General features: G+C 39.2%; 1 protein-coding gene and 1 pseudogene across 1 annotated transcript; both read left to right on the forward strand.

Moving 5' to 3' along the window:
• Window positions 1-277: 277 nt before the first annotated feature.
• Window positions 278-42,197, forward strand: MYB (MYB proto-oncogene, transcription factor). Its single transcript, XM_007954045.2, has 16 exons — window positions 278-401; window positions 4,323-4,471; window positions 6,664-6,735; window positions 9,865-9,957; window positions 10,208-10,428; window positions 12,095-12,329; window positions 13,758-13,838; window positions 14,278-14,382; window positions 15,731-15,985; window positions 16,887-17,249; window positions 19,268-19,410; window positions 20,715-20,829; window positions 20,921-21,046; window positions 22,044-22,154; window positions 23,518-23,625; window positions 42,081-42,197. The coding sequence occupies exons 1-16, from the start codon at window positions 278-280 to the stop codon at window positions 42,195-42,197; spliced, it is 2,418 nt and encodes an 805-aa protein (XP_007952236.2).
• Window positions 42,198-62,679: 20,482 nt separating this feature from the next.
• Window positions 62,680-63,072, forward strand: LOC103208361 (annotated as a pseudogene).
• Window positions 63,073-72,089: the final 9,017 nt, after the last annotated feature.

Below are 72,089 nucleotides of genomic sequence, written 5' to 3' on the forward strand. Positions count from 1 at the left end.
CCGAGAGCAGGTGGGAATTCGTTCTCGGCGTTACTCCGGGGCTGTCAGATACCGCGAGGACCTGGAGCCCCAGCCTGGGCAACAGCAGCAGCCGCTCCAAAGACCAGAGCGATGACTGTCTATTAAGGAAATGTGGCAGGACGTTGGGAAGGACGCCCTGCGGCTCTTTTTGCAAGTTGTACGGGGATGCACTGCTCTTAGGGGAATATAAGCACGTTCCAACTGAAGGCAGAGTGGTGCCCACCAGCCCCAGGGAGTCCACCAGGTGCCTGGCTGGATGCCGCGGGTGTCGGTGAGGGAGTCGCCGTGTAATTGCTGGATGCGCAGAGATATGTTTGGGCTTGGAAGTGCAGAGCATATGGCAGATGTAGGGAAAATGTCGGATTGTTTAGTAGCTGCAGGTAGTTCATTTAAATTTCATTCATTCTTTGTGGAAACGAAGAAGAGTGTCAGCTGACAGGCGGCAGGGAAGAAGATTTTAGGGGAAGAAAAGGGTCGCTACTTTCGCAAATTGATTACAGCCCTGGTTTGGAGGTTCTAATTATTCGCAGAGAGATTTTTATTTCTAACCCAAACATTGCGTATGCGCACACACAGACACACACACGCCCGCGTCGCACATGTCACTGCACTTGGGGAGGCTCGCCTGGACGATGGGTGAAATTCCCTACATTTGAGCCGGGCGGATGGGAAGAGGGAACAAAGATTGAAGGAGACGCTCGTCCGAGCTGTCAGTTGCTGGCGTTCCAGCTCCCACAGGCTTCTCAACTTCTGGGTTTGGGCGCGCCGGAGCTTGCTGCAAGCGGTCGTGGGCAGGGAGTAGCCAGGTGGCCGTCACAGGCGCCACTCTGTAGAAAAGGACCAGGATTGCAGCACTCAGGCGGCTGCCGCGCAACCGGGACGCAATCCCCGCTGGCCCTTCCCCTGGGCTAGAGGTCCCGGCGCCGCGCGCACACGTGGACGCAGCTGAGGTCACCGCTCCTCCTGCGCCCCGCGCCCGCCACCTTAATCCGTTCGAGCTGTGACCCGGTGAGGGGACTGACCCTCGCGAAGGGACTCTGGGGTAAAGTAGTGGGGCAAAGCACACCCACCTGCTTTTCTTCGAGGTTGTTGAAATTTTCTTGTACTTGTGCTTGAACCAGCGGTCGCTGTTCTCGCATGGCTCTGGGAAGTTGCAAAGAGCGTGAGTGTGGGCCCTGCAGCTGCACCCCAGGGCCTGCCCGGCCGGGGAGCAACTCCAAGGCATGGCTGGACGCGGGAGAGGAAGGGTGGCGACTTGGGGGGATCCCCGAATCCGTGCGCCTTGCCGGGGACCAGGCCACCCTGGACCGGGAGCTGGCCCTTGAGGGGTTTCATCTTCACAGAGTAGCCGGGGGCACCTTTTTTTTTTTTTTTTTTGAGAGAGAGTAGAAACTGGGAGGAGGAGTAAATTGGGAGGAGGCGCGCGGGTGGAGGCCCTGCGCCCCGAGGTCTCGGCTGCCCTCGCGGGGCGGTGCCTTGCGGATTGCCTGCGGCTCTCAGGTAGCAGAGAGGGGTGGCGGCCAGGAGGTGTGGGAGCCTTGAACTTGCCTCAGGGAGGGGGAAGAGAAACGCGGCTGCGGGCCCAAAGCCATTTCTTGTAGGCAGAACCTCAACTCCGCAGACATTATTAAACAGGTCAGCGAAATGAGTCTAAACCCCTTTTCTAGAATCACAGTAGCAGCCACAAGACACTTCCTCCCGCTCCCCTCCCGCTTCCCAACCCCTAGCCCCCCTTGTCTTTTTCGTTTCTTTGCACGGTTTGTTTCCTTGACAGAATGTAATATTCATAGTTGTACTCCTGTAACCACACCGGGTCTGGCAGGTGTATCAAGCCTGAAATCAGCCTTTGAAAGTCCTCTGACTGTTAGGTCTGAGATCTTGTCAGAGCAAAAAAAGGAAAAGTTATTTCAGGTTCTTAGTAGAAATTGATCAGGTTACGGAGGCGACCTGGACAGTGAGCAACGAGGAAATCGCACGAAACGCGGGCCTCCCTGCCAAGCCTGCTGATTTTCAGGGACCTGACTGGGAGACCCCTGCACTCGCCCTGCTCCCCTCGTGGCCCCCTTGGGGCCTGCAAAAGTCACACACCACATTTTCCCCCAAGACCTGGTTTTGCACATGTCTTTCTGTACTTAATTTTTCGGTGGTACCAAGAAGTGGAATCACCCATTATTAGCGCTGAAAAGTACCCTAGGAAGGGAATCTAAGTCCTTCTTCAGAGGCAAGGAAATTGAGGTCCTAGGGAGAGGAAGTGATTTGTTCAAGTCAGGCAGCTGGATGAAGGCAGAACTAGGACTGACACCTTTGCCTCCAGAATCCCGGTTCTGGTTGATTCCTTCTCTCTCACCTGCTGTTGGCTGCCCCCTGTGGGCAGTTGAGTATGTTACTTGCACCTGTGTGGTAAGCTGTTTCCAAGAGAGATGTACCCAATCACTAGTTTGGAAAATGTACTCTTCAGTTCTGAAATTGGGATCTCCAGTGCAGTGAAATCTAGAAAGTTAAAACGAATTGAATCTGTGACTCCCTGTTCATATTACTTTGCTTTTCTTGGTATCCCTGATGTTTCACAAGAGGCCACTTCATTTGGGGGCTTTCCTAGGAATTCCCTATGAACCTTTCAAAAGATGCTGACCTACAGCTCTAAATATACATATATATATATATATATATATATATATATATATATATATACACACACACACACACACACACACACACACACATATATATATATTGCTCTACAATGCTTGTATTTTATATGAAAAGCAAACTATTGTAAGTATTGTTAACCAGAAATTGTTTAGTGACTCCTGTTTACAGTGTGAAATAGAACTAGGTTCTTGTTTAAAAGGATAGATGCTAAAAGAAATGATTACAGATTATAAAAACACTTTAGTGGGCTTCCTTGTGGTAACATTTAAAATGTGGATCTATCCTGTCCCCATCCATCCTGCGTCTTCAGATTGTTGCCCAAAAAAATGGGTTTAAATTATAAGGACCCCACATTCAGGATTGTTGGCAGACACTCTAACCTGTAGGGGTTCAGTAATATACATACGTGAATTAGTTTGGGAAGATAAAAGCTGATGTGGATATAAATATGTTTATTTTGTTTTAAATAATGATTTACATTATAACATTGCTTTATATCATTATTATTATTGTTCCAATTTGATGGATTTCTCTATATTACGATGCTAGTGATGTTTCCGAGTTAGTATAATTTTCCTCAAAATTTAAGTTTTGTAAGTAAAATTTTAACTAAAAGTAAATGTATCTGTGAAATAACTCTCACCTATTCAGTATATGATTAATAAACACTAAATGTAGAGTTACTTAAAAAGTCATCCAAATTCTTTTAAAAACAGTTGTGGGTTCCTTTTAAACCTCTGGATTTCTTCTGGGTTTTGAATGAGATGCAATTTGGGATATTTCAAACACCATTCAGTGAGAGGCAGTAAAAACAGTTTAAAAACAGTTGTGGGTTCCTTTTAAACCTCTGGATTTCTTCTGGGTTTTGAATGAGATGCAATTTGGGATATTTCAAACACCATTCAGTGAGAGGCAGTAAAAACAGAGGAGTAAGTAACATTCTGATATCAAGTGGCTTAATGATTCACTTGGTTTCTTTGGAAACTGAGTACTATAAGCATAGCCACAGGTTGGATCTACCTGAGCCTGAGTTTTGAACAGTTTGATATTAATGTTATTTACGAAACAATTTGTCATATAAGGGTCTTATTCCTCCTCAGGTTTTTAAATCCATCCTTTTAGATTCTTCTAATCCTCTAATCTTTAAGGGATGATTTATAATGATCTTACTGAGTGTATTACAACTTGAATTTTTTTCTCTTTGGATAAATCACCAGTTCCTTGAAATAACATAACTGAGTTGTTTATTGTGTTTGGGAAGTATCATTTAAACGATGTGATGTATGCCAGAGATTTGGAGTGTGTTCTTATATGAAGGACATGGGCTCTTGTTCCTTTTATTGTCTTTAACATTAAGTTTTAAAGTTAAACTTTCATTGGTGGGAAGATTGCCAAATGTGTAACTTGTCACTGGTCTAACAGTAACAACAGGTTTAAACATGCAGAGTAATAAGAAAGTGCCAGGTCCTTTGCTGTATCTGTGGATACGAATAACAGCAGAACCAGTTTACAATGCTACAGGAACAGAATGCTGAATAAAATCTTGTTGTGCAAGTTTTCAGAGTTTTATCTTCATAACCTTTGAAAAGGTTGTTGAGGAGTTTTTATGTAAGTTTTGTAATCCAATAGGCTAAATCCTCTTGTTTCAGCTTACATCTGCCCATTTTCTCTCTCTGACAGCATATACAGTAGTGATGAGGATGATGAAGACATTGAGATGTGTGATCATGACTATGATGGGCTGCTTCCCAAGTCTGGAAAGCGTCACTTGGGAAAAACTAGATGGACCAGGGAAGAGGTAAACTCATCACTTTATCAAAACATGAATAAAGTCTTCAGTGTGCCAGTTTATGAGAAACAAAATTCAGCTAAGCCACAGGTGTCAGACTCATTCGCAGGCTCTTTGTGATCCTGTGTTTGCCTGCCTTTGCAGCTTCACCTCTCACTACTCCCTGGATTGTTGCTCCACCATCTATTTCCAAACTATTTGCAGCTCAATGAATGAATGTCCTCTCTTCCTCACTTTAGGCTGCATCTGTGTTTCCCTCTGCCTACTGTGTTGGCCCACAACCTCTTACTACCTACTTACTACCTTACCTCCTCACACATCACCTCTCCTGTGAACCCATCCCTCCCCTTCCCAAACAGAGTGGATGCCTGCTCCTCTGGGTCCATGCAGCTGAGTTCATGTCTTGCCATAGGTTTCATCATTGCTGTAACATATATACCTCCCCCAATAGTCTGCAAGCCTGTTGAGGGCAGGGCTAACCATCAACTCTACTTTGTGTTCCCTGAACACAGAATTACTTGACACAAGCTGGAATATGAATAAATGTTCTCAAAATGAATGAATTGCTGTTTACAAAAAAACAAAGAAAAAAAATCCTCATAGAACTCATCTTGTTGTAACATATTCACTTAATAGTCTTGGTCTATAATATTTTACAGAGCTGTATACATGTGTGTATAGGAGCCCTGGTGGTGCATTGGTTAAAGCACTCAGCTGCTAACTGCATGGTTGACTGTTTGAACTTACCAGTTGCTCTGCACAGGAGAAAGATGTGGCAGTTTGCTTTCACTAAGATTTCAACCTTGGAAACCCTATGGGGCAGTTCTACTCTGTCATGTAGGGTGGCTGTGAGTCAAAATAGACTCAATGACAAATGGTGTATTTTAACAGCATTCAATAGTAGATGGAGATGTGTCTGATTCCCACATTTCTTTTTCTGCTAGTTTATTAAAACATGATATTTTTAGGAATGGGAAAATACTTAGGTAGCAAAATTACTAATGTGTGGGGAAAAGTTTCTTTTTCCTTAATGTTCTCAAAATCTTTTGCAACTAATTTTAAAGGATTCATATTAAAATAAATGATATTAACTCTTCTTCGATTCCATTCACCCCTGCTTCATTTAAACCAGAGCGCCTATCAGCAGGAAGGTGTTGAGGCCAATAATGAATGCCCATAGGAAGCATTGTTCTTGGATGATCCTTAAAGATGTAGAAGTTCTTTCATTAACACTACTAGTTCCTAATCCCTGTGTCTGTATTGCACTAGTGGCCCACATTGTATGCAGATGTTGCCTTTGCAGAAATATAAGGTTATTCTCTTGAAGGAACACATATAGAAAGGCACTAGAGAACGTGTGGAACAACTAAACAGTCTTTAAACTGAAAGAACAGATCACCCACTGATGTTAGTATCCTCTGTGCTCTAGTGAGCTGACCTCATTTAATTTATGAATATATTGATACAAGAACTGAACAGTTTTCTTACATCATACATGCTTTTCAAGCTTAATTAAAAAGTGATCTTCCATTTTTTGTATGAAAGAGGTTGAGCTGACTGAAAATACTGTTTTTTACTTGAGATCCTATATGTTATGATAGTTAAATGTCTGCTAAATCTAATATTGAAGTCCATTATTTTTTCTCGACAAAGTAAAACTTTGAATAGTTACCCTATACTCAGAACTCAATATGTGCTAGGCATTATTGCTTAATATTTGACATGATTACCTCATGTAATTCCCAAATAACCCTATGGATATCAGCTTTCCCGCTTTCTAGATGATAGTAATGTAGCTGTCTGTTCCTGTAAAGATTTATAGCCTTGGAAACCCTATTGGGCAGTTCTATTCTATCCTATAGGGTCGCTATGAGTCAGAATTGATTTGATGACAATGAGTTTCATTTTTTTTGTTTTGTTTTTTAACACAAAGGCCCAGAAAGGTAAAGTTATTTATCCAAATTTATACAACTAATCAGCAGCTGAGCCCAAATTCAAAATCTTGTCTGTGTGACTCTAAATAAGTCTATCTTTTAAACCAGTACATCACATTAATAGCTGTTTTATTTGGATATTTTTGAGAGATTTTTTTTTTTTTTCTTCTGGATTGGTTTATTGGATTGCTTGCCTCTTTTATTCTAAGTTGAATAGAGTTATATAGTAAATAACCGATGTCCTAGGAGTACCTTTAAATGTTTTAGGATGAAAAACTAAAGAAGCTGGTAGAACAGAATGGAACAGACGACTGGAAGGTTATTGCCAATTATCTCCCGGTAAGTTAGTAGTTTTTCTTTTATTTTTGCAAAAGGGAATATTTGAATATTCAAATATTTGAATAAGGAATTCTGGGAGCTCTGGTAGCGTAGTGCCTAAGGCACTTGACTGCTAACCAGAAGGCTGGCGGTTCAAACCCACCAGTCACTTCTCGGAAGGAAGATGGGGCAATCTACTTGCGTAGTGATACTGCCTCGGAAACCCAAGGAGGTGTAGCTATGAGTTGGGTCCAAATCGACGGCACATAACAACAACAACAACAACAAGGAGAAGATACTAAGATATTACATATTTGCTTCCATATAAGAAGTAGGGAGGAGAAATACCCCATCTGTAACTAATATTTTATATTGTTGTGCATCATGTAATTGGGATTTCTAGATAAATTACTGAAGGATTTCTGGAACTTTTTTGAAAAGTTTGCTTTTTGTTTTATATTTTCATTTGGTTAGATACTATAATTAGCATTTTGATGATTTATTATATGATAAATGACTAAACTTATGATATTTCTCCCAAGTCAGCTTCTTCTAAATTCCCTATTGTTAATAGCCATACCTTTGGCACCCAGGTTTAGAATGTTGGAATTGTTTTAGATATACCATACCCCTTCGTCCTCTACACACAAGCATTTGCTAAGTATTTAAATTGTGAGACTGGAATTCCTTTGTCATCGGTCCTTTCCTTTTTATTCTCATCACCGCTTCTAGAGGTAAGGCTCTCTCCCTCTCACTTGACTATTACAGTGCCTCCTCTAGCAAGTGGTGTCACTAGAGGGTATGAGGGTACAGACCGTACCAGGTGACACCATCCAAAGAGGAGAGACCAAAATGACTGTCTGTAAAATTTTGTGCATTGTTTCAGCATAAATTTATGATTATTTTTTAAATAAAAATATCCCTGTAGTTAGTTATAACAACAAAAATATTTTCATAAGCCCAGCTTACATTTATCAGTATACCTACAATGCTAGAAGTCTATGCTGATTTACTTTCTGAGCTTTCTGACATGCTTCAGTCGGAGCTGTCATTGCCCAATTACAAAGATGCTTTGAATCATGTGGTGTCATCTGTACATGCTACAGGCACGTGCTGCTGTTTTCCTTGCTGCTGGTGTTTTCGTAGTTGCCGATTTTGTCAAATGTTTTTGCTACCATATTGTGGTAAATAAGATTTGTGAACCTGTATCAATAATTTTTTTTTAAATGAAGTAGTAATTAAAGGAAAAGGAGAAAAATAAAACAAGGCTTCCACTCAGTTACTAATAATGTTGTAACTAATGTTGTAATTCAGTGTAGAAAGATTTTACAAAAGAATTTTGTTGTATTCCTATGATCTAAGAAATATTACATTTAAGCAATTTACAACTATATTTATCACATGTTTTCAGTGATTAAAATTGATAATATTATTCTGGTATGGGGTATGTCCTGGAATGGGTATGGGGGGGATGACACCATGACATGTCACCATGACAGGTGACACCAACCCCAGGGACACCACTGCTAACTGGCCTCCGTATTTGCAGCTTTCCGTGTTCTAAGTCATCCCACCCACTACTAGCAGATCAAACGTCCTAAAATGCTGCTGTACTTTATCTTTTCAAAACCTACAACAGGAACTTTTAGTCTCCCAAATTAAATTAAACTGTCTCAACCTGGCTGGCACACCAGAGCCCTTCTTTCCAGCCCCAACTCAGCTCCAGTTCTGTTTCCTACTTCCTCTCTGTAGACAGGTTTGGTTAAATTCATTTCTGCTTTTTCTCCTATGGGCTTTTGTCCCTGATGACTCTACTGCCTAGAATATTCTCCCTTTAGTTCTCCACCAGTTAAATTTCTGCCCATCCTTCAGAGTCTATATCAAGAGCTTTTCCTGATTTTTTTCTAAGGAGACATGATTTCTCTGTCCTCAGAACTCTCCTCTCTACACCCAAATCTCATTTCATGTTGGTCTTGGGAGTGAATCAAAGTTTGCCTTCTCTTATAAGGAACTCTGGTGGCTCAGTGCCTAAGGCATTTGACTGCTAACCAGAAGGTTGGTAGTTCAAACCCACCAGCCCCTCTGCAGAAGGAAGACTGGGCAATCTACTTCCATAACGATTTACTGCCTCAGAAACCCAATGGGGGTTGCTATGAGTTGGAATCAACTCGATGGCATTGGGTTTGGTTTTTGGTTTCGGTATAGTTAATTTTAATTTTTGTTCTTTCTTATAACATCATAAGCTCCTATACGGTAGGGCCTAGGAGCTCTGGTAGTGTAGCACCTAAGGCATTTGACTGCTAACCAGAGGGCTGGAGGTTCAAACCCACCAGCCACTCCTCAGAAGGAGGGTTGGATGATCTACTGCAGTAGTGATACTGCCTCAGAAACCCAAGGAGGGGTCACTATAAGTCAGATCCACTCGGTGGGAATGAGTTTGGTTTGTTTTTTTTTTTTTTTTAAGGTAGGACCTATCTTTAATTCATCTATGTTCCTTTTACCATATAAAGTCTGGCCCTGAATTAAAGCACATTTGTCACTTTGAATGGGAAGCAAGCTTTAGTCACTTAGGATGAGTTGCCATAAAACTCTTACATTAACTATGAATCTCTAACAAGCCTAAGGTCATGTAGGTACTTCCACATGAAACAGACTGAGATTAAGTTTAAGTTAAATTGGCAGGCACATGTGCAATCTACACTGTTCCTTTAGTTCAAAGGGGGGACTGTTTCCCTCAAGGGGCAGAGCTTCTAATTTTAGATGCAACTTTGATACCTTCTTTGTCTATTTTTTAGTTGTAAGTGGGAGCTCTGGTAGCATAGTGGCTAAGGCATTTGACTGCTAACCAGAAGGCTGGTGGTTCAAACCCACCAGCCACTCCTTGGAAGGCAGATGGGGCAATCTACTTCTGTAGTGATACTGCCTTGGAAACCCAAGGAGGGGTCGCTATGAGTCGGGTCTGACTCAATGGCACATAACAACAACAACAACAACAAGTATTGAGTGATATATGGGCTCTCCCAACATGCTTTCATATGTTCTTGAATGTTTTCACTGTATATTGTCTGTATAATTCATATTGGAACAAAGTCTTCATGCACACATCAAATCAATAGATGTGACAGTGCATATTTTATTTTATTGGACTAGAATCGAACAGATGTGCAGTGCCAGCACCGATGGCAGAAAGTTTTAAACCCTGAGCTCATCAAGGGTCCTTGGACCAAAGAAGAAGACCAGAGAGTAAGTTCTTTCTTCACTGGTATGTTATTCACAATTTAAAATATTCCCCAGATATCTTTGTTGTATGTCTTCAGCTTAAGAAAACAGGTAAAGTGTGCAAACAAGAAATAGAGGACCCTATGCCCATCTTTCCAATGAATGAAAGCAGATTTTTAGAATTTTTCTAAAGATCTTATAACACTGAAGAATGATGACATTGACTCATTACATAACATTAAAACACAGGTTATTTTTGTGTGTTTATCTGAAGGTTATAGAGCTTGTACAGAAATACGGTCCGAAACGTTGGTCTGTTATTGCCAAGCACTTAAAGGGGAGAATTGGAAAACAATGTAGGGAGAGGTGGCATAACCACTTGAATCCAGAAGTTAAGAAAACCTCCTGGACAGAAGAGGAAGACAGAATTATTTACCAGGCACACAAGAGACTGGGGAACAGATGGGCAGAAATCGCAAAGCTACTGCCTGGACGGTAATAATATGTCAAAAAATATATTGATTGGGAAGAATGAGGGCGTGGGTATTGAAAGTTCTGTTTCAAATATATGGTGAGTAGATTACATTCTGTCAGTTGTAATTCATTGAACCATAGCTTTTAGAACTGGAAGAGATCTTCAGCTTTCTGGTTGAAGACTTGAATTAGAGTCAGTGATCCATCCAGCTGTGAACCCTGGGCCAAATCTTTTAAACTTCTTCAGCCTCAATTTCTCCATTTGCAAAATGAGTAATAATCTACTTCATAGGGCTAATGTTAGGATCAAGTGAAATGAATGTCAGAACACTTGGTCAGCTACCAAACTCCAAACACATGGTTGGAAACTCAGGACATTTTGTCTCTGATCTGAATTCACACAGCTGATTAAGAGGCCAGAAAGAACTTGGCCTCCATTTTCTATGATAATGGTGTTCATGTTAGCATGCCACTTTTCTTAATTATTTTTTTCTTTGGAGTGAACAATTACTGAATTTCTAGAATTTTCATATAGCTTCCAGGTTTTAAAATAATGCTGGTGTTATGCTTTCTTTGTAATGAACAAGACAAGAAAATGACCTCATTATGAAGGATAATTATGGGTGATCATTTTTGTCCACATTCCCCACTTAAACAGATTTTGTTGAATTTGGAAAATACTGTATTCCAATCCAAAAATAACATAAAATAGTAAAGATCTTTTTCTTCTCGAGCTTCATATCCAAAAGTGGACAGAGGGTCATTTCCAGGAAGCTGTGGCTATAGGGTGTGTGTACTGATGTCTTGTGGCGCTCCATAGTGTTTCCTTCTTACTAGTTCAGTATAAGCTTAAGAGAATTTAATAGAAGAAGGCCTCTTATCACATATGGTCTGAGGGGATATGCTGTTGATTCTTCTAAAAATTAAAGGGGCAATTGAACTTCCCCTTTCTTTTGCTTACATCCCCCACCCCCATCGAAATAGTAAAAGGGAGGCTTAAAACGGTTTTTTGAATTGAGAAACTGTTTTCCTGAGAATTGAAAGACTTTAGTAAAAATGCTATGCAGTTTGAAAATATTTTGAGGGTTAGAATCTTTCCTTTCTGGGCCCCATTTTCCACTGTCACCCATCTGGTTACAGAACTGTTCAGTTGGTTTTCAAAAAGTGGGATTTTTCTTGACTCAAAATGTCTCACTGGTGCTATGAGAGATGAATAGTGGACAGTGAGGTGGCGGTGGCAGCATCATCATGTAGCAACTTCACCGAGTACCTATTGTGTAGGCCCTGCTAACGCACTCCCCTGAGAGTAATTTTCTAGGCGAGCCGAAACTTGTAAATTGTAAATTGCACTAGAGTCTTGTACCACAAGCAGAATGAACACAAAGAGTTACTGTGTTGAGAATACACCTTTGTCAAGGAAATGAAGTGGTCTAAAGATACCAAAATGTATAGAAAGGTGCATCTATTCCAGTTATATAATTAAGAAAAATCATTGGATTTTAAATTAGGCCATAGGGCAAGCATGATCTTAGGGAATTAGAGAAGACCAAAATGATTAAACAAAAAACAAATACTGGTAGCAGTTCCAAAGAAAAGATCTCTGCCAGGAACAGGTTTCTGTCATTTAACTTTAATCTGAATTTAAATATTTGCTTGTAAAATTTTTATGTCGTGCATTTCTGTGCAGAACTGATAATGCTATCAAGAATCACTGGAATTCTACAATGCGTCGGAAGGTCGAGCAGGAAGGTTATCTGCAGGAGTCGTCTAAAGCCAGTCCGCCAACAGTGGCCACAAGCTTTCAGAAGAACGGTCATTTGATAGGTTTTCCTCACGCTCCACCTGCGGCTCAGCTCCCCCCAACTGGCCAGACCTCACTTAACAATGACTATTCCTATTACCACATTTCTGAAGCACAAAATGTAAGCCATTCCTAAGAATTTACTTTAATGAGGGACATGGTTATTTTAGAGCTAGGTAATAATAACGAACTGTGTGCTTTTCAGAGAACTTTCATAAACATGATCATGACTGATCCCACCCCAAGTCCTTTGAAGGTGGTAAGGGCAGGTATTGTTACCCCTGGTTTACCTATCAGAGATGAGGATGCTAAGTGATTGGTCCAGGGTTACTACTCAGCTCATAGAGATAGTGATGACTAGAATCCCAGCTGTTTGATTCTGAAACCTTTACTTTATAACTTGCTGCTTCAAATCTGATTTGAAATCAGCTTTTGAATGGAAATTTATTTTTAACAGGGTGTTGCTGGAGAATGGAGCAGTGGAGTGCATTGTTGTCTGATATTTTTCTTTTCCAAAATGAAAAGTAAACGTAATGCAGCTAAAGAGGACATGGCTTGAATACTGAAATTCTCCTGATCATTCTAGAATTGATTCTGGTAGTGATCTAGCAGAAATGTCTGAATGTATTTATTCAATAAGTGCTTATGTTCTTACTCTGGATCAGGAAAAGAACTTCGTGGCATTGATTATCTGATGTCTTTTTTTGGCAATCTTTGGATCATTATGATTCTTTTCTCATTTCTAGATATTATGTTTAAGGAAAGAAATAGTTCATAATAGAAAAGAATACAAAACAAAAAATCAAGAAACTTTCATCTTAAGATTAACAATAGTCAATGATGAAAGTTACCCTATATGCAAAATCTATGCAAAACATGTTCATAAACAGTGTTTACTCGTCTGTATCTGTTTCATGCACCTGAGAAAAGTCTTAGGTGAATGAACTGTCATGAGAGGTTCTGTGTTCTTTATTAAAACCCATAATTATTTTAAGAAAAATGTTTTTATTTACAAACAGATAGTACCATCAATTTTTCCTACCAAAACTTCTTTCGTATACATTAGTGAATACATTTTAGATTCTATTTTCTATTGTTATTCCCTAATTAATAAGTACTTCCTGCCAGGATTGATGCACATTTCAAATTTCTCTCACTGTTTTAGCTAAGGAACTGTCATGGTACAGTGCCTAAAGCATTTGACTGCTAACCAGAAGGTTAGTGGTTCAAGCCCACCAGCTGCTCCATGGAAAGAAGGTGGGGAAATCTACTTCTGTAAAGATTTCCTGCCTTAGAAACCCAATGGGGATTTCTATGAGTTGGAATCTACTCCATGGCAGTGTATTTGATTTTTTTTTTTTTGGTTTGGTGTTGTAGTCACTTTAAAATGACTGATTAAATTTCCAATTAGAGTGTTTTCTATTGCTTAGTGAATTTTATCAGTAAAGCATTATTTTCTCAATCCTAGAGTTAAACCTCAGGAAGTCAAGTCCCCTGGAGCATATGTAGCCGTGAATGACTTGGCCTTTGTTTTGCCGTTTTGATCCAGGTCCCCGGTCATGTTCCATATCCTGTAGCGTTACATGTAAATATAGTCAATGTCCCTCAGCCAGCTGCTGCAGCCATTCAGGTAAGATCATTGCCTAAAGAAACTTGTTGGCTGTTCAAGGCACAATTTTAAGAAATGCTTTCTTGCTTTCATCTAAATACCTATTTTTGCCTGGTCAACTGAAGTAAAAAGAGAAAGGAATAGTGGGAGGAAGGGTGGAGTTCTGGTCAACCAGCTCAGTCTTTGCTTCTGGAGTGAATTTGCTCTGCCATTCTCCGATTCTCTGACCCATTGGAGCAGCTCAGCGGTAGCATCCGCTGCAGCCTCGGATTTCACCTTAGTCCCTTCAGTCTTGACTAACGTTCATGAAGATTTCTGTAGGGGCCAAATTTGGTTGATGTTGGTGTCCTCAAGGAAGCCCGGTCTGTGTGCAGCACTTCATGACTGTAGATTGTATTCACCATTGTTTTCAACTTCCAATCAGACCCTTTTCTCTTTCTCCCTCACCTTTTAATTTCAGAGACACTATAATGATGAAGACCCTGAGAAAGAAAAGCGAATAAAGGAATTAGAATTGCTCCTAATGTCAACAGAGAATGAGCTAAAAGGCCAGCAGGCACTCCCAGTAAGAATGTCACTCTGTGCTGGAACGGGTTGGGGCTGGGGCAGATGCCAGCTTCACCCAGGCACTGGGTGTTCTTTATCCTTCTTCTTCTCTTCTAAATAGTATCCTAATCAAGGCCCTGTGTTCCCACGAACAATATTTAAACACAAAAAGTTGCTCGTAATTAAAACGTAGTTGGTACAAGAAGGTGTGTTGACTAAATTGGATATAATTTTGTAATGCAACAGCATCAAAGTGTCCACTTGGCATTGTCATCATTGATTTTTTTTTCCCCCTTTCAGGAGAACTATAATCAATTCAAAGACTAGCAAAAAAGAAAAAAGAATGAATGTCGACATTTTTTAAAAGGCTATGCATCCTATAATGAAGATATGGTGCCTATAATTCATTTGATTTTTTTCTTTTTCTATTATTTTTCTTAACCTAGTTTTTCGTACTTTACAATTTCAACCTTGATTTGGTGCATGTTCAGTATATAGACGTAAAACAAGATGTACCTCCTCCCTAAATAACCTGAGCCACTCTCTTTTGTGCATGCGTGGAAGCTCTGTGGGCCACGACTGAATTCTGGCATTTTTTTTTTAGTGACTGGGCAGCACACTGGGAATGCAGCTTGTACTTTGTAACATATGTAGCTAACCAACAAAGAGAATTAAAGAGAAGTGATACCCAGTAGGTATTCTTAGGAGTGAATTTCTTTTCGTTAAATAATAAAATGATTATGTGCATGATATGTTAGCTCGACCACTTTTTAACTTTAGCTGATGTTTTGCAATTTCTCCTGTTGCATGATCATGCTGAAAGGAGACTTCTGTTAACTTGGCCTTCTGCTTTCCAAACCACGTTGAGTTGGTGGCCCTTCACTGCCTCCGTGCAAATCTGTACCATTAGAAGGTGATAAAAGCAATGCATTAATGCAGATGAAAGCCACTCTAGTTCTTGAATCCTGTGGCCTTTTTGTAGGTTAGAAAGCAAATAGGACAATTCTTAATTCACAGCAAAAGTTTATGGACCTTCTGGAAATTATGTTAAAGTGAATTTTTAAGACACTTCCTATGACATCTGTACTTTGTAACATAGTCCCATTAATTGAAATTTTAACAAAATGATAGCAATTAAGGTTATCATGTAGATGACAAACTATACCACTATTAAAAAGCAGGGTCTTGCATTGATAAAAGGAAACATCTTGACAACTGTTTCATAGGCATAAGTTCTGGATGATGCAACTGCTTTTATCTTCCCTCCAACAGCATCTGATACCTTGTGCAACTTCATTGCTAAGTTCCTTCTCCCTTTCTTCTCCCCGCTCTTTCTTTATTTCTCGCCACCCCCCTCCTTTCCTTAGACCCAGAACCATACATGCAGCTACCCTGGGTGGCACAGCAGCACCGTCGCCGACCACAGCAGACCTCATGGAGACAGTGCACCTGTTTCCTGTTTGGGAGAGCACCACTCAACTCCATCTCTGCCGGTGGATCCTGGCTCCTTACCGGAAGAAAGTGCATCTCCAGCAAGGTGCATGATCGTCCACCAAGGCACTATTCTGGACAATGTTAAGAACCTCTTAGAATTTGCAGAAACACTCCAATTTATAGATTCTGTAAGTAGACTGGTTAAGAAAAGTGAATGTTTTTGGAAGGCGGAATAGGAAGCCCGTTTCTGAAGTCATTGCCATTTTCTGTAGCAAATATCATATTATTAGCATACATTAATGTAAAGGTAAAAGTATGATTTTAGTCTTAGTATATATAGTTGTTTTCTCAAAAGTATGATTTCATAGGCTACCGTGATAAAAGGTAATTTTTCACATTTTTCCTCCAAAGTGCATATTTTTTTTAATAGTAAAGATATTAACTTATAAGCAGAGTTTGGCTAATGGGAATGATGTTTGGGTTATATATTTTTTTTTTACTTTGTTTATTATTTTGTGCTTCTCTAGAACTTTGCTTTGCAATATTCTATGATAAACATAGAAGTATGTTTACTCAGAGCTTAAATTGATGTATTTGAAGTGGTTATCAGTACATTGGTGGTACTATATGGCTTTCTCTCCAAACGCTGATGATTGATTACCCAATTGGTCCACCAAGTCAAGTCATCTTTAATGAGACAAATTAGGTTCAGGACCTCATGAGCAGGCACTCAGTTAACTCCCTTGGCTTCCCAGTTGGTTAAAGAGCATTCATTGCGTACCCATTAGATAGGGGTTGACTATTGCCAGTAAGATGCTGTTGAGAAAAGGTTTTCCTTTTGCTTTAGATTGCATGCAAATGACAGAGTGCCAGGAGGTCCCTGCAACCCACATCTAGGACCAACCATGAAGCAACACAGTAGACCCTCTAAAGCAGTGCAACAGAACAGTTGTAACCAGGAAGCTGGTTCTCAAGAAGTCAGCCAGGCCAGGGGTTCTCTTTGCAGTTAGCCTCTCGGTGCTGTTGCAGGTGATGGCACATACCACACACACACTGTCTCAAAGTTCTGTGCCTCCCACATTGTTTCAGGATTCTTCATCATGGTGTGATCTCAGCAGTTTTGAATTCTTTGAAGAAGCAGCTCTTTCACCTAGCCAACACCATGCAGGCAAAGCCCTACAGCTTCAGCAAAGAGAGGGCACTGTGAATAGACCTGCAGGAGAGCCTAGCACGAGGTTGAACAAACGCACGTTGAGTGAGGGCTCACTTGACCCACCCAAGCCCTTCCCTTCTACAAGGCACAGCACAATTCCACTGGTCATCCTTCGAAAAAGGCGAGGGCGAGCCAGCCCCTCAGCCACTGGAGACTCTAGCTCCTTCATATTTGCTGATGTCAGCAGTTCAACTCCCAAGCGTTCCCCTGTCAAAAGCCTACCCTTCTCTCCCTCACAGGTAGATCACAATTTATGCACAGATGTTACTAATTTTCAACAGACACCTGAGCCTGAATAATCTAGAAACTAATCCTTTGGAACAAATGACTAATTACTGTTGCCCTACTGATTTCACTCCATTGTTGAATCTAGCTGTTGCTAAATCAGACTACCTCCCAAAGTGTAGGCTGCCTGCAGGTTCATTGCTGATTTTTTTGTTGTTGTTGCTAATGACTTCTCTTACTCTTTGGTGGTTTGTAAGATGGATAGTTGCATGGCATGTGCTTTCATTTCTTCACCACTAGAGTTTAATATTTCTGTCTCTTCTTCTCTCATCCCTCCCCTCCCCTTTAAAATTTTAACATTTTTTTCTGCATCTTTGTTCACTTCTTATGTGATTGATTCACTGACCCAGGGGAGGAGGGAACCGAACGATGTTTTGATAACATTTGGATTTTAACTAAAAGCTCGTTGATTTCAAGGTTCTGATCCATCTATGAGTGGAAATGTTTCAGAAGAGAATGAGGAACAAATGCTTAAGGAATACTTAAAATGTCTTCATTTAAATTTCTCAACATTGGCTTGTTTGACTGTTGTTGTTATGTGCCGTCGAGTTGGACCCGACTCATAGCGAACCCTCCTTGGGTTTCCGAGGCAGTATCACTATGGAAGTAGATTGCCCCATCTTCCTTCTGAGGAGTGGCTGGTGGGTTTGAACCGCCAGCCTGCTGGTTAGCAGTCAAGTGCTTAGGCACTATGCTACCACAGCTCCTATGCTAGGGCTATAATATTTTATTAGCACAATTTTTGCCAAAGAATAATCTTTTGTCATGTAATTTTTTTTAAGGCATGGAAATTATAATTCTTCTTAGAGACTTCTGTTCCCAAATTATTAATATAATTTATACTGATTGTATTAATAATTTATATTAATTATATAAAAATATTAATGTAATTTATATTAATAAATTATAATAATAATTTGCCACTTCAAAACATTTTCCAAAATATGACTGTTGAGTTTGGTTTAACCATGGCTTTAAGCATAAATGTGTGATGCCCCACCAAAAATTATCTTGTTTTTTGCCAATATTTTCCAAACTGTGTTATGCAGAATATTATTTCTGCAAGACTTTAATAGATGTTCCAAGAAAACATATAAATATGTACATATATGAGTTTGGGAAACAAAGAATCAAACTAATTTAAAAATTGATTTCTTTACTTGAGACCTCTCTGAGTTTTTAATACACTGATGAGCATTATGAATTTGTAGGAGGAGACTATAATATTCTGTCTTTCCCAAACTTACTTGTCCTTGGAATCATTAGTTTCAGAAGCAACTCTTATTTTCCCAGAACACAGCTTATTATCCAAGAATCTTCCACATAATGTAAACATACTCTAATAATGGAGCTCTGGTAGCACAGTGCCCAAGATATCTGACTGCTAACCAGAAGGCCAGTGGTTCAAATCCACCAGCCACTCCGTGGAAGCAAGTCTGGGGCAATATACTTCTGTAAAGATTTACCGCCTCAGAAACTCAATGGGGATTGCTATGAGTTGGAATCGACTCAATGGCAACGGATTTGGTTTTGGTTTTGATTTACTCTAGTAATAGTTTTAATTCAAAGAGCATTAAAGAGAAAAAACAGAGTGTAAAAGAAAATTCCAACAATTTTCTTAAAAACTCCTTTAACCTTTTCAACATTAATAAAGTGTGCACCTCATTCTCTTTAATGGCAACTGTCATTTATTGGGAATATTAGGATTTTGCAAGGTTTTCAGCATCGATGCTAGATTTTATTTCTTGGAAATCACACTCCAAATGTTATGTGTGCTCAACTGAAATAAATTATCACTCTATCCAACACTATGTTGTTGGATAGTTTTATTTAGTATTCTACTATGTCTTTACTATCTTATCTTGTGGGTCAGTAAAACATGTTTGTTATCAAGGTGTAGTTTTCTAAAATTGGGTCAAATAAAGAATTGCTGTTTAGTTGAAGTAAATCTTTTATTTCTCTCCATGTTTAGTTCCTAAACACTTCCAGTAACCATGAAAACTTAGACATGGAAATGCCTTCTTTAACTTCCACCCCTCTCAGTGGTCACAAATTGACTGTTACAACACCATTGCATAGAGATCAGACTGTGAAGACTCAAAAGGAAAATACCATGTGAGTGCTTGGTTCAAGAATACAATTCTTTATCTTACTTAATGAAGAGAATATAGCCCCTGAATATCTTAGTCTACATTATTAATGCACATATGTGTAAAAAAGGGAGCTCTGGTAGCATAGTGCCTAAGGCACTTGACTGCTAACCAGAAGGCTGGCAGTTCAAACCCACCAGCCACTCCTCAGAAGGAAGATGGGGCAATCTACTTCTGTAGTGATACTGCCTCAGAAACCCAAGGAAGAGTCGCTATGAGTCGGGTCCGACTCGACGGCACATAACAACAACAACAATGTGTAAAAAATAGTGTCTATTCCTATGTGGAATGTTTCTGTCCTGGGCATGTTAACACCACCAAGAGGTAGAAGGTGGAAAGATAGACTAAATTATCCCTTGTCCTCCGTTCCAAAATTTCCTATGTTATGCAGAGGTTGTTTTTGTATCATTTCCTTTTCATTCGATAAGATCTTTACTTCTTCACTGAAAATGAGATTTTAAATCTTCAATTTTAACTAGATAATAAGCTTCAGAATAAAAATGAGTATGGTTCACTTTTTTAAAATCATAGTTTTCCTCCTTGAAGTTTATATATGGAGCTCTGGTGGCATAGTGCCTAAAGCATTTGACTACTAACCAGAAGGCTGGCGGTTCAAACCCACCAGCCACTCCTCAGAAGAAAGGTTGGGCAATCTACTTCCGTAGAGATACTGCTTAGGAAACCCAAGGAGGGGTCACTATGTAGACAAGACCTCTTGTAACATCTCCAGGAATATTATATGATTAGAAGCCATGGGCTGATGAAGCAGTCATCAGTAGTCACTAAACCACCAATTCAGACAAAGGGTAGAGAAAGTCAGTATGAGTTATAAAATACCTCTCAAGTAAGTTCATTCTTATTATTTCCAAGTACCAGAAGTAAATTTTAAAAGTTAACATGGTGGTTTCTTTATTTTAAATATGGGCTCTGTGTTAAGGAACAGATAAAATTGATTTGTAAATAGCATTAGATCTTCATAATGGGCATGGTTATTATAAAGACCTAGGAGTATGATGTGTTCTCAGAACTATTAAAAAAAGATTTAAAATAGTTTTATGTACTTTGTCTTAGGGGTACAGTATTTTGAAATATTTGAAAGTATGCCATGTGCCTATTATCTTATTCTTAATCAATGTATGTGGTCAATCAGCATACCCAACTCCCTAACAAGGAGAGTTTATTCAGTAGAAGAATACTAAATTTAATAGGTAGAACAATGTAAGAGACATAGGTTTTCTTATACTGAACAGCTTTTTTTCCTTTTTAAAGTTTTAGAACTCCAGCTATCAAAAGGTCAATCCTCGAAAGCTCTCCAAGAACTCCTACACCATTCAAACATGCGCTTGCCGCTCAAGAAATTAAATACGGTCCCCTGAAGATGCTAGTAAGTTTCAGAAGAGTTCTTGGGCTTAGTTGGCTAATTCTCATAGACAGAAATATTCCTCTGATGCAAAAATATGCCCTCTTCCCTTCAGCCTCAGACCCCGTCCCATCTAGTAGAAGACATACAGGATGTGATCAAACAAGAATCTGATGAATCTGGAATTGTTGCTGAATTTCAGGAAAATGGACCCCCTTTACTGAAGAAAATCAAACAAGAGGTAAACGTGAGATCCTTTGGAAGGACCGGGTGGTGAATCCTGCTCACCTTGCTCTTCATGCTGTTCACTTAATGGTGCCTGGCATCTGTGCCATGCACCATTTACAGAATTTTCATGTAAGATTATGTGGTTAAAAGGTTCTGCCTGACTGTAGGCATCTGATGACCTTTCCTTTGGGAAGCCAAGCCACCTCTATCCATTTCATGTTTGGACACAGACCATGCTAGAGAGGGAAAGAAAGGAAGAAGCCAGGTAGCTTTTTACTAGACTTTGTATCCCCGCTTTGTTGTTGTTAGGTGTTGTCAAGTCGACTCCGATTCATAGTGACCCTGTGTACAACAGAACGAAACAGTGCCAGTCGTGCACCAGCCTCACAATCCTGGCTGTATCTGAGCCCATTGATGCAGCCACTGTGTCAGTCCATCTCGTTGGGCACCTTCCCCTTTTTTGTTGACCCTCTCCTTTATCCAGCATGATATCCTTCTCCAGGGAATGGTCCTTTCTGACAACATGACCAAAGTAGTTGAGAGAAAGTCTGCTCATTTAGGTAGAGTTAAAAAAAAAAAAAAAAAATTGTTGCCATCGATTCTGTTTCGACTCATGGCAAGCTCATGTGTTGAAGAGTAGATTGTACTCCATAGGGCTTTCATGACTAGGGTATTTTGAAAGCAGATCACCAGACCTTCCTTCTGAGGCACCGGTGGGTGGGTTCAGACTGCCAAGCTTTTTATTAGCAGTCAAGCTCTTAACTGTCTACCACGCAGGGACTCCTTAGGGTATGTGGGTCTATGTGTGTAAAAGTGGGTGAATCTAGCTTGCAAAGATCAAAATTTTAGCTTGGTGGCACGTGGCATTTCTAACAGGTTATGTATAAAACCTCTTGAATTCATTTTCATTTTAGAGTAAATGTTTGAGAGACTGGCCAGATATTTACCCTAGAGTATAAATATTTCATAAGAAGTTTTAGGACAACTAAATACTTCCTGTTTGCTGTTAGGTGGAATCTCCAACTGATAAAGTGGGAAACTTCTTCTGCTCAAACCACTGGGAAGGGGAGAGTCTGAACACTCAGCTGTTCACGCAGTTGTCGCCTGTGGCAGATGTGCCAGTAAGTGTATAGCACGAGCCCCTTTCTGTTAGTGTCCGTGAGATTCAGTGTGTGGCATGAAGGGCCACTATGACTTCAGCACTCCTTAGTGCATCGACTACATCCTATTTCTGAATAGTCTTTATCACATGATTATCTTCTTATGTGATTATTAAAGTGTTGAATAGAAAGTTGAGGTTTTATTGATATAATATCAACAGGTTCTGTCCCACTACAGACTTTTTCTTTCTTTGTTTTCTTATGATTTGAGATTTCTTCTCACTTGAAAACTCTACTACATGAATATACATATTTCCATAAAAATGAAATTTTTTAACTTTCTTTAATTGATTGATCTGTCTCCTAAATTTGGTGTTGCTTTCTTGTTAGTCTCTTCCTTGGTGTTAGGTAGCTTCTCACATAGTGCCAACCACAGTGCTTGGTTCACAGTCAATGCCCAGTATTGTACACAATATTAAGTTGCTCTGGTTACCACCATTTAAAAAGCTTGGGAATTCAGGAAGTCTGACTTTAAGTTTGTAATTTATGAACGGTTGTCCTTATCTCATAGAGAATCAGAGCTAATAACTGTTTCAAATATTTATTAGGCAAATACTAAGTGCCAAGTACTGTGCTAAGGACTGTAGATGTATTAACACAGCTCATCCTCACAACCACCTTATGACATTGGGACTGTTATCATGCCCATTATGCCAACTTGGAAGCTGAGGCACAGGGAGGCGTAGATATTTGCTCAAAGTTACATAGCTTATAAGTGGTAATGCTTGTTTAGAACTCAGAAAACCTGAGTTCTTCTAACCATTATACTGTACTGTCATTAATTTATAGCTCTAAAATATTTCTGTACCAATATATGAAATAATAGTTTTCCCAATGTTGTTGTTGTTGTTGTTATGTGCCATCAAGTCAGACCTGACTCATAGTGACCCCTCCTTGGATTTCTGAGGCAGTATCATTATGGAAGTAGATTGCCCAACCTTCCTTCCAAGGAGTGGCTGGTGGGTTTGAACTGCCAGCCTTCTGGTTAGCAGTCAAGTGCCTTAGGTACTGTGCTACCAGAGCTAAATCTTTCATTTAAAAAAAAACAAAAACGAACCTGTATTCATTAGTTTAACAGATGTTTGTTCTATGGCTGTTACATGCCCAGAGTTATGGCTATGTTTGCCACAATGGTAATTAGAGTGAGCACGTAACTGAGTTTTCCTTTTAGCTCATAGAGAAGAGAATTTCTGACAGATACTTACATTTTTTCACACTAATGTGTATCACCTCATTGTAATCTACTCCCTAAATTGTTAAAATTGTGTTGGCACTCATATTTTCCAACCTCATTTAAATTTCAGATTTTTCTCTTTCCCTGTAGAATATTCTCACAAGTTCCGTTTTAATGACGCCAGTATCAGAAGACGAAGACCATGTCCTCAAAGCATTTACGGCTCCTAAAAACAGGTCCTTGGCGAGTCCTTTGCAGGTAATTACTATTCTGACATTGGTATCTTCAAATTGATTCATTGAAAAATTGATCATCTTGCATTTTTTTTTTTTAATGCATAGGGGAGTGATGCTTTTAAACAATTTCTTGATATGTAAAACTCTAGAACTTTATTGTCACTGTCATATGGGACATCCTAGAGATTTTTACTGTAGCATGTTCACAAAGCATGATGAAGTGAAATATTGATGGTGACTGATCATGTATAACCTGTGTCAACACCTCCTTCTTCTGTGTTTAAATCATCTTATATCTATGTAGCTTATACTTTGTTCCAAAACTTTTGTTTTTTACTTCCTATGACTAAGTAATCAAAGCTTGAATATTGTTCAGATTTTAAAAGAAGTTTGAAATTAGCTACATAGAAAATAATGGCAATTTATTTGACTGTCAGTGTCCCAGGTCTGTGTAGTTAATAGCTGTGGCTGCTAACCAAGGTTAACACCCTTGGTAGCTAAGGTTAGAGGTACAAGTCCACCCAGAGACACTCAAAAGAAAGGTGATCTACTTTCTATTATTATTATTATTATTATTATTGAATATGTCAAAGAGTTTATCTTATTCGTCTGAAAAGTATTTCTGGCAATCTACTTTCTGAAAATTAGCCATTGAAAACTTTGTGGAGTATAGTCAGTTCTCGGACACACAGGGGTCACCATGGACTGGATTTGACTATCAAGATAAGAAAGTCAACGTTGTGTGGATAATCTGTAGTTGGCCATCTGCTGTCAGGTTTTAATATCAAAAGAGATTTTCCTTGTAACTCTGGAGTGGGTATATGCTGATGAAATACAACAAATTTTGTATTAATCCTGAGCCATATGTAAATAAGAATGCAAATTTGCTCTCCCAAATTATTTAAAGCAGCTCCCAACAGTAAATAGCCCAATAGTCAGCCACCTGCAGAGCTCTCCCTCTGTGCCCTGGTGCTGCACTGAGGGACACGCCATAAACCCTGCTCAGAAGTGGCAAGTTATATTTGATTCTGTAAGGGAAAGACACTCAATTAGGATGGTATACATTGAGAAGCTTGCTTAAAGGGCTTTGTTTTCATTGCAGTAGGCCTTCTTCCTCTAAATTGTGAGAATCTTAAAAGTTCTTCTTTTAATAGTACCTTGATAGCCCACCAATTAGAAGTCTATTTGTGATGCTTAGTATAAACCAAAAACCAAACTTGCTGTTGAGGAGTCAGTTCCAGCTCATAGCAACCCTATAGGACACAGTAGAACTGCCCCCATAGATTTTCCAAGGTTATAATCTTTATGGAACCAGACTGCCAAATCTTCCTCCCACGGAATAGCTGGTGGGTTCGAACTGCCGGCCTTTCTGTTAGCAGTCAAGCATTTAACTAGTACACTACCAGGGCTCCTTATACTTGGTGTACTTAATAATAATACAAACAGAGCAGAAAGGACTGTAGGCATATTTTGTTCATGAATTCAATCAGAACACTTTCCTAGTGGCCTCTCTCTGATTCAACTGTTTTGAAAAGAAACGACTGTTGCCTATAGCGTGCAAAAGGGAAAATTAGTACTTTGTGGAGAATCTGGAGAGTTGTTGAACCAATCAGGCTTGAGTAGGGCCCTTGTGGCGAAGACTCCAAGTATCGCAAAGATTGGGATATAAGGAAAAGACAGCATTCTACTGAGACATAAGAAAAATAAAATAAAACAGAAACGCCAACTCATTGCCATCAAGTCCATTTTGACTCATAGCAACCTCCATTGGGTTTCTGAGGTGGTAAATCTTTACAGAAGTAGATTGCCGCATCTTGTTTCAGCTGGAGGGTTTGAACTGCCTGGTTAGCAGCCAAATGCCTTAGGCACTCACTATGCCACCAGAGCTCATAAGAGGGACACAGAGGGATAAGAAAGATGTCAAGGAAGAGGTCACCCATTTCAAAATCTTATGTATAGGTGGTCCTGACTTTTCATTTTCCTTCCTGAATTACCTGACCCTTGGTTTCCAGGAGGATCTCAGATGGTGCAGTGGTTAAAGCATTTGGCTACTAACCAAAAGGTCAGTGATTCAAACCCACTAGTTGCTCCACAGAAGAAAGATGAGGCATTCTGCTTCCGTAAAGATTTACAGCCTTGGAAACCCAGTGGGGGTTGCCATGAGTCTGAATTCACTCAGTGGCAATGAGTTTGGTTTCTGGTTTCCAGAACATAGAATTTGACTAATACTACCAGTACACCTAAGGAATTTGACTACTTTATTGTCACTATCATATGAGACATGCTGGAGATTTTTACTGTAGCAGGTTCACAAAGCATGATGAAGTGAAATATTGATGATGACTGACCACATATGACCAGTGTCAACACCTAAGTAAGGCATTTGGTGGTTCAAACCCACTAGACACTTAGCAGAAGGAAGACTGGGCAATCTGCTTCCATAAAGATGTACCACCTCAGAAACCCAGAGGGGGTTGCTATGAGTCAGAATCAACTGGATGGTAGTGAGTTTGGTTTGGTTTACCATTGCTTTAGAAATGTCCCTGGGTGACGCAGATGATTTGCACTCAACTACTAACCAAAAGGTTGGCAGTTCAAACTCACCCAGCAGGACCGTGGAAAAGAGACCTGGAAATCTACTTTCATAAAGATTACAACCAAAACACACACACACACACACACACACACATAACCCTCTGGAGCAGCTGTACTCTGTAACTCATGGAGTCATCGTGAGTCAGAAGTGATTCAAGAAATAGAAGGTTGGTGTTTCTAATCCACCGAGAGGCTCCCAGGAAAAAAGGCCTGACAATCTCTTTCTGAAAATTCAGCCACAGAACACTCCGTGGAGTACAGCTCCGCTCTGACACACATGGGGTGGTCGTGAGTCAGACTTGATTTGATAGAAACTGGTTTGATGTTTTGTTATCAGTAATTAAGCTAGATTAAGTTATGTATATTTTGTATTGGGACCTAACCTGTATTTATAACATTATAGAAAAACTGCATTCTAAGTTGCTAAGGAAAAGCATGTAAATATATTTTGGGACAGTTATCATTGCATAAGTTGAAAGTTTTCTATAATTAAATCCTAATAGCTTTGGGCCTAATCAAATAATGTTTAGCTATAACTATTTAGAGCTGAACATCCTGCTAATATAAAATGTATATTATATAAAATTTGGCAAGAATGTCAGTATTTATGAAAAACAGGTTAGCTAATTTTTTATATTAAAGTTTATAATGCTATTGCATTTCTTAACAAATTATCAGTATGGAACTTTATTATTAATATATTGATACTTAATTTAATAAATATTGATTACCTCTGAAACTCAAATTAATAGTAAATCTGCTTTATCAGTCTATATTTTCTAGCCTATTTGGTACTTTATAGATTCTGACAGTTATATACTGAAGTTAAGCCACCTATGCATAGCACATGGTGAAGGTATTTCTCAATTCTACCAAAGTGAATATCTGAACTTAAAAATTAATTTTAGAATGAATGCTTTTATCTATACTACATGTAGATATATATAGTTTACTGATTGATACAGATTGAGCATATTTTAATAATATGCTGTAATAGATAACTAATTCCTTTTAAGAAATACTCAGTAAATGAATGAATGACACACTGAGTATCTTCTTCCCCTGCTGCCACTGGGATCTAGCTTCTGATTGCTTAGAAATGTCTGATTTCTAAAATGTTTCAATTGTTTATGATAAATATTGCAAAATACATCAAATGATTCTAAGTATTGAATCATATATTGCATATAATCATGGTCTGACAGAATACATGTTTTTATGCAATGTGATAAATTTAAGACTTATTTCAGATATTTCCTTTGATAATCCAATCTGATCTAACTTAGGCAGATTTATCACATATAGTGTTATTGAACACATTGTTCGTTTGTTAAATGATCTGGCTATTCAACTTACAAGTACTTTATATAATCTATAACTTTTTGATTTATGCTTATATCAGATTTTAAATGGGATTTTAGGCAAATCATCTAGACATTTTTGTCATAGTACTTTTAATTAAGACTGAAATATAATTACCCAAAATTTTTTAAAATTTGGATACTTCTCAAACTTAAAATATCTGCCAATTTTAAGGTACAATTGACTGTCTGTCATTCCACTTATCTAAATAAATTTAGGTAGTACAAGAACAATTTCAGCAGTAAAATAGTGAAGTCATTATATTTTATATTGAAAACTGTAGTGACTGCACAATTCTGTGTTGCTTTGCCATTTCGTTTTTAATCATCCCTGACTAGATTGTGGTCATAGCATTTTAGGCAGAGCAATATTACTGCTTTTGAGACCTATAGACCGTTTTGACTTGCCATCTAATGTACATACAAATGCACATGCATACACATGTGTATGTTACATTTGCTGTTTTTATATTAGAAGTGAAAGAAACTATAAGTTAACATTTTATTATGATAAATTTCAAATATATGTAGAATAAAGAAAATATGCCATTATCTAGGTTTAAGTTATTAACATTTTACTATATCTGTTTCATCTACTTTATGAAGTATTTTAAAGCAAATTCCAAATAATATAATATTTTATTCTTACATACTTCCAGCTGTAACTCCAAAACAAGAACATTTCCATATATAACACGATACCTTACCATACACTATTGTTAGCAATTAATTCCTTAATATTCTAATTCCCAGACTATATTAAAATTTTCCCTTTAATTCAAAAAAAGTATTAATTTTTTTTTGTTATTTGATGTTATTTATTTGTTTGAGATTGAAACAAATCCACACATGGCATTTGATTATTAAGTCTCTTAAATCCCGTTTAATCACCAGACCAGTGCTGTGCAGTAGAACATTCTGCAGTGATAGAAATGTCCAATATGTTCAGTATGTTGTTGTTGTTGTTGTTATATGCCGTCGAGTCGGCCCTGACTCATAGCGACCCCTCCTTGGGTTTCCGAGGCAGTATCACTACGGAAGTAGGATTGCCCAACCTTCCTTCCGAGGAGTGGCTGGTGGGTTTGAACCACCAGCCTTCTGGTTAGCAGTCAAGTGCCTTAGGCACTATGCTACCAGAGCTCCCAAGTTCAGTATAGTGGCTACTATTTGTTTGCAGCTACTGAGCACTTGAAATGTGGCTAATGCCACTGAGGAAGAGAATTTTTCATTTTGTTTGATCCACATTATTTAAATGAATACATATCCTACTTTTCTTGCTGGAATCAGCTATTTCTTCAAGGAGTTTTGAGTGCTGTTAGTGGGAAATGGTATGTAGAAACCAAAATCAGGGTGCTAAGTATGCCCATTTCTACATGGGTTGTCATTGAGAAGCTATTTGTCCTATCCTCTGATTTATAAATTGTCATGCTTCAATAGAATCTTTTGTTAGCCACCATGTATGATAATTTTATATTTGCTTTTTAAATCATTTATGCTTAATCGCTTCCCAAAAGTAATTTGAGGCAGCTGTGCAATCTTATAATTGCTAGGTTTCCTTAAAAACAAATAATTGCTTTAATTTTAAGTTGTAAAAGCAGACTTGTGGTGGTGGTGGTGCTGATGCTGGTGGTGGTGGTGGTGGTGGTGGTGGTGTGCCGTCAAGGCGGACCCGACTCATAGCGACCCCTCCTTGGGTTTCCAAGGTAGTATCTCTATGGAAGTAGATTGCCCAACCTGCCTTCCGAGGAGTGGCTGATGGGTTTGAACCTCCAGCCTTCTGGTTAGCAGTCAAGTGCCTTAGGCACTATGCTACCAGAAAAATATGCCAAGATATTCTTGATTTTCTGTCTTTCATGTGACTCAGGATATGTGACATATTCAGGTTACACCATTGTCAGCACTCAGCCTTTTATACCCACTTTGTATATGGCTGGAGGTGGAGTCTAGGAGCTTATAAAATGATGATAAATAAGGAAATAGAGAACAGTTCCGTGCAGAAAGCTTGCAATTCGGGACAGGAAAGGCAGATTCACTGTAGGACCCTACTGGAGTCTGCCATTCAATCGTTGCCCTGGAAGAGAGCCACCTGGATGGCTTTGTGTCTTTCTCTGCCCCTTTCTTCTGTCTTCAAAGTATTGTGGAAGGAGTTGGGCTCATACAAAGAAGTAGACACACACACACACACACACACACGCAGATCTTGCTCCTCGGCAAGGAGAAAAGAGCCATCTGTTTTCCTCACTATGCTCTCACATTACTTTACATTTTGAAATACATTCATTATGCTAATACACACTTCTTAAGGTAGACATCTTTATAGGTAGATCTGAAACTATGCTGAAGTTATAGCCCTTCTGAACTTCTGTGCTTTTCTCTTAAATTATAATTTCCTTTTATTCCTATTTAAGACCCCAGTGTAAACGATGTGTTCATATACTTTCCACTCATTCACTTTCCTCTTTTTTGTAACCACAGAATGACAGCCTTAAATTTCAGTTTCCTGACTTGGCTTGTCATGGCCTTACTTTTTTTAAAGCAGTGAGTTTAATTTAAGTAAATGGATCACCGTTATTGTTTAAATACATTTGCAGGATCAAAGACTTTAAAAATATTATTGCAAGCAGTTGAAATTCACTTTTTCCCTCAGCTTTTTAGTTCGGTGTGTTTTAGATCACTCCTATCTTTATATGAATTGTTCATAAAACTTTCTAGTTTTCAAAAATAAAATACAACAAAACCTTTTTGCATGTTAAGATTTGCAGAGGTGTGTAAAAACCCAGCACGAGAGCAACAGGAACTTGGGTTCTAGTCTCAACTTCACCGTTTTCTAATTGCATGACTGTAAACTAACCTCTTCGGAATAAAGTGTTCTCTTCTGTAAATTAGGGACCTTAGTATATGCTCCGCCTCAGCTCTGGTAGCATAGTGCCTAAGGCACTTGACTGCTAACCAGAAGGCTGGCAGTTCAAACCCACCAGCCACTCCTCGGAAGGAAGGCTCGGCAATCTACTTCCATGGTAATACTGCCTCAGAAACCCAAGGAGGGGTCACTGTGAATTGGGTCCAACTCTAGGGCACATAACAACAACAGTATATGCTCCATTCATCACAGGGTTGCTGTGAGAATCAAATGGATATAGTGTTGCCTTCAAAATGGCGCCATACTAGCTAATGTTTGTAAATTTGGGAGAGGTTCACCTACATTAGCAGTTGTTCACTTAGGCCTGGGTGGGAATTGGAGTCATTTATGAATGGACTGAAAGTTTCCAGTCACCCTGTGGACTTTGCATCCCCAAATTAGCAACCCTGAAATTGGAGCAGTTAATTGGTTTACGCAGGCATACAGAAACATTTATGTTTGAGAAAACTTTGATAACCACTGTCCTTTCCTGAGCATAATTTCTTCTCGAGATTTACCTCATCTTTCAAGACACAATTAGAGGTTTGTACTTTCTGTCTTACAACTGACACACTTTCAAAAGATGTCCCTTTGGAAGGAAATTCTGAAATTTTAGAATTTTAATCCAGAGTAGATCTTTTCTTCACAGGGGCTACATGTCATTGAACCAAACCAGAACCAAACTCACTGCTGTTGAGTCAATTTTGACTCATAGCGACCCCTCCTTGGGTTTCCTAGGCAGTATCACTATGGAAGTAGATAGCCCAATCTTCCTTCCAAGGAGTGGCTAATGGGTTTGAACCACCAGCCTTCTGGTTAGCAGTCAAATGCCTTACATGTATATGGCATTGAGGGTTTTCCTTATTTTCACTGACCCTCTACTTGACCAAGCACAATGTCCATTTCTAGCGATTGGTCTTTCCTGATGGAAGGCCAAAGTAAGCAAGCTGAAGTATTACCATCTTGCTTCTAGAGAGAATTCTGGTTGTATTTCTTCTAAGACTGATCTGTTCATTCTTTTTTTGGCAGTCCACAGTATATTCATTATTCTTCACCAACACCACAATTAAAATGCATCATTTCTTCTTCTGTCTTCCTTTTTCATTGTCCACTTTCCATCCATACGAGGCAATTGAAACGACCAGGGCTTGGTCAAGCATACCTTGGTCACCAACATGGCATCTTTGCTTTTTAAAACTTTAAAGAAGTCTTTTGCAGTAGACTTGTCCAGTGTAATATATTATTTGATTTCTTGACTACTGCTTCCGTGGATGTTGATTGTTGATCTAAGTAGAATGAAATCATTGAAAACTTCCATTTCTTCATTTATCAGGATGTTGTTTTTTGTCCAATTGTGACTTTTTGTTTTCTTCACAGTCAGGTGGGATTACTAAGTGGAGCTGCACACAGTACCTGCCCTCAGAAACACAGGCATGGAGGCCTCCCCAATGGCCAGTCATCTTGCACTGTGGTCTGTTATTTCCTCTAGCATACTCTCTCTCATTCCCTGTTCCACTCTTGCAGAAAGAACTGTGTCAGTGGGTCACCAAAAGAATTGGCTGATTCAACTGATTCCTTGAACTAAAGATAGTCAGATCTCTTTGGTGTTATGGAGATGAAACAACTGGTGTACTGTTTTTCTCTATTTTACTGCTGCTTGTGTTGGCATGGAAACAGTCTACATGTGGCATAGATTTTTCCAGGCATTTCTTAGCGTAGTATGCTGTAGTTTACTCCTTCTATTGGAAGTCTTCTATATTCGTTTTGTTCTCCCTTCTGGTTATTTTTTCCCACTTACCCTGACAAAATTTCACATAGTTAGCAATAACATGTCAGTGACCTGCTTTCAATATCTGTTATGACTTAAGCAGGTTTGCTACATACAGCTTTTGAGCTGAATTAAGAAAGGCTAAGTGGGGAGCTCTGGTGGCACAGTGCTTAAGGCATTTGGCTACTAACCAGAAAGATGGTAGTTCAAACCCACCAGCGGTTCAAACCCACCAGCCACTCCCTGGGAGAAATGTGAGGGAGTCTGCTTCCATAAAGATTTACAGCCTTGGAAACCCTATGGGGCAGTTCTGCTCTGTCCTATGGGGTTGCAATGAGTCAGAATCCATTCGACGGCAATGGGTTTGGCTTTGTTTTTGAATGAATTGGGGAAGGTATGTGGAGCTCAGGGTCAGAGTGCCTTGCCCTAGATAGTCTAAGATGTGGAATTTTGCTCTTGTTGATGCCACTTAGAGAAAACACACTGAAAGACAGAATCTTCCTCAGACCAGCAAAGATAGAATTGCTTTAGACCAGTTTGGTGCCTGTCTTAATCTTAATAGTCTAGAACAAATATATGACTAAGGAAAGAGCTACTCTTCCAAAAACTTGTGATACCCCAGGCTATATGATAGAAACACTTGGAAAGTGTGTAAGAATGTCTGTAGAGACTCCTACAGACATCTGGAACAAACTCCAAATTTGGGAAAGGTTCACCTACGTTAGCAGTTGTTCACTTAGGCCTGGGTGGGAACTGAAGTCATCTGTGAATGGACTGAAGTTTCCAATCACCCTGTGGACTTTGCATCCCCTAAATTAGCAACCCTGAAATTGGAGCAGTTAATTGATTTATGCAGGCATACAGAAACATTTATGTTTGAGAAAACTTTGATAACCATTGCCCTTTCCTGAGCATAATTTCTTCTCGAGATTTACCTCATCTTTCAAGACACAATTAGAGGTTTGTACATTCTGTCCTGTAACTGACACACTTTTAAAAGATATCCCTTTGGAAGGAAATTCTGACTTTTAGAATTTTAATCCAGAGTTGATCTTTTCTTCCTAGGGGCTTAATAGAAGAATGAGATAATCCTTGTTTCTTATTCTTTTGGACACCATCCATCTCTGCTGCTTATTTAAAAAGAGAAACAACATAATTATCATCTCAAAAGTTAATTCAATTTCATAATTTTTTTTGTGAATGTGAAAAATTTCCTATTAGGTCTGCAAATTGCAAAACACAAAATTTGCCCAGGCTTTTGACCTGAGCAGCTATTGTGTGATGTTGCAATATGCATATAGTAATGCTAGGAGTTGTTCAGTATGATGAAAAAAGCTATTCATCTCCTAAAAGAAAACGCAAAGAAAGTCTAATTCTGACAGAAAACCACCTGTGGACATAGTCTTGTCTCGTTTTATTTCTTCTGTTTTCTACAAAGGATCCAAGTATTTATTTAAAGTGCTTTAACAGGATATCCCAGCTAAAACTTTGACAGACTGTTTACAGTTCACTTCTGCCCAGGGGCAATTAAAGGCACATTACAGGATAAGCAAGATGACTCAGTTGGCAAGAGGAGGATGTGTGGGCAGGATTATTAATGCTGGAATGAATTAGGGCAGAGCGACATGTCTGCAGTAGCACCCTGGGTTAGTAACTGAACAAAGATTCATGTGCAGAAATCTGCAATTCTTATCAATTCTTTTGTATAAACGAAACTGGAATTTAAGGAGAGGCAATAAGGAGGATGCTCAAAGATACCTATGACAGCATTAAAAAATATTCTTCCGGTACAAAGATGTTTAACCCTCCTTTGTCAAAACTATTCTGTCTGCTGAGACAAGAGTTGGCCTACAGCCCCAGGGCTCCAAGGTAAGTAGAGAATGAAGTGGCAAAAGAGGGTGCAGCTGCCGCTTGAGCTATTGGACCTGAACATTTCCTTTTGTACCTGAGTACTCGAGCCTCTGATCTTCTTTTACTGTCATACCATTGGTGCATGTATGCTCTGATCGGTTTTTTCCACTTACTGTTGTCATCTTGTGCTTGCTTTGTGCTCTGATAGCCCAGAAATGGAGCTGCCACTTACAGTTGCCTTCTTGTTCCCTTGTATCATGGCTCCCCAACACAGTGGCGCCTCCACATAATGGCTTTCTACACAGTGGCACCCGTTGGATAGTAGCACCCCTGCACAGTGGCTCCTCTCCACAGTGGCACTCCTACACAGTAGCTCCCCCACACAATGACTGTGAAATGGCACACCCCACACAGTGGCTCCCCCACACAGTGGCTGCTGGAGTTGGTGTTTGTCTCTGCTAGGAGATCAGGGAGTTTAACCAAGTGTTCCAGTTGTCCTGCTCTCCATATACCCAAACTTTAGGACTTTCCTATCTGTGAAATACTCTACTTTCTGGGGATAGATATTTCAGTAGTCGATTTGATTTGTTTCTTGGTAAATTTCAGTTATTTTGACTTGAGAGAAGCAGATTTATCTTGTTGTAAATAGGTGGCCCTGAAGGAATACTCAAACATGCATAAAGTAATGAGCCATGTGGAAGATCTAATAAAACAGAGTCAGATTTCAAGCTGAAGGTGCGTGGAGTCATTAATACGTAGTATTGTTGTTGTTGTTGTTGTTGTTGTTGTTGTTTGCCGTCGAGTCGGCCCCGACTCATAGCGACCCCTCCTTGGGTTTCCGAGGCAGTATCACTACGGAAGTAGGATTGGATTCTCCTAAACAGACTGTGGGAATTCTGAGTCGACTGAAATACTGTATTTCAAAGGATCTTTTACCAGGAGGCATAGTAAATGCAAGCATAAGATTATTTTAACATAGTACTTTAAGATACTTAATTATTATACTTTTAGAAAATCAACTGTGTGTTAACTGAAACCCAGGAAGGTAGAACATTTTTTAACCAGAGAAAAACAGAAATGATCTTTCCTTCCTAACCCCTTCCTTTTCTCTCCATTCTCACTTCCTTTCCTCCTTTCCCTCCAATTGTCTGTATGTACACTTTAAGGTGTGTAGTTTTGTTTTTTGTGTGTATCTTTATGTAAACTTTAAACTTACCCTTAAATTCCATGCAGTCTTCTCTATGTACTTCTAATTGTTGCTTCTAAGCATCACATGGTACTTCACAGTTGACATCTATATTTAACTATTCCCTCCTAAATGTTAGTTATATAAGACATTGCTACGGTGACCAGAAACGGAAGCTCAATAATTGAAGAGATAACGTTAACGTTTTATTTTTTCAAATTGGTTTCTTGTGTCAATGTAATGTTTGAGTGCTTAAGGGAAAATTATAGCAACAACATGTCAGCAATGCATTGAACTATGTGATTTGGATGAACAGATAAACACTACAGAAATATGTTACCTAAATATTTAGTCCACATGCTTGAATCTTGAGAAACATTATTTATTCAGAACTAGTTCAAGGAATGCTATTAGCTGCCCTGGTGATTGTTTGGGAAAACATTAAATGTGACTTAGCGACAGAAGTCAGTCCAGAGTGCCTGGCATCTTTGTCTTTTTTTGAAATGCAGTTCCTGGAAAATGTTAGAACAATCCACCTTGCTATGTGGTATTTCAAGTTATGAGATGAGCCTCTGAGCTTTCAAAGCAAATGTGTCTACTTCAATAGTGCCATTTACATTGGCAGTGAGATGGTCATGCTGGATTAGCAGAAGCCAGGGAGTTTGGCTTGTGTCTTATGAAAGTTTAAAAGTTAGAAGCACGGAACTATGTCACTGAACTTTAGTTTCAGCCACGTGGTGAGGAAACTCTACTTCCCTACAAATAACCACATTCATTCCATCATTTAAAAAACAAAACAAAAACAAAAAGCTGTTACAGTCGAGCTGATTCTGACTCATAGCAACCCCACCTGTTACGGGTTGAATTATCACCCCAAAAACATGTGTTGGAATCCTAACCACCACCCCCCCAAGCATGTGCACGTGATCTCATTTGGAAATAAGATTTTCTTTGATACGGTAATGAGGTCATCTCTGGTCAAGGTGTGTCTTAAGTCAATCACTTTTGAGATGTGAAAGGAGTAGATTAGGCACAGAAGAAAGGCAGCACAGAGGGAGGGGAAGATTGAGGCCACATGAAGATCACCAAGGAACTGGGGACCAGAAGCTGAAAAGAGACAAGGACCTTCCACCAGACCTGACAGAGAGAAAAACCCATCCCCTAGAGCCAGCACTCTGAATTCAGACTTCTAGACTCCTACACTCCAGAAAATAAACCTCTGTTCATTAAAGTCACCCACTTGTGATATTTGTTATAGCAGCACTAAGAAACTAAGCCATGCGTGTCAGCGTAGAACTGCCCTCCATGGGTTCTTAATGATTGTAATCTTACAGAAGTAGATCTCCAGGCCTTTCTTCTGCAGTGCTGCTGGGTGGTTTTGAACTTCCAACCTTTCAGGAGTCAAGTGCAAATTATTTGTGCCACATCATACTGCTTTGCTAAATGTCTTGGATGGCTTTCACACTCCAGCTTAGTGCTTCTCCCTGGATACCAAGGCTCTAACCCCACAATTTCCCACCAAGTTAGTTGCGTTATTCCTGAGAAGGGTGTATAACAGCTAGTATCGGCACTCATTATGGCTGCAGGCTCTGCTATCATACTACTTATGTTCAAATTCTTGCTCTATTACTTCTTAGCTTGGTGACCTTTAGTATAGTGCTTAAATTCTCTCCTACTTTAAAATTTCCTAATCTGTAAAAAAAAAATAAAGTGTATTTAATTGTACCTATGCCAGATGTAATGAGCTCTGGTAGCATAGTGGTTAAAGCATTTTACTGCTAACAAAAGGTCAGTGGTTCAAACCCACCAGCTGCTCTGCAGGAGTAAGATGAGGCAGTCTGCTTCTGTAAAGATCTACAGCCTTGGAAACCCTATGGGACAGTTCTACTCTGTCTTGTAGGGTTGTTACGAGTTAGAATTGACTAGATGGTGGTTGGTTTGTTTTAATGGCAGATGTGTTTTATGTGAGAATTAGATGATACATGTAAAACACTTAAGAGTTTGGGTGGCACAGAGTAAGACCAAAACCCAATTGCTGTCAAGTTGTTCTGATTCATGGTGACCCCTGTGTGTGTCAGGGTCAAACTGTGCTCCAGAGGATTTTCAGTGGCTGAGTTTTCAACAGTAGGTCACCAAGCCTTTCTTCTGAGTTGCCTCTGGGCGGACTTGGACCTCCAACCTTCCAGTTAGCAGCTGAGCGAATAAACTGCTTGCACCACCCAGGGGTTCTGGTACATAGTAAGTGCTTATTAAATGTCATTTGCCATTTAATGCACTATGTCCCTATTCCATCCCACAGCAATGTGCAAATTGCCACTTCCTGCCTCTTTCATGCTATTCCCACTGCCTGCTCACACTCCTTTTCTTTCTACCTAAGTCCTGCCTATTCTTGCCCCTTCCCTAGAGCATTGCCCTGGCCATTCCTCAGCATCCCATCTCCTATTCACCTGGATTTGGCACCCCAGACCTTTCACATGCTGTCTGTTATTACTCTACCTTTTTCATACATATTCATTTTGTCGCCTAAAGGACACTTTTAACTCTGGAAAGCAAAGGTCTTTCTTTTCCTATTACTCTTCTGCCCATGAGGAGAAAAAACAAAATCCCCTTAGATGTCCAGAGGAGCTCTGGTGTTGTTATCGTTGTTGTTGTTATGTGCTGTCGAATTGGACTCAACTCATAGTGACCCCTCCTTGGGTTTCCTAGGCAGTTGTTGTTGTTGTTGTTATGTGCCATCGAGTCGGACCCAACTCATAGAGACCCCTTCTTGGGTTTCCAAGGCAGTATCACTATGGAAGTAGATTGCCCCATCTTCCTTCCGAGGAGTTGTGTAGTGGTTTCTAATGAAAAGGTTGGTGGTTTGAACTTACCAGCTGCCTTATGAGGAGGCAGTCTGCTTCCATACAGATTACCAAATCATGTAAACCCAATGGAAGTAGCTATAGTTGGAATTGACTCAATGACAGTGAATTTGATTTGGTTTGGTTTGATTTTACATGTCAGTACCAAGAATAGTGGTACTTTTCCTAAACCACTGGTTTAGTTTTGAGCTGATGGATACCAAATCTTCTTCTGCCTGATTGTATTCCTCTTTCCCGCTTTGCATTCACTGCTACGGAGCTCAAAGTCAAGCTTGTTGTTTACCACTAGCTGGTGCAGTAAAGGAGGTGCAAGGGTGCAGACAGCACTGGGTGACAGTGTCAGAGGGGATGACACCGAAAGGACTTCTATGAAATGTTTGTGCAGCATTTCAACAGAAATTTATTTTTTATAAAAATAATATCCTGACTTCTGCTCAATTACTAATAATGTTATAACTAATAATGTAATTCAACGTAGAAAGGTTTTACAAAACAATTTTGTTGTTTAAAAAAAAAAACCAAACTCACTGCCGTTGAGTTGGATCCAACTCATAGTGACCCCTCCTTGGGTTTCCGAGGTGGTAGCACTACCGAAGTAGATTGCCCAGTCTTCCTTCCAAGGAGTGGCTGGTGGGTTTGAACTGCCAACCTTCTGGTTAAAAGTCAAATGCCTTAGGCACTACGCCACCAGAGCTCCTAATTTTTTGTTAGTATTCCTATAATCTAAGAAATATTACATTTAAGCAGTTTACAATTACATTAGTTATAACTTCAAAAACATTTTTCTTAAGCCTAGCTGACATGTATCAATATACCTACAAGGCTAAAACTCTGCGCTGATTTATGTTTTGAACCTTCTGATGCCCTCCGGTCAGAGCTGCCATTATAACCCAGTTACAGTGATGCTTCTAATCATGTGGTCTCACCTGCACGCGCTAGAGCGCAGGCTGGTGTTGTCATTGCTATAGTGTTTTTACTTAGCTGCTGATTTTGTCAAATGTTCTGGTGATTTAGCTACCGTATTGTGTTAAATAGTGTTTGTGAACCTATACCAATAACTTATTTTTGAGAATGAAGTAGTAATTAAAGGAAAAGGAGAAAAATTTAAAAAAAAGACTTCCATTCAGTTACTAATACTATTGTAACTAATAATGTAATTTGACATAGAAAAGTTTTACAAAACAATTTTGTGGTTAGTATTCATATAATCTAAGAAATATTACATTTAAGCAGTTGATTATTATATTTATCGTATACTATGATTAGAATTGATAATCAACATTGATAGTAAAAATTGATAAGGATTCTATATGGTCAGATACAGAAGAGGTCCACGGGAGGGGCACCATGAGTTACCATACTGGGTGACACCAATCCTAGTGATGCCACTGAGTTGGTGCACTGTCATTCAGGGCAAGTATTTTGTGTGCAGGTCTCACTCCATCTTTACATTGTTTATTTTTCCCACATTTATTTCCTTGTTACCCTGCTTTCTGTACTTTTTATAACCTGATTTCTTATATTCATTTTATAAACAATATTTTGGGGAACAAAGGGGCATAAATAGTACAACTGACCTTTGAACAATGTGGGGGTTAGTGGCACTAACCCCAACCATCTCCCCACCCCCACCCCCACCCACACACAGTCAAAAATCTGCATATAAACTTAACTACTAATAGCTTACTGTTGACCAGAAGCCTCACTGATAATATAAGCAGTCAGTTAACACTGTTCTTGCTGTACAGTTACTACATTTTCATATGAAGACACTCGAGACATATATACTACAGGTAAGTTTATGAACTGTGCAGCATGGTGATTATTTACTATTCATTAAGTGGAAGTGGATCATCATAAAAGTCTTCATCTTCATCGTCTTCGTGTTGAGTAGGCTGAGGAAGAGGAAAAAGAGCAGGGGTTGGCTATGCTGTCTCAGGGCTCCCAGAGGTGACAGAGGTGGAGAAGGTGGACAGAGAGGTAGGAAAGGCAGGCACACTTGGTGTAACTTTACAGAAATGCGTTGCAATTTTTGTCTATTTTGCTTTTCCATTTCTCTAAAAATGTTACTCTATGGTACCAATCCTTTTTCCACCATTTGCTTTAGTTTCAGTGACCATATCATAGAAGAGGTCTGGTCATAGAAGTCAAAAGTGTCTTGAGTAACTGGAACCCTTCTGCCAGATTGTCTAATGTCAATTGTTTTCTGGCCATGCTTCTTCTACATTTTCTTTCTCATCACTGGTTCAGAAGCCCCCTTGTCCACCAAGTTGTCTTCTATTAATTCTCCTAGTGTGGTGTCTATTAGTTCTTGAATTTCTGCAAGAATTTTACTCCCCACCTTTTTTATTGCCATATTCATAATCTCTTTCATGATTTCCTGAATTGGCTGTGTTGTAAAAATAATCCATGTGTAAGTGGACCCATGTAATTTAAACACATGTTGTTTAAGGGTCAACTGTACATTTTTTAGGGTGAGGCAACATGAAAGTATGGCAAGAGCTGGGGCTATGCAGGAGGTCGACCTCACTTCATAGACACTCCACCACTGACCTACAGCATGGCCTTGAGCAAATGACCTCCACTGTCCCGACTCTCCATTTCCTAGACTGACCAAGGACAGAAGGAACGTACTTCACAGGGTGGCGTTGCTATCTAAATGAGCTAAGATGAGTGAAGTGCCAAACACTATAGCTGGCATCTTAATGCTGCCCATTAGATACTAGTTCCGTCTTGTATCTTCTGTTATTGTTTTTGTTATGTGCTGTTGAGTTGGACTCGACTCATAGCGACCCCTCCTTGGGTTTCCGAGGCAGTATCACTACGGAAGTAGATTGCCCAACTTTCTTTCCGAGGAGTGGCTGTGGGTTTGAACTGCCAACCTTCTGGTTAGCAGTCAAGTGCCTTAGGCACTGTGCTACCTTGTATCTTCTGTTGTCTTTAAAACTTAAGCTATTAAGGGGTGTTACGTTTCTGTTGAGGGAGATGAAAATTATTTGTAAGAGCAGTAATTGTTGCACAATGTGGTGAATGTAATTAATATCATTGAATGGTACACTTAAAAATGGTTAACGTGTCACATGTTTTGTTATATAAATTTTACCACAATAAAAAATTTATTTAACATAAGCTATGCAAATAAGCAGATATTTCTAAATTAATTGATGGAAAATATATAAGTTGTAGTCATTGTTAGGTGCCATCGAGTAGGTACAACAGAAGGAAACACTGCCCGGTCCTGTGCCGTCCTCACAGTTGTTAAGAGGCTGGAGCCCATAGTTTAGCAGGTATTGATCAATTGCAGCACCTAAGGAAGCTTCTTCCATTGGGCAGCTCAAGCACTTACCCATTTGCTTAATGAGTAAATGCTTGTAGCTCCCTTTAGGTTTCTGGAAAATTATCTTCAGTCCTGTCTTCAATGCTACAAAATAGTCTAATAAACAAAAAACATTAAAGCATGAAGATGTGGCTGTTTCTTCTGATTCTGTTTGGGTAGATTTTCCCTTTTAAAAATAAACAATTTCTGATAAGTGGTGAGGAGACACAGGAGGCACAAACAGCTAAATGCTCCACTGGTAACTGAGAGGCTGGCGGTTCAAACCCAGCCACAGGTACCTTGGAAGAAAGGCCTGGTGGTCTACTTCCAAAAGGTCACTGTTGTGGAGACCCTATGGAACGTGGTTCTACTGTGCAACCCATGGGGTTGCTGTGTGTTGGGATTGACTGTAGCAGCTGGTTTGGTCTGGTTTTTGATAAATAATATCACTTAAGAATGCTAGATCCCCGAGTGTCAGGGAGTCAAGGCTCTATCTGACAAAGGCTTCCTGCTGCCAACCACTTGGTAATTGGCTGTTAAAATTTTGTACTTGACTGTGCTGGAGTCAGGAGTCCATTTGCAGACTAAGATATGAGCTTCCTGGTCTGACCTCACTGTTGGCTTTCTTTCTCTCCGTTAGCCTTGTAACAGTGCTTGGGAATCGGCATCCTGTGGAAAGACAGAGGATCAGATGACAGCTTCCGGTCAGGCTCGGAAATATGTGAATGCATTCTCGGCCCGGACTCTGGTCATGTGAGACATTTCCAGACAAGCATTATGGTTTTCAGAACACTTCAAGTTGACTTGGGATATCTCATTCCTCTACATGAAACTTTTCATGAATGGGAGAAGAGCTTTTATTTGTTGTGGTACAACAGTTGCGAGCAGCACCAAGTGCATTTAGTTGTCTGAAATCTTATTGGATTTCACCCAACTAAAAGGATTTTTAAAAATAAGTAACAGTTTTACCTAAATTATTAGGTAATGAATTGTCGTCAGTTGTTAGTATCTTAATGCAGATTTTTTAAAACATAAATGATTTATCTGTATTTTAGAGAATCCAACAAACCAGTATTTTCTCCTAGATGGCTTCTTTGAATTTTTTAACAATAAAAAAAGGTACTCCAATATTTCACATTTCTCAATCACTAAACATAAAACATTGATTTAAAAAAAAAATCAGTATAAGCATTACTATAAATGTTGACTTAATATCATGGGATAATTAACCAAGATTGTAAATGCTCATTTATGGTTAATAACGTTGGAGGTACATTTACTGTACTAAACCATTTTATGAATTTTTTGTTGTTAGCTTGCTTTAAAAATTATTACTGTATGAAATAGTTTTATTAAAAAAATTATATTTTTATTCAGTAATTTAATTTTGTAAATGCCAAATGAAAAATGTGTCTTGCTGCTATGGTCTTAGCCTGTAGACATGCTGCTAGTTTCCGAGGGGCAGTAGAGCTTTGGATGGAAAGAAAAGAAACTTGGTGTTAGGTAATTGACTATGCACTAGTATTTCAAACGTTTTTATTTTTATATATATATAAATATATGTATACACAATTTTTTCCTTTTGTAACACATTGGAAAACTTGTTTGGGAGATTTTGCATTTGTTGTTGTTTTTTGTTATTTTTGGTTTGTAAGACCATGCATTGCACTTCTTTTTTGGGAGATCTATGTTGTTAATGTCCTATGTTTTGTTTTGAGTTCAGCCTGACTGCTGTTTAATTCATGGGTTATGTGTTTGATCACATCCATGGTTTCTAAGTTTATGGTCTCAGAACTGCTGCAAGGAGCCTGCGTTTGCAGCCAGGAGACAGAAGACTGGGGTTGATAGCCAGTTGCTGCCTTAAGAACATTTGGTGCAAGACGGCCAGCACTGAACTTTTGATATGACAGTGTACTTACTGCCTTGTAGAGAAATAAAGCTGTGCCCTTATTTTACTTACTTTTGACGTCTGACTTGTGATTGTGGACAATAGTCATACTGATAAGATGATGAAGGCAACTCAATCCAATTAAAGAGCACAGCATCTGAACTCAATGTGAAGAAGCCAAGAATCTTATTCTGGAGAATGAGGAGGAACAAGCCTAGTTACATTGTTCCCAAAATAGTCATGTGCAGAATGCCAAGTATAAGGAATCTTCCAGACTTTATCAGCCAGAGTTTCAGTAGTATTCCAACTGGGATGATACAAGGAGAGTTCATTTACAAAGAGACTGGTACCATAGATGTAGGCAGGGTATGGGGGAACCACAGGGACAGTATACAAAAAAAAAAAAAAAAACAACTCACTGCCATTGAGTCGATTCCAACCCATTGGGTTTCTGATGCATAAATCTTTACAGAACAAGACTGTCCCATCTTCCTTCCCTGGAGCAACTGGTGGGTATGAACTGTTGACCATCTGGTTAGCGGCCAAATGCCTTTGGCACTGTACCACCAGAGCTCGTTGGGGGACAGTATAGTCATGTAGGTTTTGTCCTCATGGATACTGCCACCTGGAGTGTGAGAGTTGTGGAAAAGGGGAGTCTTGAGTGGAATTGGGGCCTCTGGCAAGGGCACTGCCACCCAAGGGGAACTCACAGGGAGGAAGCCTGAGGTAATGCCTTAACTTTGCTTCCCCTATTCCTTCCATCTCAGCCTGGGCTCTTTATTGGCAGAACCAACCAGAAGCCAGAGGGCAAAGGAGAGCCCTGAGGTAAGCCAGATGGTCAGCTTCCTACTGAAGAGAGCTAGAGGACAGGTCCTGGAGAGGAGTAAAGACATGGAGTCCCAGCCCAGCCACCACTGAGTCCATTTTACAGCTGAATCTCCACTGGCTTCCATTTCTCAGTTCAGTGTACTTCACCATGCTACAGTCCCTTTAACACAGATGCCTTCTCATTTCCCTTAGATGCTCTATTCCAACTAAGACTCTGAATTCTCATATGTATGATTTAAGCAGTTGGTATTAGTAGAGCCAAGGATTTGTTACACCTCATTACTAGTTTTAATATTGCTTAGCATCTTTGTCTATCTGATAGATCATAACACATCATCCTAGTGTTAAGAACATTTTTATATTCAATCACTCTTTTGAGTAGTTTTCCAACTGGTGACTCTAGCACTTACTAGCAGTATGAACTTGGAGAAGTCATTAACTTCTCTGAGCCAGCTTTCTTTTCTTCACCTGTGAAATGAGTTCATTTCTATACTACAATATTTGTTCTGACGTGACCATTCCATAATTAAATGATGCATGCCATGTAGTGTGTCAGATGCTCATCTGGCTGATAATGTGCACTGCTGACTGCAGAGTCAAATTTCAGGTAACACTGCAATTATTAAAATACATTAATGGAAAGAGTGAACTCAACATTATATGTTGTTGTTGTTGTTATGTGCCGTCGAGTCAAACCCGACTCATAGCAACCCCTCCTTGGGTTTCCGAGGCAGTATCACTACGGAAGTAGGATTGCCCAACCTTCCTTCCGAAGAGTGGCTGGTGGGTTTGAACCGCCAGCCGTCTGGTTAGCAGGCAAGTATCTTAGCCACTATGCTACCAGAGCTCCCAACATTATATAGAATTGAAAAAAAAATTTACTTTTCTAACAAGTGTAAGTCAAGTAAGTCAAGACTGAACACCTAAGCTAATTAAAAGACTACAAGAAGTGTACATTTTGCTTTCATGCTCAAAATACACTCACATAACATCCATTTCACAGACTTCCATGAAACATATGTTTGTCCTGGTCATTTTTTGTTTGTTACCATCCTGCTTTTTACGATGGGGATCCAAATAGTAAAATACATGGAAACAGTATTACTTACCTTTTGGTAAAAGATTGTCCTTTTGAGTTACTACCTGTAGAGCTCATAGACACCATATGTACATTAAGAGAACAGGAAGGACACAGAGAGGACTTGGAATTAATCATTCAAGGTGATGAGAATGATGTCCAGGGACAAAGTGCTTTGCTTCTTTAGAAAGTATGCAATGTTAGAACTGGAAGGGACCTTAGCTATCATAAAGAGCTTTCTGGAAGAGGCCCGCAGCATGGCTTGTTGGAAGAAATCACTTTTGGGGCCCGGCCAACCTTAGTTTTAATTTAGACTCTGCCCTTTACCAACTCTGTGATTTTTTTATGAGGTTTACTTACTTTAAGTTTCATTTTACTTACCTATAAATTGGAGATAAAAATACTTCTCAAGGTTGTTGGCATTATGAATATTACATGAGATAGCACATGCATTCCTGCATCTCGGTAAATTGTTGCCTAGGGTATTAATTAGATAAATCACATTAATGACTTAGGACAGATCATAGAAGAAACATGCTTATTACCCAGTAAGGGAGAAATGAATTCCCTGGAGGCCCACGTCCTTAATGGTGTGTTAACTCTATTCTCTTTATTAAAACTAACTCAAATCTAAATTAGATCTTCTCAAAACATCCCTAACCATTCTCATTTATATTTAAATATGTATACAGGTTTCTCACTCTTGTACAAATACATATCAGAACTATGGGACATATTTTTCCTTAAAGTTGTTGGTTTCTAATCCAAAAAAGAAAATTATCTCATATGTAGCGTGTGCTTGGCAAATCTATTACTCTGTACTTACCTTATCTATGAGTTTGGTGTTTATTTTTCTCCTTTTAACTATTGCAACATGCCTTAGTATCTTCTGCTATAACAGAAATACAACAAGTGGATGGCTTTAATAAATAGGAATTTATTCTCTCACAGTGTCGACTACAAGTCTGAAATCAGGGTGTCAGCTCTAAGGAAAAGCTGCCTTTCTGTGTCAGCTCTGGGGAAAAGTCCTTGTCTCCTTTCAACATCTGTGAGCCTGGTGCTCCTTAGAAATCTCCATGTGTTTTGTCATCAGTCTTCCCCTGGGTCTAGGAGGTTCTCAGCACAGGAACCCCTGGTCCAAAGAATACATTCTGCTCCTGGCTTTTCTTTCCTGGTGGTTGTAGGTCATTTCTTCTCTGTTCCCTTCTCTTTACTTTTTATCTCTTGTAAGACAAAAGGTGATGCAGGCCACACCCCCAGGAAATTCCTTTTAGATGGGATCAGGGTTGTGACCTGAGTAAGGCTGATCCATCCCACCCTAATCGTGTTTCATTAACATAACAAACATAACCTAATCCTCATTAACTTAACTTAATCCTGCCTCTTTAACCACAGAGGCAGAGGTTAGGGCTTACAACACATCACAAAATGGAGGTTAATTATATCAGATCACAAAATGGAGGACAATCACACACTACTGGAAATCATGGCCAATGCAAGTTGGCACATATTTTGGGGGGAACACAATTCAATCTATGGCACTACAAAAAAGTAAAATCTTCCATATTTTCCATTTCTAGAGGGTAGAATTGAGGAAAGGAAGCCAGCTAAAATGCAAACATTATTTCAATAAAACAAAGTTAACACTTTTATATATTTATATGTAGTAACTTTGCTAAATGGACCAAGAGGGAGCTAAACTACATATCTCAACAAACTTCTTAGTGTTTTGGTAATACATAGATAAGAATTAGTCTTATTCAATATAAGTATTCTTGATGCTAAAGTAGAAATTGAAGAGATTGTGGTGTTCACTGTAAAGTATACTTGATATTTGCCTTGTGGACCAAGTTTCTCTTATTCAGCTAGTATATTCTAAGCACCTATTGTATGCAAAATACTGTGTATGAAGTTGGGGTTGGATCTGAAAACAGCATAAGTAAAAATCCCTATCCTCTGTGTGCTTACATTCTCATGAGTGATACAGATGAGAAAGTGGATAATTATGATATGAGTGTAAAAGGATTAACAGAGACCCCAGGGGAGACACCAGATCTAGACTTGTAGGAGCAAAACAGATTTCCCACAGAATTCCCCTCTAAATGGCACTGACAGATGAAGCTGTGATAAAGTGAGGTTAGGAAGGGGCAGTGAGGTGATCCAAATTTTGTTTGATTCTTAAAATATGTAGAGAAGCATAATTTCATCTGTGATATATATCCTTCTCTAATACTATAGTTCTGTTTTCTGTGATCTATCAATAGAAAATTTTTATCTCAAGAAGATTAACACATAAGCAAACATAAAATTTTCCTCCAGAATTCCTTCATTCTACACCCAGGTTATCAGTTTGCAGAAAACCCTTGCTCAAATCATTTTATAGCTCTGTACTTTGGAATTTCTATTTAAATGGAGGAAGTATTTTATCCTGCACATAATTAAAAAACACAGCAAAAAAAGAAGAGCAAAAAAAACAGTTGCCATCAATTCAGTTCCATCTCATGGTGACCCCGTGTGTTGCAGAGTAGAAATACACTCTGCAGGGTTTTCAGGGCTGTGGCCTTTCAGAAGCAGGTCATAGGCCTTCCTTCAAGTGTCTTTGAACAATCGACCTTTCAGTCAGTAGACTAAAGTTAACTGTTTGCATTACCCAGGTGGCTCTCAAATCCAAGTCAGATAAAATTAAAAGGAAGCTTCAGTAGCCCAAAACACTGAAATACCTAGGATAGAATTGTGATGTTTTCCTGCTGAAATGAAATTATAAGTTAACAAATCACCCTTAGCCTTTCTAAAGATAGATTTAGGATTTGTTTAAATCTAGTCATTTATTCTTTAATGGTTCCAAATTTCTGTAGACAAGTAGGTGCTCCCTCTTTTCCTTACTATTCCCATGTCAGTACAAGCAGTGACTGTTTAAGGCCTGAAGTCAAATGCAAATGTGGTCACTGGGTAGGATAGCAGGAGACTAGGCCTTACTCAGGTCATCCCAAATCCATTTCCCTTCCCCATTTTGAATCTGCCAAAATGAAAAGACATTAGAAACATGTATCACTATTAAACATTGTGATATGATTTACTACCACTCCATCATAAAATTCTACTTACAAAATGATAATAAAGGAGTGAATAAGGTACACAGGTCAAAGAGAACAGAAAGCAACAGATAAGAGATTATTTTCTTAGAACCTACTTATTCATTTATTCCACAAATATTTATTGAGTACTCCTCATGCAAGGCCATCACTCATCCCTCAGTTTCTTGTATGGTGGTGGTTTGTGTGTTGCTGTGAGGCTGGAGGTTATGCCACTTGTATTTCAACTACCAGCAGGGTCACCCATGGTGGACAAGTTTCAGTGGAGCTTCCAGACTAAAACAGACTTCAAAGAAGGATGGGGCCATCCGCTTCTGAAATAATTGGCCATTGAAAACCTTATGAATAGTAGTGAAACCTGTCTGTTATACTACAGGAAAATTTTATGAATAGCTCTGAACCATTGTCTGATATCGTGCTGTAAGATGAACTCAAGTTGGCAGGCACTCAGAATACGACTGGGGAAGAGCTGTACCCTCAAAGTAGAGTTGACCTTAATGACATGGATGGAGTAAAGCTTTTGGGACCTCCATTTGCTGATGGGGCACCACTCAAAATGAGAAGAAACAGCTGCAAACATCCATCAACAATTAGAATGTGAAATATTCAAAGTATAAATCTAGGAAAACTGGAATTCGTCAAAAATGAAATGGAATGCATAAAGATTAATACTCTAGGCATTAGCTGAAATGGACTGGCATTGGCCATTTTGAGGTTGGGCAATCTACTTCCATAGTGATACTGCCTCAGAAACCCAAGGAGGGGTCACTATGAGTCAGGTCTGACTCGAGGGCAAATAACAACAACAACATCATATGGTCTACTGTGCCAGGAATGAAAAATTGAACAGGATTAGTGTCACATTCATTGTCAAAAAGAATATTTCAAGATCTATTCTGAAGTACAATGCTGTCAGTGGTAGGATAATATCCATATACCTACAAGGAAGACCAATTAATTCTATTATTCAAACTTACACACTAACCACTAAAGCCAATATGAAGAAATTGAAGCTTTTTATTTTTTTTAACCAACTTCTACAGTCTGAAATTGACCAAACATGCAATCAAGATATATTGATAATTGTTGGTGATTGGAATGCAAAAGTTGGGAACAAAGAATCATCAGTAGTTGGAAAATATGGCTTTGGTGATAGAAATGACACCAGAGATCACACGATAGAACTTTACAAGGCCAATGACTTATTCATTGCAAATGACTTTTTTCAACAAGATAAATAGTGGGTATACATGTGGACCTTGCCAGATGGAATACACAGGAATCAGATTGACTACAGCTATGAAAAGAGGCAGTGGAGAAGTTCAATATCATCAGTCAAAACAAGGCCAGAAGCTAACTGTGGAACAGACCATCAATTGCTCATATGCAATTTCAACTTGAAGGTGAAGAAAATTAAAACAAGTCCATGAGAGCCAACATATGACCTTGATTATATCCCACCTGAATTTAGAGACCATATGAAGAATAGATTTGACTCATAGAACACTAATGACCAAAGACCAGAAGAGTTGTGGGATGACATCAAGGATATCATACATGAGAAAGCGAAATGTCATTAAAAACATAGGAAAGGAAGAAAAGACCAAAATGGATGTCAGAAGACACTCTGAAACTGCTTTTGAATGGAGAGTAGCTAAAGCAAATGGAAATGCTGAAATAAAACAACTGAACAGAAGATTTCAAAGGACAGCTCAAGAAGACAATGTGAAGTATCATAATGAAATGTGCAAAGATCTGTAGTTAGAAAACTTAAAGGGAAGAACACACTCAGCATTTCTCAAGCTAAAAAAACTGAAGAAAAAATTCAAGCTTCAAGTTACAATATTGAAGGATTCTATGAGCAAAATATATTCAATGATGCAGGAAGAATCAAAAGAAGATGGAAGGAATGCACAGAGTCACTGTACCAAAAATAACTGGTCGATTTTCAACCATTTTGGGAGGTAGCAAGAAATCCAGAACCAGAAGGCAAAGCTGTATTGAAGGAACTGGCAAAAAACAAGGCTCCGGGAATTGACAGAGTACCCATTGAGATGTTTCAAAAAATGCATGCAGCACTGGAGGCACTCACTTGTTTATCCCAAGGAATTTGAAAGACAGCTACCTGGCCAACTGACTGGAAGAGATCCATATTTGTGCCCATTCCAAAGAAAGGTGATTCAGCAGAATGTGAAAATTATCAAACAATATCATTAATACCACACGCAAGTAAAATTTTGCTGAAGATAATTCAAAAACAGTTGCAGCAGTATATTGATAGGAATCTTTCAGAAATTAAGCTGGATTCATAAGAGGACATGGAACAAGGGATATCATTACTAATGACAGATAGATTTTAGCTGAAAACAAAGAATACTAGGAAGATGTTTGCCTATGTTTTATTGACTATGTGAAGGCATTTGACTTCATGGATCATAACAAATTATGGATAACATTGTGAAGAATGGTAATTCCAGAACACTTAATAATGCTCATGAGGAACCTGTACATAGACCAAGAAGCTGTCTTTCAGAAAGAACAAGGGGATACTGCTTGGTTTAAAATCAGGAAGGATGTGTGTTCTTTCACCATACTTATTCAATTTGGATGCTGAGCAAATAATCCGAAAAACTGGATTATATGAAGGAGAATACAGCATCAAGTTTGGAGGAAGACTCATTAACAACCTGTCATATGCAGATGACACAACCTTGCTTGCTGAAGAGGAAGATGACTTGAAGCACTTACTGATGAAGATCAAAGACTACAGTCTTCAGTATGGATTACACTTCAACATAAAGAAAACAGAAATCTTCACAAATGGACCAATAATCAGAATCATGATAAATGGAGAAAAGATTGAAGTTGTCAGGGATTTCATTTTACTTGGATCTACAATCAACACCCATGGAAGCAGCAGCCAGTAAATCAGATGTCATATTGCACTAGGCAAATCTGCTGCAAAAGACCCCTTTAAAGTGTTCAAGAGCAAAGATGTCACTTTGAAGACCAAGGTGCACCCAACCCTAGCCATAGTATTTTCAATCGCCTCATATGCATGTGAAAGTTGGACAATGAATAATAAAACCAAAGAGTTGATGCCTTTTAATCGTGGTGTTGGTGAAGAATACTGAAAATACCATGGACTACCAGAAGAATGAACAAACCGGTCCTGGCAGAAGTGCAGTCAGAAAGCTCCTTAGAAATGAGAATGGCTAGATTGTAGCCTTTGTGTCAATCCATCCGGTTGAGGGTCTTCCCCTTTTTTGCTGACCCTCTACTTTACTGTGGTGGTTCAGTTTGTGTGTCAACTTGGCTGGGCCTGGTTGAGTGGCTAGGCAGCTGAATGTAGTTATTCCCCATGGTGAGATTGGTAATTAACTCCATGATGGAATCTATTTGGAGCATCTGAGTAGCTCCTTTGGGTATGTGGTCTGCTTTCCATATATAAGAAACAGCTTTGGGAATGGTCTCTAGCTTATGGCATGCTTGAACCCTGCACGTAGCTGTGTCGTTGTTCAGCAGCCTGTCATGCCGTGCCAACCTTGGGACTTTCAATGGACCTGAATGAATGGCCTGGAGTGTGGTTTGGTAATGTTGGTACTGTACCTTTTTACTTGTCAACTTTGGGCTTATCAGTCTCAGCAGCCAGCAGCTGAGTGAAGAAAAGCTTCTAGCATCAGTGGGCCAGGAACAGGAGGCAGAGCTGAAGCCAAAGGCTTAGGGTCTTTCACCTAGCACCTAGAGCCTGCCACTTTGAACTTAGACTTAAAGTCTCCAAACTGTAAGAGAATAAAACTTATGTTTGTTAAGGCCATCCCATTTGTGGTATATTCTTGTCAGAGTGGCACTAGTTAACCAGAACATTTACCAAACATGATATCCTTCTCCAAGGACTAGTCCCTTCCAACAACATGACAAAGTAGGTGAGACAAAGCCTGGCTATTCTCATTTCTAAAGAGCTTTCTGGCTGCGTTTGATAATGCTGCTAAACACCACTTGTATAAGAAAGAGTTTCCACACTGTGGGGCTTCTCACATCTGTCCCCAAGCCTCACAACTGCTAGTTACATGGGAGTCCCTTTATTCCAAGAAACCAAAACAGTACTCAATTATATCACTTAAAAGCTACATAACATATGGAAGCTCTCTTTTATCTTGTAGCTAATTAGTATAAACTTACTTTAAGTCAAGTAATCAGCTATTTCATTGTGCAACAGTCTAGGACAACTTACACTGACTTCTAGCACTCTTATGGAAAGTGAATACCCTAGAATAGGGATTAGCAAATTACACACCAGTGACCAAATCTGGCCACTGCCTATTTTAGTAAATACATTTTTACTGGAACACATCTGTTAGTTTACTTGTTATGTTTGGCTACTTTTGCACCAGATCACCAGAGCTGAGTAGCTACAACAGAGACCATGTGACCTATAAAGCCTAAAATATGAGTCGTTACAGAATAAGTTTGTGGAATAATCTCTAGAAGAAAAACCACTGTTATCAAGTCAATTCTGAGTCAGTAACAAAAAAAACACAGTAGCACATCTTTCATTGGTGGAAAATAATGGATTCTGCTTCAGTAAAATAGACTAATTGGGTTCATGATTTCTCCATTTGCTGGGTTCTTTTGTTGGCTACATGCCAAATTGAGAACATCTAGTAGGTTAAACCACATGAAATTGCCAACCTTTGACAAAGTTTTGACCTACAAATATGGGAACTTTATGAGATTCAAACTAATACTTTGGTCTTGATTAGTGTGCTCAGTTTCAATTCCTTATTCCCTTGTAGTCTTCATCTGTCTCAGTGGGTCTCAATCTGGCTACATATTAGAATCACCTGAAGAGCTTTTAAAAAGTACTGATACCTAGACCACCCCCTAGAGCAATTGAAGCAAAATCTCTGGTGGAAGACACCAGGCATTAGGTAGTTTGGAAAGCACCCAAAGTCATTCTAATGTGCAGTCAAGACTGGAACCATTGAACCTCTAGGATTTTCTGCAGTACTCAGGTATTAGGTATTGTGGGCTCTTTCCAACCAGATAGAAACATGTGGATGATTGTAAGAAATTATTAGGGAAATCACTATTGCAATGGTTCTCAAACTTCAGCTTGCAAAAAATTCTTCTGGAAAACAGATTGCTCATCTCACCTCTAGAGCTCCTGATTCAGTCGGTCTAGAGTAGGCCTTAGAATTTATATTTCTAACAAGTTCTCAGGCAATACTGATGTTGCTGGTGCAGGATCTGACTTTAAAAATCACTGTACTATTATTGTGTTCCATGGATGTAATGCCTTGTTCATAATGAGACATCAACAAATGTTAGTTGAACAGTTAATAGAAGAATTGTGGCAGAGGGTATAATCGGTGACTATTTTACGTTAGATGCTAGGGATACTATAGTGAACAAGACAGACATCATCTTCATGTTCATGGATCTTATCTAGAGAGAAATACATAACTTCAAGGATGTGTATGAATTCTCAAAAAGGGAAGCAGGAAGTACTCTAGCAACACATAGAAATTCCCTAGCCCAGTGGTTGCTAGGCTTCTGAAAATTCCCTGTAAATACCATCTTGCCAAGTCCTATCATCAATAAGTTAGCTGAAATCCAAGAATAGAGCATTCACATGGGAAAATAGGTGAGTGGAGGGGAGAGAAGAGAGAAAGAAGAAAGCACACTTGAGAGATCTGAGTTCCTGCTTTGGACTTACTGCCACTGAGTATCAACTATACAATTAGATAGATGCTTAGATCTCTATGATCCTAACCTCCTAGGGAGAAGGACACAGAGGTGTGGGTAAAGAACATATAGCTCATTCCTCTGCTCCCTTCAGACACACACAAGCTTAGTACACCTCAGGACAAATGAAGGTCTCCATTTTCAGTTATTTGAGCTATGTAAGATTGCAAGGAGTTCCCAGTGGTGTAAATGGTTAACACACTCAACTGCTAACCAAAAGGTTGGAGGTTCAAGTCCACCTAGAGGCATCTCAGAAGATAGGCCTAGTGATCTACCTCTGAAAAATCAGCCATCAAAACCAGTTCTGCTTGACACGCATGTGGTTGCCATGAGTTTGAATCAACTCAATGGCAATAGTAACTGGTAAGATCTCAAAGACCAAAGACACCTTCAGACTCAGATGACCTCAGCTGATGCCACCTTTTTGTAAGAACACAGAGAATAGCTTAGAAGAAACGAAATTCAGGTCTAGTGGAGATCTAGAAGTTATCTGGGGCATCGTCACCATCGTGATGGCCCAGTTGCCCCAAGCAGTATTCCATTTCCATGACTTGGTTGCTGTTCCATCCCAGTCACTTTGGTCCCACAGTCCATACCTCTACTGCTGCTCCTTCTGGCCCTAGCCATCTCTCCCCCAATGGTTATCGCCTCATTTTATATCCATAACCAATCAAGATGACATGATCATTTTGTCCTTGGCTAAATTTTTAATTGTTTTCTACAAACTATTTTCAGAGATCCTCATTTTTCAGGTCAAGGTCCAAGTAATCTTGTGCACAGAAAAATCCATGAATCATATAGATAGATATAGATATAGATATAGATATAGATATAGATATAAACTAAAACCAAACTCCTGTTGTTGAGTTGGATCTGACTCATAGTGACCCCCTCCTTGGTCGTTATGGAAGTAGATTGCCCAACCTTCCTTCCAAGAAGTGTCTGGTGAATTTGAATGCCAGCTTTCTGGTTAGCAGTCAAATGCCTTAGGCACTATGCCACCAGAGCTTATATATATATATATATATAAATATCCTCAGAAGGAAGTAGTTTGGGCAATCTACTTCCACAGTGATACTGCCTCGGAAACCCAAGGAGTGGTCACTATGAGCACATAACAACAACAACAACAACAAATATATATATATATATATATAAAATTGCCATCGAGTCAGTTCTGACTCAGTGACCCCCATTGGATTTCCAAGGCAGTAAATCTTTGCAGAAGTAGATTGATTGCCTCATCTTCCTTCCACGGAGCAGCTGGTGGATTTGAACTGCCAACTTTCTGGTTAGCAGTTAAATGTCTTAGGTACTGTGGCACTAGAGCTCCTTTCAATAATAATATATTAAAAAAAAAATCACTTCTGTTGAGTTGAACCTGATTCATAGCAACCCCTCCTTGGGTTTCTGAGGCAGTATCTCTACAGAAGTAGATTGCCCAACTTTCCTTCTGAGGAGTGACTGGTGGGTTTGAAATGCTAGCCTCTGGTTAGCCTTAGGCACTATGCCACCAGAGCTCCTCCTCAATAATAACATACTATACCAATAAAAAACTTAAGTGGATTAGAATATTTCCTTATTGATCATCCTGAAAGACAATTGCCTGCTTTCCTCAAAATGCCCGTCCTCCCTCCTCTCTGCATTCCTCTAACTGCCCCTCCTTAGTGCTCTTCTGGTAGGTATCAATATTCTCTAGGCACCTGCTGATCCCCACACAGGGAAGTTATGATTTTAGCAGGGGAAGAGGAGTCACTGGGCTGCACTTGTTGGAAAAGCTCTGAGAAGTCATCATCAATTTTGGAATTTGTGGGGCTTTCAAAGCCACAACTCACATATCCAATTATAGGACTGGTTCTCTTTTGTTCAACCCTTGCATTAAGAGAGTAGGATGAGGCATGAAGCAGTTTGTGCTTGGTGGGCATTATGGCCAAATATTAGTGGAGTGTTTCCAGGGCCTCAGAGCACGTACTGACTACTCTGCCTCCTGCCATCTGGCTGTATCACTCCCCTGCAGCTGCCCTGCCTCTTGTCTCCACCACTGCATGTTGTTCATTTGCCATACGCAGTGGACTTCATCATTTATACTGGACACTTGGCCTCTTTGGCAGGGCCACAAGGTATTCTGCTGCCTTTCTAAATCCTGTGGCTCTATGACTCCCTTGCAGGTCTTTTATCTTTGTTTATATCACTGTTGAGAGGGTAGTCCCAAGAGTTGTTTTCTTTTTTCTTTCTTTCTTTCTTTTTTTTTTTAATGAAAAGGCCCAAAGTATGACTCAGAAGTAAAGTTGCAGTAAAGGAACATTCTCTGGGGCAGCAGCAGGAGTTGCATTTTTGTCAACCCTTCTTGTGAGCAGGCAGGCAATGCCACCATTCAGACTATGTAAGTCATTCTGAAACTGATTGCAGTTGGTGCTTTTCTTGGCATCCTTCCTTTGAAGGCGACTTTCACATCATCAGTGGTTTTGTCTGCAAACCCAGGGTGAAGTAACATACCTTTACTCCCAAAGCAATATTCCTAACAGTCTTTTGTTCTGGGTCATAGAACTGTATGAATAAAGGTTACCGGACATGGATTGGTGGATGAATAGGGACACATCGATGGGTAGATAATATGGTAGAACGACTATTGTGAAATGTTCACTGTGGACTTGAGGCAGTGAGTGTTTGGGTGTTTGTGACACAGTTCTTTCAAATTTCTGGAAGTTAAAAAATGTTCATAGTAAAATGTTGGGGGGAAAAGGTGAACCTAATGTCAGCAATGAAGTTGGTAGGAGATAATGGTTAAACATTTGAAAGCAGTGCGGACGTGTTTTGTTTTTTAATTAAATGACGTATTGTTATAAGTTAATGATTCTAAATTTTTTCTAAGTTAAAGACATAGGTGTTATGGAAGAAGTGATTAATATTCTGAAGGCCTTTAATGAAACATACTATCCAATTCCAAGCCACTGATCATTTACTAACACATGGAAAAAGCATGTGTTTTGGTGTCAGGTGTTAATAGGAACATGCCCTGCCTCTACCATTAGGCCAAGGTACTCACTCACCATGAGCCTCATGTCTGAAATAAGGGGCTGAAGTGAGGAGAGAACAACATTCTTAAGCTATAAGGAAAAGTACCTTATAAATATTACTTACATAAAAACCAACTATAACAATTTAAAAGAATAAAAAGATTTATTTTGTTATCTAGATGCTTCTAGCAAGTTTTCTAAAATTTGGCCAATGCTGTGTGAATGATATAGCTGGAGCACTGTGAGAGGCTGGATGTCCAGAAGACCCTCAAGTAAATCCTCCTTTATTACATTGTCCAGTCCTGAGCGACCCTCATGATTGGTGGCACATTCCAGTCCATTGCTGCGGCTGTTGTGTCAATCTGTTTCACTGAAGATGTCCCTTCTTTTCATTGACCCTCTACCAAAAGCAAATAAATTCCCCTTTATTGGCTTGACCCCCAGAAACTTGTCATACATCTAATGATTTTTTCCCCCACTCTTAGAAAAAAGATGAGAATAGAATTCTAACGGTTCTTCTTAAATAAGTTACACAAGATCTGTATGAACCTGTTTAGAATGATAATTTGCAAATTATTGAAACAAGGGAAATATGTCATGCTTGCAAAGTTTCTGTGAGAAATCTTTGTCCCAGGTCACTATTTAGTGTTGTTACTAAAGAACAAGATGAGACTTACCCTTTTAACCTCAAAGGAGAAATGGAATTATAGTGTAACAAAGAAACCCAAAACTCCAGAAAACTCCAAGCTCTGCCACCAAGTTGATTCCAACTCATAGCAACCCTTTAGGACAGAGTGAAATGTCCCATAGAGTTTCCAAGGCTCTAAATCTTTTCATCTTTCTCCCACAGAGTGGCTGGGGGGGTTTCAACTGCTGACATCTGATAAGCAGCCAAATGCATTAACCACTACACCACCAGAGCTCCTTACCCAAAACTCAGTGGTTTAAAAATAACAGCTATTCATTATTTCTTGTGAACTTTGAGAATTGACAATTGGGTTCCCTCAAGCTTCTGTACTCTTTGCTTCTGGATTTGGCTGGACAGGATGATGGCAACATCAGGCTGTGCTGGGCTTGTTCACATGTTGGCTTACCAGAGTTTCAAAAGAGCAAGCAGAAGTGTGCCCAGTCCCTGGAGACCCAGGCTAAGAACTGCTAAGAACTGGCACAATGCCACATTCTATTGGTCAAATCAAGTCACAGAATCAGCCAAGACTCAGGGAGAAGGGAAATTTATCCCACCTCTTGATGGAAGGAACTATAGAGTCATATTGCAAAAGGTTACAATTCTAGGGAGGAGAGTAAGTGTGGGCATTTTTGCAGACTATATCTATCACAGCAATCACCACACCAATCATTTTTACCCTGGAAGATGCTACTGAAACGGCCAGTACATCTTCCCCCTTTAAAACAGATGTCAGTTATGGGCTAATTTTCTGTTTCAGGATTACCCACCAAAAGATGAAAGACCTGGGTTACACGTCTGAAGCATAGTAAGTGATCTTGTGAGCATGAGGAAAACACTAGTGTGATAATATCTGAATATTTTATCACATTACTTAGGACAGAGAATAAAATAGCAACCAATCATCTGTTGGCTAATGTGTGAGTCTCTTGATTTCATCAAATTGGTGTCTTGATGTCATAGTTTATCTTTAAATAACCCAAATTAGATCTAACCCAGAAACAGAGTCACACCAGCATTTGGCAAGTGAGATATTAAAGTACCATTTATGTTTTGCTAGATATTTCCCTGTACCACATACATTAACATGTATGTTACAGAGGAAGCCCCAGAAAGATCTTTATAAATGGATCTTCTTTAAATGAGTTTGTGAAAGGCCTAAAATGCCTGGTTTCCACAGGCCTCAACATATGAGTAGCACCCCTATGGAACCTGCAAGATTCTTAAACTGTAATCTCTCTCCCCTCTGACTCCACAGATCATTTTATTCCATCTCTCTTTTGACATTTATAAATTTCTTCATTACATTTTACACACATGCTTCATCTTCCTCATAAGTCCTCATCTTTGTATTCCCCATAGCACTTATAACAGTATCTTCTATATATATATTGGGAGCATAGCAGGGCTGCTATTTAGCTGCACTGGACATTACTGTTGTTGTTCATTCTGCTTACTCTGGAGCTATGCTGCACCACCAGGAAATATATAAATGTACATATAAGTATAAATAAATACATATACACATATATTCATTTAATTAATAACCAATGGACATTGGTATCTATCAGTATGCAAACCAAAAAAACAAACTCAAAGCTGTAGAGTAAATTCCAGTTCACAGCAACCCCATGTGTCACAGACTAGAACTACTCCATGTGGTTTTCTTGGTGATAATATTTATGAAAGCAGATCGTCAGACTTTTGTTCTGTGGGGCCACGGGTATATTTGAACCACTAGACCTAGGTTAATGGTCAAGCACAAACTGTTTGAGTCACCTAGGGAGCCCTATGGCCATCAGTATAGGATATCATGTACTACAAAACACCCTCCTATGAAAATATAACAAATTTCAGCAAACATATTTAAAAAAAAAAAATCATAACCTCACAAGTAAGTAGAAAACCAAACCAAAGCAAACCCACTGCCATAAAGTCGTATCCAACTCATAGTGACCCCTCCTTGGGTTTCTGAGGCGGTATCACTACGGAAATAGATTGCCCAACCTTCCTTCCAAGGAGTGGGGGTGGGTTTGAACCACTAGCCTTCTGGTTAGCAGTCAAATGCCTTAGGCCCTACGCTACCAGAGAAGGAATCTCAAATCCCCCAACCTAAAGAAGACAAAGAAGCATAGCAGACTAAATTCAAAGGGTAAACAGCAAGTAACCCCAAAAGCTGAAGTTATCCTAAGAGAAAATGCTTAGACAAGCTCTGGATTATGGAGACTTTCACTGTATTCCAGGATCCTTAGCAAACCAAACCAAATTCACAGCTGTCCAGTTGATTCGACTCATAGCAACCCCTCCTTGGATTTCCGAGGTGGTCTCGCTACAGAAGTAGATTACCCTATCTTCCTTCTGAGGAGTGGCTGGTGGGTTTGAACCACCAGCCTTGTGGTGAGAAGTCAAATGCCTTAAACACTACACCACCAGAAGTTCCTCTAAGTTGGTAGCTGTACAGGCAGTATTCCAAAGGTGTACCACCCTCCCAAGATTACCAATGTGTAGTAACTCAGTCAGACACTAATCTAGGTACTGCTATCAATTTAGGTACAGCTATGAAAGAATTTTGAAGATGTAATTAAAGTCTCAAGTCAGGTGACCTTAACAGAGATTATACCAGTGGGCCTGACCCACTCAGGCAAGCTCTTTAAAAGCAGAGAGACTTCTCTGGTAAAAGTAGAAGAGGGAATCAAAGAGATTCAAAGTGTGACAGGGATTTGCAACCACTGCTCACTTTGAAGATGTAAGAGGCCTCATACAAGGGCCAAAAAACAGCCTCTAGAAGCTAAGAGTGACCCCCACCTGACAGCCAACAAGGAAACAAAGACCTCAGTCCTATAATGACAAGGAACTGAATTCTGCCAACAGCTTGGATGAGCTTGAAAGCAAATTCTTCCCCAGAGCCTCCAGACAAAAGCTCAGTCCTTCCAGCACTGTAAGATCCTGTCAGAGAACCCAACCCAAGCTCTCTTGGACCTCTGAGCACATAGTGAGCTATGTGAGCAAAAAACAAGTGAGCTGGCTAGAAACTAATAAATGGGTGTTGTTTTAAGCTGATAAATGTGTGGTTATTTGTTATGCAGCTACAGGAAACTAGTACATATCATACCTTGTACCTACCAGAAGACTAAATCCTCTCCAGAGCAAAGTAACTGAGATTCAAACAAAAATTACCGAGCACACAAGAAATCAAGCTTTAAAGCACATGAGGAAACCTATTACGAATGAGATTCAGCATAAATAAAACAACATGTTTAGTCCTACCAAGGTCTATAATACAGAATATGCAATTATCAATAAAAAATAGCTATATTTAAAGACTGCTGCTTCCATAGGCACTGACTATGGATCGAAGTAAAATGAAATCCCTGATAACCTCAATCTTTTCTTAATTATCATGATGTTGCTTATTGGTCTAGTTGTGAGGATCATTGTTTTGTTTATGTTGAGGTATAACACATAATAAAGGCCTCTTTGATCTTCATCAGTAAGTGCTTCAAGTCATCTTCACTTTCAGAAAGCAAGGTTGCGACACAGTGGCTGTGACAATGGGCTCAAGTATAACAAATATTGTGCAGATGGTGTAGGACCAGGCAGTGTTTTGTTTTGTTGAACATAGGGTCACTATGAGTCAGAACCAACTTGACAACACCCAACAACAACAGCATATTTAAATAAATAAGATATGTAATGTGTTAAATAAGTGAATAACAAAAAGCTATAGAAAAAAATAACTAAATAGCTTTTAGAAATTAGAAAAAAAAAAAAACTTTAGTAAATGAAATTGAAAACTCAAAACCAAAAAACCAAACTCACTGCCAACAAGTTAATTCTGACTCATAGGACTCCTTTTGGGTTTTTGAGGTGGTAAATCTTTACAGAAGTAGATTGCCCTGTCTTCCTTCCACGGAGTGGCTGGTGGGTTTGAACCATCAGCCTTCTGGTTAGCAGTCAAGTGCCTTAGGCACTGCACCACCCAGAGCTCCTTTTAAAACTGAAAGTATAGGTTAAAAGATTAAGCATGTAGAAGAGAGAATTAGAAAACTAAAAAGTAGATCTGGAAAAATCACTCAAAGCGCAGCACAGAAAAATAAGCAGATAAAAATTTTAAAAGTAGACATTACCAGACATGCAAGAGAATACTAAAATATGTCTTTCCAAGCCCCAGACATGTATATGAAGAGAGATTAGAAATATTAAAACCAAATTCACTGCCATTGAGTCTATTCTGACTCATAGCAACCCCCTTTGGGTTTCTGAGGTGGTAAATCTTTACAGAAGTACATTGCCCAGTCTTCCTTCTATGGAGTGGCTGGTGGGTTTGAACCTCCAACTTTCTGGTTAGCAGTCAAATGCCTTAGGCACTATGCCACCAGAACTCCTTACAAATAATTAGGAAGGGGTAATACTCAACAAGAAAAAGGCTGAGAAATTTCTAGAATTGAAAAAAGGCACACATTACAGAGCTATACCAAGCCAGGAAAAAGAAGAAAAGAAAAGAACTTCACTAGATGTTATTGTCTAGTGAAACTAGGGAGGAGCTCTGGTGGTGCAGTGGTTAATGCACTCAGCCACTAACTGAAAGATCAGCAGTTATAATTTACCAGCTGCCCTGTGGGAGAAAGATGTAGCAGTAGGCTTCTGTAAAGGTTTACAGCCTCGGAAATGCAATGGGACAGTTCTACTCCATCCTATAGGATCACTATGAGTCAGAATTGACTCATACTAGGTTTGGTTTTTTGGTTTAGTGAAACTAGAGAACACCAAAGACAAAGAGAAGCTCTTAAAGGCAGCTAGAAGAAGGAGATAGATTACCTATAAGGAGCAGAAAAAGGTAGAAGGGAGAGACAGATTGCACACAGACTGGATACCAAATTTCTTAGTTTGGTTCCTCGCCATCATGAATGATGCAGGAACTATCTGGACCAGGAAGTTCATGACCAACCAACTACTCCAGCAGAAACAAATGGTCATTGATGTTCTTCACTCTCAGAAGGCAACAGTACCTAAGACAAATTCGGGAAATACTAACCAAAATGTACAAGACCACACCAGATGTTACCTCTGTCTTTGGATTCAGAACCCATTTTGATGGTGGCAAGACCACAGGCTTTGGCATTTTGCAAAGAAAAATGAACCTAAACATAGACTTGCAAGACATGCCCTGTATGAGAAGAAAAAGACCTCAAGAAAACAGCACAAGGAGCATGAGAACAGAATGAAGAAAGTCAGGGACACTGCAAAGGCCAATGTTGGTGCTGAATTTAATAAATTTCAATGGATTACATTTTAATATAAAGAAAACAAAAATCCTCACAACTGGACCAAATAAGCAGCATCATGATAAATGGAGAAAAGTTTGAAGTTGTCAAAGACTTCATATTGCTTGGTTCTACAATCCACACCAAAGGAAGCAGCAGTCAGGACATCAGACGATATATAGCACTGGGCAAATAGGCTGCAAGGGACCTCTTTCAAGTGCAGGGGAGCATCCTTGAGGACTAAGGTGTGTCTGACACAAGCCATGATATTTTCAATTGCCTCATATGTGTGTGAGAGCTGGACAATGAAAAAGGAAGACTGAAGCAGAATTGATGCTTTTGAGTTGTGGTGCTGGTGAAGAATGCTGAAAGTACAATGGACTGCTAAAAGAACTAAGAAATCTGTCCTGGAGGAAGTGCAGCCAGAATGCTCCTTGGAAGTGAGAATAGCCAGACTTCATCTCACCTACTTTGGTCATGTTATCAGAAGGGACCATTCCCTGGAGAAGGAGGTCATGCTTGGTAAGGTGGAGGGTATAGGAAAGAGGGCAAGGCCCTCAATGAGATGGATTGACACAGTGGCTGCGACCATGGGCTCAAGTATAGCAAGGATCGCGGAGCTGGTGCAAGATCAGGTGGTGTTTCATTCTGCTGTGCATAGGGTCACCATGAGTTGGAGACGATTCGATGGCACCTAACAACAACAATGAAAGCCAAAACATTGTGGAATTTTTTCAAAGTGCTGAGAGAAAATAGCTGTAACTGTATACTCAAAACAAAATAAACAAGAAATGACTTTTCAAGAATATATACAAAATAAAGATATTTCATATAAAGAACTAAGAAAGTTTACTCCAACAAAAGTTCTCAAAAGAGCTGTGAAAGGAAAGGGCAGCAATCAAGCAGAAAAATAACTACAGAAATTATATGTGAGAAGCAAGAAGTAATTACTATAAGCAAAGAAATTAGTAAATATTTGATAAATCTTTAACTCCATAATTATATAAAATAATGAAAATAATCTTATTTTGTGGAGCTAACCAAAGATACTACTCAAATACTCGACAAGAGTATGTCAGGTGGTCTGATTTAAAGTGGACTTAGGCCTTTGATTTGTTCAAGAGGTAAGATAAGTTATTGATTAAATTCAGATTTTAAGTTGTTATGCATACATAATTAAGGTTCAAGAATAATCACTAAAAGAATCAAATTATGATTTCCAAAGCAATAAAAGGAAAATTGAATAAGAAAACAAACTAAAATACCCAAATCAATCAAATAACGGAGAGAGAAAAGACGGAGGAAAAAGAAGCATAAAAGAAAAGCAGGATGAAGAGAAAGCACAAAGCAAAACTGTATCAAGAAGTCCCTATATATCAACAAAAAGGAGCTCTGATGGCACAGTGGAAAAAACACTCAGCTGCTAATCAAAACGATGTGAAGTTCAAACCAACCAGCTGCTCTGTGAGAGAGAGAGATGAGACAATCTGGTTCCATAAAGATTTCAGCCTTATGGGGCGAGTTGTTGAACCTGTGGGCTCAGGACCATGGTCACAGGGGACATCAAACTCAATTGGCACAACATACTACACAAAAACATTGTTCCACATCCTACTTTGGTGAGTAGCGATGAGGATCTTAAAAGCTTGCAAGCAGCCATCTGGATGCAATGATGGGTCTCTCCTTGTCCAGAGTAAAGAAGAATGAAGAAAACCAAAGACACATGGAAGCAATTAGTCCAAGCGACTCATACACCATGAGATCTTCAGCTTATATGACTATGAGACCAGAAAAACTAGATGGTGCCCGGCTACCACTGTCAACCACTCAGAGGGGGATCTATATAGGAGGTCCTGGATAGAGTGGGAGAACAATGTGGAACAAAACTCAAAATCATTAAAAAAAAAAAGGGACCAGGTTTACTGGTCTGGTAGAGCCTGATGGAACCACTGACACTATGGCCCCTAGCTGCCCTTCAGGTCTGGAGTTGAATCCACTCCTGTGGCTTCCAGCCAAACAACAGACAGATATATGAGCTGAACATTTACATTAGGTAGATACACTCTTTGGCGAGAACAATCATAGGAGAAGAGAAGGGCTGTGTATGCACAGGAGACAGCTTGGGGGGCAGTAGTACATGGAAGGGAAGGACACAGGGAAGAGGTAACTGTGAGGAGGAAGTAGGAGGGGAACTGTTGTATTGTGGGAAATTGCAGTCAATGTCATGAGACAAAATGCATGTGGGCTGCTATATAGAAAGTAAATTTGCTCCATAAATTTTCACCCAAATCACAATAAAAATTTAAAAAACAAGCAAACAAACATATACCAATCAGGTATTACCTGAAACAAAGATTGCGTAATTATATTAATATCAGTAAAATTAAGTTTAGTTTAAAATCATTTAATATTAAAATAAAGAAATACCGTACATAAAGATAATGGGTTCTTGTTTAAACTTTTATTCACCAAAAAAAAAAAAAAAGAAGCCTTCAAAATATGGGAAGAAATAAATGACAAAACTAAAAGAACAAATTGTCAAGTCCATCAACATGGTGGTTGAATTCAATATATGTTTCTCAATAATTGATAAGTGAAGAAAAAAAAAAGGATGAGAGGAAAAAAATAGAATCATAGATTTGAACAAAACCTATTTAACATTAAACTCTACAATTACATTTTCTCAATTTACATGTACAATTACATTTTCTCAATTCATTTACAAAGATCATCATAAACTAGACAATGAAGTAAGTCTTTAAAAACTTCAAAGACTAGATCACATAGTCTCTAACTACAGTGTAGTGAAGACAGAAATCAAATACATGCAATATATACATATGCGTGTATATGTGTACATCTTAAAACATAAATCTAAAAACCTATCTTAATGGACATTCAACAATGCCTACACCTGAATGATAATGGAAATGCTCCCAATCAAATCTTATGGGATGCCATAATTTATGACATTCAATCTTTAAAGCATAAAGAAGTAGAAACAAGGAATTCGTGACAACAATGCATTTCCGGGGCATGCTGCTTGAGATTATTTCTGCTATAAAGTAGCATGCCGCAAGTACTCTGCAAGGAAAGCCTAAAGCAGTACTGACTCAGCAACTGTGACGATGAGGCAAACAAAATTCAAACTTGGTCTCTTAAATACAAATAAATGCCTAGTTAAACACATTGCCAAGTCTTGGAGGCTGACCCAATGGCACCTGACAACAATAACAAAACTAATGAAGGGCTTGTGAATATAGAGCCTTGTGAATCAAAATTCTCTTATCCAAACTAACATGACTATGTAGGTTCAGGATGTGAACTTAAAAGGGTATTGGGAATATGTGCAGCCTATTATTAAGGACTCGAGATAAGCAAACTGTCATTAGGCAAAACTGAGTTTCAGTTAAGGCAGTCAAGACAGCATTAATGTTTAAAATGAGATGATGACATCAGAGCAACTTTATAGAACAGAGTAAAATTACCCTATAGAGTTTCCTAGGCTGAAATCTTCATGGGAGCAGACCGCCACGTCTTTTCTTCTGAAGAACAGCTGATGGGGTTGAACTGTTGATCTTCCAGTTAGCAGTTGAGCACTTAACCATTGAGTAACCAGGGTTCCTTTCACGTGCTGTCAGGACACTACATTTTTCTAACATTATGTGCTATGTGTGAATGGGAGGAGATGGGGCAACGAGATGAAATGAGCTCTCCAACTGTCCTGAGAGAAATTATTTTCTTCATTTGGATACATGAAGAGAACTGGCAAAGATTCATAGAATCAGATATGTGAATTGTAGAACACAAGTCATTGTGCTATTGATATTGCAACAGTGTAAATATTATCTTTTCTCATCAAAGAAATGGACTGCAATCGTGTAAGTATTGCATACCAGAAGACGACAGTTCAATGATACCCTTTCTCTTACTGTGCCCACTTGCCTTCATGAGCTTTCTTTTCTTGTGGACACTTGCAAAGCTTTGAATATGTACTCTGCTTGCCATAAGCATTTTAAAATCTTCCTTATTTACTGGCCTAATTGGTTGTACTTTATTTTTTGATGAATAGGTTTATTTCGAAAAGAAATCCAAAACAAAAGTGCTAGTTATTACATTTTATAAAATTTCGAACAGATTATCGGGGTAGTGATGGATAATTTGTAAGTGTTTAATCCTCAAAAGATCATAAGTGTTCAATATGGGTGGGGCTTAACCAGGAATCCATGACCAAGATTGTGAAACCCTGAAATTATGTACAAAGTTTTATGTGACAGTAGTCTTTTCCAGGGAGAGGGTCTTCAGCATTCAACAATTCTTAATATATTAGCTAGTACTTTCTTGAATGCAAGTGATAGGAACCTAATTTATCTGGTTCAACCATGGCTTTGGGAGGGCTGGACAATTTAGGCTTAAGGCAACTGAAGGTAAAGACTCCAACACCTTTATTGTTGTCTCTGCTTCTCTTTGTGGGTCAGCTGCAGATTCATAGTTTGATAAGCTTTCCACTGCCTAGCTCTTGTTGTTGGTGGTGTTAGCTGCCATTGAGTCAACTTTGACTCACAGAAACCTCTTGCAAACAGAACAAAACCCTGTGCAGTCCTGTACCATCTCCATACTGTTTTGGGTTGGACCATAGAGTTTCCATTGGCTGATTTTCAGAAGCAGATCCCTAGACATTTCATCCTAGTCTATCTTAGTCTGGAAGCTCCCCCCTGAAACCTGTTCAGTACGATAGCAATGTGCAAGCCTCCTGACAGGCAAGTGGAGGCTGTGCATGAGACGCATCGGCCTGGAATCAAACCTGGTCTCCTGCCTGGAAGGCAAAAACTCTACCACTTAACAATATCATTCAGTTCTAGGTAGAAAAATCTCAGGGAAAGACATGAATTGGCCCAGCCCGAGCCAATGTGGGTTTAGGCGAGGGGCCCTCAAAGCGAACTCTGTGATAAGGGTGTGTGTGCAAGTGATTTATAATGATAGTTCAGGGATGATGGTGGGGAGCAGGACATAAAGAGGAAAGGAACAAAGCAAGGTTACGATTTCAGGTGAAGTTCCAGACTCAGCCTGAACCTACAGGGAGTTCTGGAGAGTAAATGATGTTCAGAGTTTTTCCAGACTCAAGGCAAGTGTGCTGGCCTTTTATCCTCCCACACCAGTTAGTCACTGACTAAAGGTTAACCTGAGAGGCACAAATGCTACTTGCTTCTAACTCTTTGCCCTTCCTGTGGGTAATGTGTGAAAGCAAAGAATCTCCAGTAAGCCCAAGACAGGCCGCAGAAGGGTCACAGACAAGATTTTAGATGCAAAGTACACCACAGCTAGGAGCATAAACACACAGGAATGGGAATTCAAGGGGACCCAGACAAAGAATCAAAAGTGTCTGGTGCACCTGGGTTTTCTAAGATCAAGGAGTGTGGTCAGTGCTTGAGACAATATGGTATCTCAGTTAATTCAGAGACTCTCCTCTTGAACAGTAATTGTGGCCAAGAACACAAGTTACATAACTGATCTCATGCCTAGAGTCAGGGAAAGAAGAAGTTCTCCCCAATAAATGTGGTAGACAGACAAAAAATAATGACCTACCATAACCACTTCCTAAGAGATTTATGACAGTGAAGCATCTTCAAACGAGAATCCTGTACATAATGAAGTTTCAAAGAATCTTGGAATTGAGATTTAACACTGTAATAAATAGTTATAAAGGAGCAGCATACTGATGAACAAGAACTCTTGTTCTTCTAAATAATTAGTCATGGAGAGGTCATTTATAAAGAAGAGTTTCCATGGACATGAAATACCCAACAGAATTTCAGAATTTCAGAAAACATTCATAAATTAGATTTATTTGATGTAATAGAAATTTTTGAATAAAAATAAATTTATGGTAAACTAGTCAGACCAGGCGCCCTACTCAGAACTAGGAGTTCTGGTGGTGCAATGGTTAAGCCTCTCACTGTTGATTGAAAGGTTGGTGATTCGAACCACCTCAGCACCTCCTTAGGAAAAAGACCTGTCAACCTGCTTCCATAGAAGATCACAGCCTAGAAACCCTGAGGCAGCTCTACTCTGCCGCATGTCGTCACTATGAGTTGAAAGTGACTGGACCACACATAAGAAGGTAGGCATATTATTTTCTGCTATCTTGATCTAGATTTCTGGAAATAAAATACATATGAAATTTGTTGTTGACAATATTTTATTTCCTAGAACATAGTATTTACAATTAAGAGAGAATTTATTATCACTTCAAATAATAAAATCAAATTTGGAATTGGAAAACAGTAAAAAGTAAATATTATAACTTATAGTTGAATTCCAAAAGACTATACATTTCAAAACAAAATATTGTACAATGTCACAAATAGAGTGCTCAGCTTTTGCAATAGTATGTAACAAGGCAACTGCAATGGACAACTTAATGTCAATTTTTATACATCCTTGCAAAACACATCACACATGAAGGAAATTTGAGAGATGCTTGAATTTCATTTATGCAAACAGTTTGCAGAGGATTATAAAAGTTTTTTCTAGTTCAATAAAATGCACAGCTAGGCTCAAGTTGACACTGTTAACACAAAGGAAAATTCAATGGAGTTGTAACAAAGTACCAGGAGGAAGAACTAATAGGTTGGTTATGAATCAGTGGTCATGTAGAATCTATTTTCTGATTGATTCCTGCTCTCTTTGGTTCCAGATTTCTTGATGGTCTTTCTTCTTTTCAAAGCTTAACTCACTCTCTTTGGACTTGGTTCTTATAATTTTCCTACATATGGATCTGGAATCCACTCCGTGGCTGTAAATTATGCTGGCCTCTCAGTTTGTGTCTGCTTCAGTTTGCCTTTAGAAAAAACTCATCTAATCCAGCTTGGCCCAGGATATCCGGTCTGAAATATTCTAGTCATCATATGCCATCTTATCCCAAGTAGTACAAAGACTTTCTTAGATTTAAAACAATACTGTCAAATTAAATCAATATCCAAATGACTTGTTGTTGTTAGGTGTTGTTGAGTCGTCTCCAACTCATAGTGACCATGCACAGCAGAACAAAACACTACCCGCTCCTGTGCCAGCCTCACGATCCTTGCTATACCTGAGCCCATCCACTGCAGTCACTGTGTCTATCCATCTCATTGAGGGCCCTCCCCGTCTTCACTGACCCTCCACTTTACCAAGCATGAAATCCTTCTCCTGGGAATGGTTCCTTCTGATAACACAAGCAAAGTAGGTGAGAAGAAGTCTGGCCATCCATGCTTCCAAGAAGCATTCCTGCTGCACTCCTTCTAAGACAGATTTAATTTGTCCTTTTAGCAGTCCATGGTACTCTTAGCATTCTTCTCCAACACCACAATTCAAAAGCATCAACTCTTCTTCGGTCTTCCTTATTCATCATCCAGCTCTCACATGCATAAGAGGCCATTGAAAATACCATTGCTTGGGTCAGACACACCTTAGTCTTCAAGAGACATCTTAGCTCTTCATCACTTGAAAGAGGTCTTTTGCAACAAATTTGCCCAATGCAATACATCATCTGATGTCTTGACTGCTGCTTCCATTGGTGTTGATTGTAGAACCAAGTAATATGAAATCTTTGACAAATTCAATCTTTTCTCCATCCAATGTGAAGCTGTTTTTTGGACAAGTTGTGAGGATATTTGTTTTCTTTATATTGAGGTGTAATCCATACTACAGATGGTAGTCTTTAATCTTCATCAGTAAGTGCTTCAAGTCATCCTCACTTTAAGCAAGATTGAATTGAAGAAATGACAAGATAAAAGAGCTGAACAGAAGATTTCAAAGGGCTGCTCCAAAAGACACAGTATTATAATGAAATGTGCAAAGACCTGAAGTTAGAAAAATAAAAGGGAAGAACATGCTTGGCATTTCTCAAGCTGAAAGAACTGAAGAAAAAAATCAAGCCTTGAGCTGCAATACTGAAGGATTCTATAGGCAAAATATTGAATGATGCAAGAAAAATCAGAAGAAAATGGATGGAATACAGAGTCACTGTACCACAAAGAGTCAGTCAATGTGCAAGCATTTCAGGAGATAGCATATAACCAAGAACTGATGGTACTGAAAGAAGAAGTCTAAGATGCACTGAAGGCACTGGTGAAAAACAAGTGTCCAAAAATTTACAGATTATCCATTGAGATGTTTCAACAAATGGATGCAACACTGGAAGCCCTCACTTGTCTATGCCAAGAATTTGGAAAACAAATACCTGACCAACAGATTGGAAAAGTTCCATATTTGTGCCCATTCCAAAGAAAGATGATCCAATGGGATGGAGAAATTATTAAACAACATGATTAAAATCACATACAAGTAAAATTATGCTGAAGATAATTCAAAAACAATTGAAGCAGTACATTGACAGGAAGTTGCTAGAAATTCAAGCTGGATTCAGAAGATGACATGGAATGAGGGAGATCACTGTTGATGTCAGGTGGATCTTGACCAAAAGCAGAGAATACCAGAAAAATGTTTACTTATGTTTCATTGACTATGCAAAAGCATTTGCCCGTATGGATCATAACAAATTATGAATTACATTAAGAAAAATGGGAATTCCAGAACAGTTAATTGTGCTCATGAGGAACCTGTACATAGACCAAGAGACAGTCATTTGAACAGAACAAAGGGATACCATGTGGTTAAAAATCAAGGTGTGTGTCAAGGTAGTTTTCATTGGATTTATTCAATCTGTATGGTGAGAAAATAATCCAAGAAGCTGGACTATATAAGGAATTTGGCATTAGGACTGGAGGAGGACTCATTAACAATCTGTGATATGTAGATGACACAATCTTCCTTGCTGAAAATGAAGAGGACTTGAAGCAACTACTGAAGATCAAAGACTAACGCCTTCAGTATGAATGACATCTCAACATAAAGAAAATGAAAATCCTCACAACTGAGCCAATAAGCAATATCACAATAAATAAAGACAAGACTGAAGTTGTCAAGGATTTCATTTTACTTGAATACACAATCAATGCCCATGGAAACACCCATCAAGAAATCAAACAGCATAGTTCATTGAGAA

The sequence above is a fragment of the Orycteropus afer genome, unplaced genomic scaffold (genome assembly GCF_000298275.1).
Source record: "Orycteropus afer afer isolate SDZICR_OR568_19922 unplaced genomic scaffold, OryAfe1.0 scaffold00428, whole genome shotgun sequence".
Classification (NCBI taxonomy): Eukaryota; Metazoa; Chordata; class Mammalia; order Tubulidentata; family Orycteropodidae; genus Orycteropus; species Orycteropus afer.

Bases quoted from the DNA above. Each gene is read 5' to 3' on its own strand.
- MYB (XM_007954045.2), top strand. From the start codon at position 278: ATGCCGCGGGTGTCGGTGAGGGAGTCGCCGTGTAATTGCTGGATGCGC. The intron at 12,330-13,757 runs GTAAGCCATTCC...GTTTTGATCCAG, and splicing joins ACATTTCTGAAGCACAAAAT to GTCCCCGGTCATGTTCCATA. The intron at 20,830-20,920 runs GTAAGTTTCAGA...TCTTCCCTTCAG, and splicing joins ACGGTCCCCTGAAGATGCTA to CCTCAGACCCCGTCCCATCT.